The sequence below is a fragment of the Electrona antarctica genome (genome assembly GCF_951216825.1).
Source record: "Electrona antarctica genome assembly, chromosome: 20".
In the NCBI taxonomy this organism is placed as follows: domain Eukaryota; kingdom Metazoa; phylum Chordata; class Actinopteri; order Myctophiformes; family Myctophidae; genus Electrona; species Electrona antarctica.
In genome coordinates, this window is record NC_136801.1 from 21,868,911 (window position 1) to 21,940,999 (window position 72,089).

At 42.2% G+C, this 72,089-nt stretch overlaps 1 protein-coding gene across 1 annotated transcript; it reads left to right on the forward strand.

Moving 5' to 3' along the window:
- The first annotated feature begins 12,389 nt into the window (after positions 1-12,389).
- Positions 12,390-45,205, forward strand: LOC306912670 (receptor activity-modifying protein 3). The gene is made up of 3 exons (XM_079489060.1): positions 12,390-12,643; positions 40,824-41,028; positions 43,495-45,205. The coding sequence occupies exons 1-3, from the start codon at positions 12,574-12,576 to the stop codon at positions 43,748-43,750; spliced, it is 531 nt and encodes a 176-aa protein (XP_079345186.1). The 5' UTR covers positions 12,390-12,573; the 3' UTR covers positions 43,751-45,205.
- Positions 45,206-72,089: the final 26,884 nt, after the last annotated feature.

Here is a 72,089-nt window from a genome sequence, read left to right on the forward strand (position 1 = left end):
CATGCAGCCCAAGGATGCATTAGGAAGATCAGCCTCATGGACCTCGGCCACCGCACAGTCCTGTGCATTAGAGTTCTCAAACTCTGCCCGAATCCGACCAGGCCCGACCCGACATTTTAGGGCCGGGCCGGGCCTAAAATATAAGCTAATCCAGGGGCTAACTAGCAAACTAGCAATGGGCATATTTGTATTGCAAAAGTCTTCGCATCAATAGGCGAGTCACATTCTGAAGGCACACCTGTATTCATAGATGAAATAGCTGATCTCCAAGCTGATTTTGTTTTGTTTTTTGAGGCATAGACCTCGCTTCTGTAATGGGAAATAAGTGATACAGAAAATACATAAACATAAATAATTCATAACTTTTTGTAGTTTTATGTACTGCAACAATCACGTAAAGTATGGATGGGAAAAAAAACACACCAGTGCCTCAGCATTGTTTTTAGAATCACTGGTGTAAAAGATGGAGCCCATTTTACAATGGCCACCTCTATAAGTAGCCTAGGGGCCCTATTATGCGTGTCTTAAGTACCAGGTCTTATGACTTAACTTAAGACCTGGAGGCGTGGTCAATGCTGTTTGGCCACTCAGAATAGCCAAATGGCATTGATCACGCCTCCAGGTCTTAAGTTAAGTAATAAGACCTGGTACTTAAGACACGCATAATAGGGCCCTTGGTTTACAATCTGCCTTATCTTGCCTCTATTTTCTGGAGTTTGCACAATCTGGCTACGGTACATCATTGTTTCATTTAGTTCAGGGGTTCTCAACGTTTTTCCGGAAATGCTTTTGGCAATGTCTCGGGACCCCCGCCCCAATATAAATTGACTGCTACAATAACCTTAATAATAGAGACAATACACCATAAATAAATACTGAAACCAGATATAATCATTAGGGAAGGTGTATGCATGTACTATGTGTACTATAGAGACACACGGGGACTACAAATTCCACGCCCCCAAATGAGACAGCGTCCCCACTTCTGGTCCGTTGGCACGGATACTGCAGGCCAGCCCATAGAAGTCCATTGAAATTCAACTGTAAAATGGTAAATGGTGCATTTATATAGCGCCTTTATCCAAGGCGCTTTACATAGATTGTGCATTACATTCACCCATTTACACACACATTCATACACCGATTGCGGCGGAAGCCATGCAAGGTACCAACCAGCACATCGGGAGCAATTTGGGGTTCAGTGTCTTGCCCAAGGACACTTCGACATGTAGCCAGGAGGAGCCGGGATTCGAACCGCCGACCCATGGATCATTTGACGACCTGCTCTACCTCTTGAGCCACAGTCGCCAACTGTAGTTAGCCTACTTTTAAAATAATATGAAATTAACTGAAGACTATATTGATTTGAATAAAAATATGTTTCCAAATGTATGAAGTGTCTTTGTCAACATATATTGTTGTTTTCTCAATAGAGGATGTATTTCACATTTAATTTACCACTTAATTGAGTTACCCATAATGTTAACGGAGCAGAGGGGAGACGGCAGACAGAGAACCTGTCGCTTTTACGGGACGTCACTGCCTTTACGAGGCTACGAGCGCCGACTTTGAAGAGTGGAATTCTCAATATACATCCCGATCCCGACTGACTTTGTTATTCATGTCTATATTTTGAACATGTCACAGGCTTACTGTATGTTCTACCTACCACGGAGCTCCGACGGTGTGTTTTACCGCTGTCAACTTGTTGTATAATTAACTTTGCTGAATAGTTGCATGGGAAAATAACCCAGCTAAATGGAGGAGTGACATCCTGACATTTTCAACTACCTAGTGAATTCTCCAGATGAGTATTAATAATAGTCTTGCAAGATGCTGTTTAGATCATTTTCAACAAATACATAGCATATAAAACGAAATACAACAAATATATCTGGGTATTGAAAACCTCAAGGGATGCATCCGTGACGTATATACCGTGCGACCACTTTGACTTGAGATTTACAATGCTAGCACTTTTCACAAACTGATGGAGTACATTATAGTACATTGTAGGATGTATATTGAGATGGCAGGTATGTGACATTGAAAAGGACAAATCAAACATATGGGACACTTTATTAGAACACAAAAACAATCGCTCGGCTATAGCCTCAGTAATGAACCAGTGAAATTAGGGTATTTTATGATGCCTCTCATAGGGATTGCATTGGCAGCTGCAGTACACAGTTGAAACGGACCAGAAGTGGGGCCGTTGTCTCATTTGGGGGCGTGGAATTTGTAGTCCCCGTGTGTCTCTATAGAGGGTATGCGCGTGACATCATCATCAAACCAGGAAGTTATGCAGGAACGCCTACTGAGTGGCAAAAAACTATACTTTCTGGCCTTGACAGCCCAGACATCCACACAGAAAAGTCATATCTGATTGCATTAAACAACATTAAACAATGTTAAACTCACTTTGCATGTTGCTTTGCCACTCGACTTGCCACTCGATGTGCCATTCACTTTAAGCATGTAAACTCTTCATTTCCATTTTCCAGCCATTCAGTTGCAAAAAAGAAAAAAAAATGCAAAAAAAAGAATAATAATTTGGGGACCACCAAAATCATTTGGCGACCCCCCGAGGTGTCGTGACCCACGGGTTGAGAACCCCTGGAATTTCTAGTTGATGCCATGGTTTATGAGAACATTTTCAGTCCACTGTCCTAAAGTAATATAGGCCTAGTGGCCTACACTACAAGGCAGCAAGCACATTAGTGTCTAAGCCATAGAGTATGTCTAAGCCAAGGGGGCAGGCAGACTTTCCAACGTTGAAGCTCTGGGTCCTAGTGGTAGGAGGAGGGACTACAGGCGGACCCGTGGATTCATGACCGGGAAACCCCGTGCAGCTGGGCTTTAACGTTGAGCGCTCGGTTGCCCTACGTCACTCAGGACCTCAAAGTTGAGGTCCTGGGAGGGACTTCCGGCAGTCTTCCGGGTGCTTCAAAACGCCACTGAGCAACTTCCACTGACATGAATAGCTGGGGGGGCGGAGCTTCGCGCCAGTTCAGTCTCTATTATATATATACTCTATGGTCTAAGCACGCCTAAGGCGTGATTTCTTTCTACTTCCGTAATTAGACATGGTAACGCCCCGCCTGCCTCTGATTGGCCTACCGACACTGCCCGTCTTGCCTGTCCTCCGAGATGCAAGGGTACTCCGTGGTGGGAAATAATACAAGTACAAGAGAATGGATTGATTGATTGATTGAAATATTTATTAACAGTTTGCAGAATTACAGTACATTTCAAGCACAAACTCAATACAAAGGCTGTTAACTGTGAGTGGACGACCCAATTAAGCATTACACTTGTTTACAATAGGGTCCACCACATAGACATATATACATAGACGCCTCATTTGCCGCTGCAGTTCATTGGAGCGACGTGTATCCCAATGAAGGCGGAAGTGCAGTGCTGAAGGCTTTTTTTTTTTTAAACAAATCTTTATAACAGTCATTACAATATACATTACAAAACAAGACAAACAAACAAACACAAACAACAAAGTTATTAACAATACAACATCAGAGCCAGGGGGGATTAGATTACTAACAGAAAACATTAAAAGAGTGAACACAAAGCAACAGTTCTCCGCAGCTTTCTTATTTAGAAGTGCTGAAGGCATTTGCTGAAGGCGACTGCGTCGCTGCCCGAGTGACGTCACTCATGTGAATCCTCCATGTCTCTCGCTGTCACTCAAGTGACTACTGGCCAATCACAGCGCGTCTTTTCCGGGACTTATGTTACGCACGCGGAAGCTTGACAAGCTTCCGCTTTGCTTCCGCTATTCTTCGCAAGGAATGTCGGGAAAATAGTGCCTTCAATTTTGACACACGTCTCAGAGCCGGAAGGGGCGTCTATGTATATATGTCTATGGTCCACCATGTTCAATTCATCAAAACAACATGCGACAGTAACTTGTAACTTTAATTTTTGTAGAAGAGGCAAACCAATATTGTTTGTAACGTTTGCTTTGATTTAATAATTGATTGAACAACTATGATTTGATTTGGCTGTCTAATAGTACTAATACTAAAAAGATAAAGATCAAGGGAAAAGAGACCTTTTTACAGTACAATAACGTGTCTAAGCTTTTTCCCCCTTTCAAAGCAAAATGTGTTATAGCAGGCCGGTACTGCCATCTTGTGGCCCCTTATACGTATAACATTGCATTGCCCACCAAAGATTGACTGAATACTTTGTTAGTCAGAAACTGTGGTGTAAAGTAGCCTAACTAAGTACATTTACTCAAGTACTGTACTTAAGTACAATTCAGAGTTACTTTTACTTTACTGGAGTATTTCCGATTTCCATTTTTCTTTTACTACTCCACTACATCTCAGATCCAAATATTGTACTTTTACTCCACTACATTATAGTTACTACTAGTCACTTTGTAGATTTTGAAAGGACCTAGCAGTACTGGAAGGACTTGGTCCTTTATTGTTATTAGTTTTTTTTTCTTCTCCTTCTGCCAAAAATAGCAGTTCTGGCTAAACCGTGCAGTCGGTTTTCTTGAAACTTGGAAATATGGTAGAGGGCCATTCCAAACGGTGAGGATGCGAAGCCCACAACCATTGGCCAAAGGGTGGCGCTATGGGACTCAATTGAAAATGCAAACTTTGACCACGCATATCTCATGAACCTTTTGACCGTCGGCAATGAATCTTCGATACACATATGCGTCTCCTCATGCCGAACAAGTTTCGTGCTCTTACTTTTGACCTCTGACCTCTAGATCACCCGCCATTTTGAATTATATGAAAATCAATTAAAATGCATCTCCTCCCATGATCTTTGATCAAAATACACGAAAAGGCTACGTTTTTTTAAGTGAAAACATGAAGGTTTTATGAGCCAATTCTTCTTTTGCCCCTAATACATACAGTACATGCAGCGTGCTTTTCCAACTTTACAGTATGGTAGAGGGTCATGCCAAATAGCACTGAAACCAGCCTTAAAAAAACATTAACAGCGGACACACTGTAGTAATGAATAATGGACCAGGGGCCTGTTCCACGAAACTTGGATTAACTAATCCAGGATTTAGGCCAAAACCAGGCTTTTTAAATCCTGGTCTTTACAGCCTGGTTTATTCTGTTCCACTAAAGCCAAGCGAGGCTTAGAATGGGCGGATTTATCGAGCCACGATCATAAAGCCTGGCTGAATGCAGAGCCAGGCTTTTTGTTTCTAGACCCATTCGGTGGAACAAAGATTTACTGATCCTTCTTCTTCATGGGGTATTATGGCAGTTTGCATCATTAATAGTTGCATTACTGCCCCCTTCTGTATATCTCAGTATCATTACTAATCTATTGAAGACATACTGATACAAGGACTTAAACTTCTAAAATAAATACTGCTGCTGTAATTAAAGAGAGAACATACTCTCAACAGTGGATAGACTGAATGATTAACTACCCCAAAAATATAGTTTACATTTTACCACTACTATTAACTTAAAACAGAATTCTTAATATTGTAAGCATAATGATATTGTCGCATTGTGATATTTGGCCATAACTCCCTCCTCTGAGGGAGCTACCTTTGGGGAAGGGGGTTGTTGTCCAGACAGGGGCCAGACTGGTGAACTGTGGGTCATGGGTTCAATAGTGGGTGAAACGTTACAATGGTAATATGTTTTAAAACAATGAGTAATGGTAATATTTAGTGGTTTTCACTTTTACAAAAAAAAAAATATATAATATAATATAATATAATATAATATAATATAATATAATATAATATAATATAATATAATATAATATAATATAATAATTCTTCTTAAAGGAGCATTCAGTGATTTGGGTGATTTGGACAACCACCCGGTCCGCCCGGTAACACAATGTGCACATGCACACGCTCTACAGTGGGGGGGGAAGTGCAACAGGCCAACAGCATGTGCCCCCACTCGATCATGATTGGAGGAAGGCCCCTCTCATCCTGATTGGATGAAGGCTTTGCCACCCGCCACCAAAACTGAAACTAGGGTTTTTTGACCCCAGGGGCTCACTGGGGACAGGGAGGAACTCCTTATATGGTCAGCACACTCTATGGTAGGGAGGATTATCCAAAAAAAAGAAAAAATAAGTGATATTTGAATGAAGTGAAATCACTGAATGCTCCTTTAACCGTGCACTTGCACGACAGCAAACCTTTTCTGGGGAACATTCACCAAAAGCAGCTGATCTACAAGCTCACAAGCTGTCATGATGTTGTGCAGCCTATATATTTTGTTTTTTTTATTTTATATAGTGCTTAAAGGGATAGTTCAGATTTTTGAGTGGTGTAAACCACTCCTACAACTGGCTTTTGTTGAGTGGTGTAAACCACTCCTACAACTGGCTTTTGTGTGCATAAAAAAATGAGCATGGTTGCTATGTTCAAAATAATTTCTGACGTAATTAAATCACACCCGGGTGAACTGGATGACCGTAGCAACCGTGGTCATTTTTTCTGCACAAAAAAAGCCAGTTGTGAAATCACATCCGGGTGTGATTTCATTACGTCAGATCAGAGCTGATCGGGCTATATAATACCTTACCTTATATAATACCTCACATCGGACAAAAACTCCAGCTGAATCAACCTTACACCACTCAGTTCACACGGGTGTGATTTTTTTAACTTCAGTTGTATGAAATACTTGCCATTAATATAGTGGTTGCAACTGTATTCATTGATTGCCCGAGTCCTGTGGTGGGAGTTCTGCTCTGGTTTTGGTGAAATATCAAGTAGTTCCGGTCATTTTGTGGGGGGCACTGGGGGCCACGCAGTAAAAGTAAATAAATCCACAAAACTAACGTCATTTGTATTGTTGACCTATTTCTAAAATATTAGTGCAACTTCCGTTCTTTCTTTACCCCTCTATCACACAGAACTATGTTTTTTGTGTCAAAGAGGGGTCAAAGTTGAACGAAAGTCGCGCTAATATTTTAGAAATAGGTCAACAATACAAATTACGTTCGTTTTGTGGATTCATTTACTTTTACTGCGTGGCCCCAGTGCCCCCCACAAAATGACCGGAACTACTTAATATTGACCAAAACCCGAGCAGAACTCCCACCATGGGACTCGGGCAATCAATTAATACAGTTGCAACCACTATATTAATGGCAAGTATTTCATACAACTTAAGTTAAAAAAATCTGAACTATCCCTTTAAATTAATCCTTTAATGCAGACCGATAAAAATAAGGCAACATAAACCTATAATAATTGAATAAGTGTGGAAAACATCATTGGTTTGTGATCAGTTTGACTGCTTAATGAACAGTAAAGACATCAGGATTAGGTTAAACCTGGCTGTTAGCCTGGTCCGGAGCAGGCTAAATCCAAAGCATTAGTTTCCATGGTAACTAATGTAGCATCACTTTCATGAAACCGAATCAAGCCTCAACATATCCAGGTTAACTGGTTAAATTAATCTGGCAAGATGAACCAGCTTTCATGAAACCGGTTAATCGCTGATCCAGGATATATTAAACCAGGATATCTGTTAAATCCCGGCTTAATCTCTAATCCAAGTTTCGTGGAACGGGCCCCAGGACACACACAATTGTCATCACAAACACTGAATGATTCTGCTGTTAACAATAGAACTGATTGTGTCTGGATAGTACAGTTGTTAGAGCTACCACCTTTGGAACACAAAGTCATGGGTTCAAATCTGGGCACTGTCAACTCAGTGTATGACGATTAGCTTTCGGCGAAATCATTTGTTATCAGCCCTTTGAATGGGGCCAAAATGTCTATAGGCCTACTGGCATCCTCATCACATAGCCTGGTCAAGGTTTCCCCCTGGTGGACGTGTCATTTTGGTGCATGATGGAACTAGGAGCTACTAATATATACTATTCTCTGTCTATCAGGACATAACTCGAACGGCGCTGAGTCGGGTCTGGTGGCCATGAGCTACGTGAGGCACCGCCGAGCGAGGCGCTAGCCACACCTACCACACTGATGGTAGGTGTGGTGTTCATTTATTATACCCCACTACAATTACAGCATTTGATAGCTTTAGTAATCGTTCATGCAGATTTTATTGTTAAAGGACCTATAACATCAAATTCAACTTTTTCATTTTGTTTGTGTTTTTTGAGCTCCGCTGTGTATTTTCTATCCCCACAAATATGCAATTTTGAACAATCTTCTCTGTAATATTAGCCCTACACACAGGCGCACGCACGCACGCACGCACGCACGCACGCACGCACGCACCAAGGTTATAATAGTTTTGGTTTTTTCATTATAGTTTAGTTTTAGTTCGTTTTGGCTTTTCTTTTCTAATTCAGTTAGTTTCACCCCAATGACCAGCCTACGCCCGTGACCAACCTCCTGTAGGACTATGGCACACTGACCTAACTGTAACTGGGAGATATAGCAGCCTAATTAGCCACAAATGTTGGTTTGCACCATAAATAATAAACCTAAACAAAATAATCAAATAATCAACTTAATCAAAAGAAAAGGAGGACAAAAAACAGCAGAGGCACAGTCTAGAGCTCCTCCTAATGAAATGCTCCTCCTATGAAGCTTTCAGAAGGTTCCCCTTCCATGACCATCACCATCCATCACCATTCCATCATCTCAGAAATGTTTGACATCTGAAACATTTTCTAAATATGAATTTAAGCACATGCTACTTCGGTCTGATTTTACTTCAGACATGCTAGTCCTTTATCCAAGGCGCTTTACAGAGATTGTGCATTACAATCACCCATTCACACACACATTCATTCATACACCGATGGCGGAAGAAACCATGCAAGGCACCAACCAGCACATCAGGAGCATTTAGGGGTTCAGTGTCTTGCTCAAGGACACTTCGACACTAACTCTGGGGGAGCCCGGGTTCGAGCTGGCGACCTTGCGGTCGAACCCCGACCTCCTAGTTTCAAGGCGGACACTATAACCACAAGGCCACTGTCTGGTTCTACATACTATATACTGCCTATGCCTTCAAAGGTAGGCTCCTATAGGCCTAGGCCTACAGAGAATCACACAGTGAATTCCCAATAATTGTCTCCACCAGGCCGAAGGCATGGGGAGAGAGTATGTTTTGCACTCCGTCCGTCCGTCCGTCCGTCCGTCCGTCCGCGTGTCCGTCCGTCCTTCCGTCTGTGAACAGCTAATCTCCGGCACTGTTAACCCGGTCGATGCCAAATTTTACACACACACTCCCTGGATGCCAACGATGAACCTCTGCCCCAAAATGTCCAGAACGGCCTGTTATAGCGCCACCAGGAGGCCGCTTTGTGCAAAACAAGTTTTTGGACAGTACACCTACATATTTTGTCCAAACATCACGCAAATTGGTACACAGTCTCTCTAGGGCCATTCAACGAAACGGGTCTTTCAGATTTCTCAGACTCCATCCTGATTGGCTAAGATTGGCTTCCAAAGTTCGCAGGAGTGCTTAGTTTCAAACAAAATGCTGCAAATCATTAACACATCGTGTGATTTCCGTGAAATTGTGCACGCACATTCCCACTAGGCCGAGGAAGAAATGCCACATGAACATTTTCAACTCAGCCTCATGGTGGCGCTATAACTGGCCGAAAGGTGTTTTTACCTCTAACTGCACGGATCTGTGGATAACTTTGTATGCCAACTCCCTAGAGGCCAAGGAAAAACCTTTGCCTGGAATTTTTCACATCTGCTCTTTATAGCGCCACCAGGAGGCCGACATATGTAAAACACATTTTATAATATTACTCCTTCAGATTTTATCCAAATTTCCCGCAAATCGGTACACATGCTCTCCATAGTCATGTGATCAAGACGGGTTTGTTTGATTTCTCATAATCCACCCTCATTGGCTACAATTGGCTTCTAAACTTTTCAGGAGTAGCCCGCTTTGTACCCGTTTTGTACAAATCGCCACAACTACTCAACGCAGTGTCCGATTGTGGTGAAACTGTGCATGCATATTCCCACTAGGCTTTGGAAGAAATGACAGTTTTCAAATCAGCCTCATGGTGGCGCTACAACAGGCCAAGCCGCGTCGTTTATATTGCTCCTAAACATTTAGCCAAACATCACACACACACTCCTATCCTCCTGGTGGAGACCTGTGCCCAGAAGGGCACTTTTTCTAGTTACATCTGTAGTGCACAGAGGGGTCATGAATAGTAGATAGTATTCTATCATGTATAAAGGACTGTAACTTTGTTTTGAAAAACATAAAGTGTATTGTGTGTGTGTTGCTGTAGTGGGTAGACGGACATAATACATATTTCATATTCTGTATAAGAACGTGATCAGACTATCATGATGTAGGCTACGGTAGCCTACTTGATAATGAATGGGATGTAAATAACTCTATGGATGTACTGTACTTGTGCACATTGCTGCCATCTATCGAGCCTTCCAGCTAGTGCAGACATTTTACCCCCAAATATTATATCCCAATGTTTTCATAGAATTTAACAGTCGTGATAACTAACTAAGGCATAACAAATAAAAATGTTCTTTCTTTCTCTTTCTTTCGTTCTTTCTTTTTTCTGTCTTTCACAAAAGGACCAGTAACATAGCCGCAAATAGACCAAATAGGACATAGATAAATATATTTGGAACATAAAATGAAAAGAATCACCAAACAGAATTACAACTTTTGTAAAGAAAAAAGGAAAAAAGAGAAAACAGGCATCGAAATTGCTATACAAAAAAAAACATAATTACTGAAATGAATGATAATGTGAAGTGAAACTACACCCTAATTTAGACAGCTCCCAAACTTTTCAGCCCAACACCCAAAAGAAACATCTATGCAACCCAAACTTACAATCATAGATTTTTCAATTGTCCATTGTAGGCCATTAGGCTATGCCCTATTGAAAAAATGTGTAATAGCCAATTTTCCACATCTACAATGTGTGTAGGGTGCGACACAGTTTTTTTTTTGAAAATGTATGGATTATTTTATTTATTTTCTGAACTATTTTATTTATTTTCTGAACTATTTTCTGGTCTTATTATTATTTTTTTCCCCGAATAAATTGTAGGAAACTTAAAATAAATAAATACATTTGGCATTCAGCTCCTCGATCGTGACACAGAAAAAAATGTCCACGACTCAAAAAAGGGTCCCAAGACTCAGATTTTGACCCAGGGGGTTTGGGACCATGGGCTCCATTTTCGTCACCGCTAAACCCCTTATCCCTAAACTTCTTTGCTTTTTTTTACTATTTTGAAAGACCAATCTACATTGACACGTTGTGAGCTTGTAGACTGGCCATTTTAACTATTCAAAAATGTTTTGCAAATAGTAAAAAAAGGCAAAGAAGTTTAGGGATAAGGGGTTTAGCTGTGACGAAAATGGAGCCCCATGTGTCGTGTGGGTCCATGATCCATCATAGTCAGACCCACTTGACACCAGTGTTGTTTTTGGCAGCACATTTTGATTTTAGTTTTAGTCATAGTCTCTTCAATAGTTTTCAATTGGTTTCAGTCACATTTTAGTCAGCCGGAATGTTTGTGTTAGTCTAGTTATAGTCGACTAAATATCATAAGATTTTAGTCGACTAAATCTACAGTTGATTTAGTCGACTAAAATGTAGTTTGGTGGGCGTTGATGCCATCGTAATGACTGTTTTTATACTTGCTGAAAATAGCCGATCTACAAGCTCACAACGCGTCGCGCTGCGACAGCATGCAGCATGCAAGTGTAAAATGACTTATACTGGAACGAAAAATCTTCGTCATAGTATTAGTCGACGAAAACAACACTGTTGACACAGTGGCGGGGGTTCATCATGCATCATTCCATGGGTAAATATGTATTCCTTATTGTTACTCACTATTATCACACCACTGGCTACATTCCTAAAATGGGGGGGGGGGGGGGGGATCAGAGCATTTGAGTAGGCTAAGAACCGGGGTATCATTTGGCAAGAACCACAATGTTTTTTGTCAACTATTACAAAAGTAGGTTTTCCCTGCACCTATATGGACCAAACAATTAGGACACCCCAAGTCGACTCCTCTCTCAAAATATTATTATTCAGATCACATGATGCATGCAAACAAATTAAAAACAATCTGAATATGGCCAGGGACCACCTGCAATACCTCCGTGGACCACCGGGTGAAAAACTAATCAGAGAAGATTTATATAGCTTTACGCCATCACAAGAACAATAGTGACTTTAATTAGTCCTTACGTCACCCCCCCAACACACACACACACACACACACACGCGCGCACACGCACACACACGCCCACCCATCCGACAGAGGATGCAGACAAGGTGCCGAGTAGTAGACCTCACCACTTTAATATCTCGATCTCTCAGTCTGTCTGCAAAACAAGAGAGCAGCAGAGCCAAGAACAGGAATCGTATTGGATCTTCGTTTATATTTTACTTTATTGTTTTACACCATTGTGTGTATTAACCCCAGCTATAGGGAGGAGGGGAGAGAGTTCATACATATTTGGGATTTCATTTAGCCTATTATAATTATTATGGTTCGCCACAAACAGACGCGAACAGCGCTGCTGCTGCGGTTTCATTGAAGGAGGTCCCACCACCACTAATAGGCTACGCGAGCAGGCAGCGGTGTATATGGGGGGTTCTTCCAACGTGATGGATACATGCTCCGGAGGATTCAAAGTTCTCCTTGTTGGAATTCTGGGTGAGTCTATTATAGCCTAATGTTTTCTATTGCTGTACAACGACTGCAAAGGGACATTTCCCCAAATGTACAACATTATACAAATGCTCTTTCTGATTTAAATACGCTTCAGTTTAGTATAACGGTGTCGCCTGCAGTGCTCATATAAGATTGCGAACGAGTCTCTAATAGGACAGCCATTCACTATAACATTTTCATGTCAAGGAGGAACGCCAGATATTAATTAGATTGATATGTTTTGGGCCACAGCCACAGATCCGGATCTGAAAGTGTTTGTCGTGTGCCAGGCAGGCTGAGGCAGCCTGACAGGGTGTTTGCAGATTTTCTTGCATATTTAAATAGCATATTGCTGATTTTCTACTAGCCTAATAGGCTTAAGGTTAATAGGACCACCGTTTGAGAACCACGGTATAGAACAAGACCAGGCTACCATCGTTTCAAACATTCGGTCAGGACCCATTTGTGGGTCGCAGACACAAAAAGGTCCCTTTTTTGTTTCCTACATTTAGTAGCCCATTTAATTATTATTAGTATTAACATTTAAAAAAAAAACTACCAAAAAAAGCAAACATTTTCATTAAAAAAATAAAATAAAAAAGTAGGCTAGTGAAAATAGCCGATCTACAAGCTTACAACGCGGCGCAAAGCAACGTGTTGTGAGATTGTAGGCCTATATCTGCTATTTTCACTTGGGTCCCGGACTAAACGCCATTGGGCCAGTGGGGCCATGGCCCAGGGGCTCTTGGCTCTCAGGGGCCCTTCGGGGAAGTTGGACCTCGTGGTATATGTTTGACGCCCCGGAAAAGGGCTCCTGGGGCCCTTCATTGGTCATTGATTTTGTTAAACTAGTCCTTACCCGTTCTGAATATATGAAAAGCAAATGATGTTCAGTGTGGTGTCGAAACAGCGCGTGTGTTCACGTTAACATGCCCCGTCCGAGTTGTTTTCCCTGTGTGGGTCGGTTACCGTGTGGGTCTGTTACGTGGAAAAGTGTGTCCCAGTATTAATCTGTGTCCGTCCCAACATGCATTTCACTGGTGACCCGGAAGCCGTCCCAACATGTATTTCACTGGTGACCCGGAAGCGGACAGACACACCGACAGACAGCGATCGGTGAATTGAATTTAGTAATCAGAGGGACAGCGCATCAGAGGGACAGCGCATGTGCGATGTTTTGGAGATAAAGCCAGAGGCCAGACTGAAATGGTTTGGTCTCTCTCTCTCATAGTGAGTATATCGGTAGTAGGATGTTGAGGTTGGAACTGCCAGACAGGAGGGCTAGAGGAAGACCAAAGAGAAGATTTGTAGATGTAGTGAAAAAGGACATGAAGTTAGTTGGTGTGAGAGAGAAGAGGAGGCAGAGGACAGTGTAAGATGGAGGCAGATGATTCGCTTTGACGAACCCTGAAGGGAAAAGCTGAAAGGAAAAGAAAGAACATGTCTTTATTTTCTTACTATCATAATAAGAATGCTATACCGCCCGTGACAGATTGAGCTCATTGGTGGTCAGGTTGAATTATGGTACACAAGTAAGAACGTGTTGTGACTAAAGCTGCTCAGACAGACGCCTTGATTATGTGGTGATAATGTTTCACATAGTATGTGCAGTACACCCGATTCTGGATTCATAATTGTGTAACAGACCCTGTAGAGAAAGGTTAGGTAGGGTGAGTCGACTTGACTATTATCATATAGGCATGTGTCCATCAGTGTGACATCCTGGTCCACAAAGAGGATAGTGACCCTCAATAGTTTTAATTTTTATTTATAATTTTTCTCCCACAATTTTGTAACCCATTTTTCACCCCTGTGTCAATTATCTAATGTGATCCTGGGCTCTACACACCCTCCGCCAACCTGGGAAGAGCAACGGACTTCAACTCATGTTTCCTTCATGCATGAGTGCATGTCCAAGTCGCTCCTTTACACCTGACAGGGGGAGTTTCCCTGTTTGGACGTAGCGCGTGGAAGGAACACGTTATTCAAACCAGTTCCTTTCCCCCCCCCATCAGGCGCCCCGGCTGGCCAGGGGGAGGCAGTTTAGAGACCATGATTACTGCATGTTTTTTGTGAGGGTACCTACCCTAGGGACATGCAAACTCCACACTAGGGATGTCGGTAACGGATAATTTCCCATCCGGTTAGCCGACAGGATTAACCGGGTCATTAACGGATAATTGGTTGATTTTTTTTTTTTTTTTTTGGCTACCCCAAATGTAATATGCATGTATAGGCTACATAATTAAAGTTGGTAAACGAAATGGTATACATTTATTTATGCTCCTTTTAAAAAGACAAACAAAAAAGCAACATTTAACAAAAAAAATAAATTGTTGTAGGCTTAATCATCAATAAACAACGCATCGCATCTGCATGCATGCATCTGCGCGTCTACAGTACAGAGGTCCGCCGGTTCTAGTCCAAAACATAAATAAGTCCAGTCCAGATCTGAGCAGCCTATATCTATAAAGCCACTGGACGCATGGACTAAGCCTTTTTTTATTATTAAGGAAGATCAGCATGCATGTCACCGTGTTCTGTTTGTTGACTTTTCGCTGACGAGAAAACGCTCAAACATCGATAGCACATGGCTAACTTGATAGCCGGGAGGAGGAGGAGGAGGAAGCGGCGGCGGCTGTAAACGTTCTCCCTCCAGGCCATTAATGGATTTAATAATGTAGGTCTCTGCATTGATACGGTCGACATGTTGCGTTAATCTCGTCTCGCTGTCACTCGCTTAAGTTTTGACTACCGCAAAGCTACCGTTGTAGCCAACTAGCCATTTGAAGTACAACAGAGAACTTTGGGACAACGACATTGCGGGGGCAGAAAACAGCGCCCGAGCGCTGCTGTTCATGCAGCCTGGAGTGTGACAAGCTGGACGGTGCAAATAACAGCAATTTTAGGCATGTGTGCAACATGACAACTGTTTTAAAGTATTGTACAGTGACAACTACAGTCTCTGTAATGTTTATGTTGTACTATTACTAAAAACGATCTAAAATAAAAGGGATTTAAGATCAGAACACGCATTTATTATTATGCAAATTAACCGTAAAGCTGATAAGCATACCCGGATATTTCTTAACGGTCGGCTAACCGGCTAGCCGGTTAACCCCCGACATCCCTACTCCACACAGAAAGGCCCTTTCGCCAACCCCGCCTCGGGTATGGGCACTGTGACCCTCAATAGTTATGTAGTAGTAGTAGGGGTGTAACAATATAGTAACATGCTTCGAAAATGTTCAAGAATCGTAGTACCGTTATATCGATTTATGTAAACAGCAATATATCATATAATTTGACTTTGTATGGTATCGTTTATAATCGTATAATCGTTTTACAATGCAAATAAACGATTATCATTACTCTTTACTTGTGCAAATATGATGTCCATGCATGTGCCAGATAATCACCGTTTACTTTATATCCATAATAATGGAAGTGGGAAGCCATGCAAGGCACCAACCTGATCATCGGGGGCAGTTAAGGGTTTTGGTGTCTTGCTCAAGGACACTCCAGCCTTAACCCATTCTGGACGGGAACCCCTTTTGGTGTTTTAATAGTTTAGCTATTGAAATAGCTAGCTCATAGCGCGGCACTCGGTGCCGTGCTATGAGCTTGTAGATCTGCTATTTTTGAAAAATCTTGAAAATGTGGCGCAAATTTGGAATATATATTCTTTCCGAGTGAACATTTTTAACTCAAATCTTTGCTTCTGGGGGGTCCCTGGAACAACATATTTTCAGATGGGGGTCGGTGGCCAAATTATAATACATATATTTGTAGGGGTCCTTGACATGAAAACGGCTGGCATAGAAACATGGGTTTTTCAGAAAACTGTCAAGATTAAGAAGGCATTTGTAGAATCGATCAAGCGATCGCTCCTGAGCCATGGATGACTGTAGTGGATAGCGATTAGCGAATGGTCTGTACTTGTATGTGTAATTGCTATAATCTTTTACATGTTTTTTGGTGTCCTTCAGTTGGCTTGAAAATATATTATACTTATAATTTATAAGAGTACAGAAGTGTCCGTAAACAAGCTTCAATTATACTGAAAGGTTTACAAATTAAACCCACCCATCAAACAATACTGCTCACCACCCCCACAATTTATAAGAGTACAGAAGTGTCCGTAAACAAGCTTCAATTATACTGAAAGGTTTACAAATTAAACCCACCCATCAAACAATACTGCTCACCACCCCCACAACCACCACTAGACCTCACTAATTTCCAACCCCCATGGCTACGGCCATGGTTGTGACATGCAATGGGCTCTATGCATACACGCCATTTTGGAAAGAATTTGGGCCCCTTCCCTACTTCCTTCACAGGTGTTACCGCTGATACTAATGAAGGCTCTGTTCCATTCTGATCAAACCGTGTCAGGGTGCTGCCTGCTATATTGTGCATGAATTGGCCCACTGGAAACTCTATGCTACACCACTGGGTCTCAAAGTGTCCTTGAGTGGGTTCCAAATGGCCCCGTACGGGTCTGTAACTCTGAAAGTGTAGTGTTGTGGGGGTCCTTGAAATTAAAAGGTTTGAGAATCACTGCACAGGCTCTGTACACTAAATGGAACAGAGCCTTAATTAGTATCATCGGTAACACCTGTGGAGGAAGTAGAGAAGCGGCCCGGAAGTTAAACCATTGGCGTGCTCCAGAGCTACAGTATGTGTGTGTCCGTGGGGTCGACACAAGGGCACGAGTTGAACAACAGTGACGGCTATTGTTCTCCCCCTCACCACGTTAGTTGGCCAAGTTAGGCTACGATTGACTGGGTCAGCAAACCCATCTGACAAGATGATGATGAAAATAAACAAACAAAAACAAAGCAGGAGAGAACAAAGAAAGCGAAGAAATCTAATCGGGTGCTTGGTGGCTTGTTTTTGAGCCCCCAAATATACTATATATATAGGCCTATATATCTTTCTATGATAACTGCCTCCTTGACTAAAAAGATTTACCATTGTGTGGTTGGTTTATATTTTGTATTATTTCTATGAATTATTAATTAATTATTGATGTTATATGTTAAGCACGATGGCTTTTATTTTTGTTAGGGTTTAGTATAATAGGACCCAAAAGCAGAACTCAGAACCAGCTGAATACAATGGTATTTATTCAACCTTAAATTCACAAAACAGGTGAAAAAGCAAAAATAGGCTTGGGGCTGTGTTGGGCTATGTTGGGCTGGTCGGCAGGCAGCAGGCGTAGAACACTGGGGGCACAAGGAGACGAGGAATTAGAATAAAGTTGATCGCAAGCAAAAAACGGAGCTCAGAGGCACAGTAACTTTACCGATCGGCAACTGACAAACTGGCAAGGGCTGGAGTGACGAGCCAGGGTTTTTATCAGCTGGGCTTGATGAGGAGATGACCCCCAGGTGTGCAGTTCCACAGGAGGTAGATTATAGCAGGTCACAGCCCAGGAAGCCAGGCACACGCCCATGCCAGACCATATAGGGAAAAGGAAAAAAACAGAAACACAGCAGAAAAACAGCCAGCCCATAGCAATTTTTACTAATATGTGAAATTGATCAAGTGATGGTGGACGGATACAGCATTATAAGCTCACATTTGCCTACAGACAACATCTCGTGTGGCAGTCATCATCAGTGAAAACACAAAGTTCCACTCTGGAATGCACAAACTGGGTCAGGTAAATTAGTATTCTGCGCGGCTGGGCATGCATGGGAATAAATCTCCAGTCTATGGCCCAGCCATAGTGAACACAAGTGGTACTTTAACTTTACCCATTAAGACCCGAGACCAGATTGTACAAAAACGTATCAGTGGTGCGCAAACTCAGTGGTATTTGGCCGCGGACACCCATCTGAAAATATTTTGTTCCAGGGACCCCTCAGATGCAAATATTAGAGTTTAAAACTTTCACTGGGGAAGAATATATATCAAAGATATATGCACACATTTTCAGGATTTTTCAAAAATAGCAAACCGACAAGCTATCTTTAGGTAAAGTATAAAATAATGCATGGTTAATGTGGTTAAAACGCTAAAATGACTTAATGGGTATGGGAATCCAGAACAGCGCTGGATGTACTTGGCATGGATGGATCGAGGGGCCAGTGTCCAGGTCCTCGGACATCGACGGGGAGGTCTGACCATGGACCCGGCCAACCCGAGTGCGAGGTCACTGGTTCAATCTCCGGGCAAATTCGTGACACTTGGCCCAGTACCCATGGGGGGCCTCCAGTCAGCCGAGGGAGGGAGAAGCCCCTGGAAGTTGATTATTATTTTGTTTATTGATAGGGACAATACAATGCACAGTAAATATATTAGCGCCAGAAATAGATTTGCTAGTCCCTGGGTGGGCGTTGTCAGTAGCAACTATATTTACAATTAAGTTGGGGCCAGTTGGCGACGGCAGAGGACCAGTTGGCGACGGAAGAGGACAGGTCGCCACGTCGCAAAGGGCGCCAAGTCACACACCGTGACGTATGCGGAACTGCCGTTGCCACCTCTGCTCTGCCTGTGCTCTGACGTCACTCATTTTACCTCTGCGTTTTCAACCGAGCTTCTGCAGTCTCCGATTCCCTTTATACATAGTTTCTGTTTCCGGTCGCGGCCGCTTCCGTTTGTGAAAGCGGCCATTACACTCACTCCCTCAGTCTTAAACATCTACTTCTCTTCAAGAGGGGCGTTAATATTGTAACCTCGACACAGCATAACATCAGAAATGATCCCAGAATGTCCGCGTTCTGTTCACTCACACGGATGCAGCCAAGATTGCGAGAAAACTAAATCTTAAAACGGCAATAAGTGGACGACCGTGTTTTCTGTGTTTCCTTCTTCTGATTGGCTACGGCCGATCAGAAGAATTTATTTTTATTTTATTCTTTTGATTTATTTATTTACCAGTAAGACGCCTTAAGGGCGAGAAGCGACTGCAGGTGGCGGGGCAACAACAGACTTAAAAAAATTCTCAGTGTAAATCTGGCAATGTACACGCACACAGAGACTAGGAGTGCGTTCGGAAATGTGCACCGGGAGCGCACTCGTGTGTGTGTGTCAAGGCTGTCGCGATTCTCGATTCGTATCGAAATCGAAATTGACATTCGATACAGTGTATCGAAATCACCAGCCGACTCGCGATATTTCATTGCATGCGCATGCACGGCCGTCCGTTTATTCACCCCGGAACGTTTCTCACAGGACGAGTTTCAGCCTGTCGGACTTATATGCCGGTGCACAACCCAGCCTGTATGTAGCACTAGCTCATTGCGGTGGCATCATCAGAGCAGACAACACCACACCCAAATTCACCCAAAGGAAGAAGCCGTTTATATCGCTGTTTATATAGTATGGTTGTGTACAATAGCAGAGTGAAAGGTTCCATATGAGGCTGCCTGGAGTCTGGGCTGGCGCTGGCCTCCACGCTATGGCTGCTTTGACATGTATCGCATTCGCATCGAGACGAGGACCGCAGCGCGAAGCTGTGTTCAGTGCGAGACATGAGGCAGCCAGCGTGGAGGCTAACGCCAGACCAGCCCATGGAACCTCTCCCTGAAGCTGCTACATTAGAGCGCCAGAGTGAGCTCCTTTAGTGGGGCTAATGTTAGTCCCGAGTCCCGACTCCAAGTATAGGAGTAGCCCTGAAACATGACTGTGAACAAGCCATGTGAACCATGACTAAGTTACCAGCTAGCGCCCCTCAAAAACAACTAGAGGCAAAAACAAAAGCTAGTGGCTAGCGCCCAGCCGCCCCTCAAAAACAATGTTTTATTGCTTAATCTTTTGTAGTCACTATTCATTGATTCACTGGCACATATAATATTTTGGGGTTCCTTGACCTGAAATAGTTTGAGAACCACTGACATAGAAACATAGTTTTTATGTCAGGATTTAGAAGGCCTTTTGTAGAATCGAGCTCAGGTCTAAATGGGGCGACTGTGGCTCAAGAGGTAGAGCAGGTCGTCCAATGATCCATGGGTCGGCGGTTCGAATCCCGGCTCCTCCTGGCTACATGTCGAAGTGTCCTTGGGCAAGACACTGAACCCCAAATTGCTCCCGATGTGCTGGTTGGTACCTTGCATGGCTTCCGCCGCAATCGGTGTATGAATGTGTGTGTGAATGGGTGAATGTAATGCATCTATGTAAAGCGCCTTGGATAAAGGCGCTATATAAATGCACCATTTACCATTTAAATGGGTTAAAGGATTGCACCATGGTCCATGGTACTAGTAACTTTAAGATTAACACTTAGACTGTGGGATTAATTCATCGTGATCCCCATTTGACTGCCTAGTTTTTCACTATCCTTTGAAGAACCACCTGGCTGCCATCGTCGTTCCATTTCATGAAAATCCACCTTAACCCTTAGAAGGTGAAAGACGCCAATTGGCGTCTTCATCAGAATTCCGTAAATGATCAATGACGCCAATTGGCGTCTTCGCCGTTTTTGATTAATCTAAACATATTAATATGCTCCGAAGCGCTGTTTAAATTCCTGAGCTTATATTCCAACTACATTACCCAGAAAACCCGTGTCACGTGACACACGTGTACGTGTTGCCATTGGAAGCTGGTCCCACCCCCTGTAAACAGTGGGGGCAGAGGGAGTCTTCATTGTTTTGCCTGTTTACCCGTCTCGCCCGAGCGATTTTCTAGCAGAAAAAGTTGAAAGCAGTACTATTTATTTGAGCGAGTTTTGTGGTAGTAGTATTGATCCATACGCGTCCCAGTCGCCTTCTCCAGGCGGAGTAGCCCTGGTCCAGTGCTTACAGCGAGACTCGCTGCTCCCTCCCTCCTTTTTTCATTGTCTCCCCATCGTCGTCCGATGAGCTATACCGGGAAACCATTGAAGAAGACGATCAACCCGGAATGTTTTGAGGTAATCTTATTGTAGAAAATGCCCTTCTATAGTGATCAGAAATCATTAGATGATCGCTACAAATAGATGCTTGGATAATTACTACTACTAGTCAGATCATGACGCCAGAATGACTCACCACGATGGCCCCCAGCCATTAGCCAGCAGGCTAATGGTGTCGATCGGTTGGTCGGTGCAGTACAAATGTATCGTAGCAGGCATGCACGCATGGCAGTACAAGTATTTTATATTGTAGCGTGCCTTATAGGCGATCTGATCTTTAGAGTAATGTTCGCTCCTTTTATTTACTGTCTACAAAGACGGAGAACAAACATGCATCGTTTACTGAAGCAACGCGTGGTTATGACCTTGCTACAAGGATCGGAGGGGGGACGGGGAGTGAAGCTAACAGTAGCGTATTATATAAGATCTGTATGACGTTTCATTGACGTCTGAGCTTGCATGATAATCGCATTCATTGAATATTGTATACTATCATGATTGTACATTGTTTAGTGTGTCTCCGTGTGATGATGATGATGACGATGATGTCAGATAGCCTACGTCCCGTCCCCCCCCCCAACTGGCTATTGGCCGGGCTGACTACAGCTAAATGTTTATTTTTATATATTTAGAACTGGCATCAGATGAGGAGGAGGAGGAGGATGATGATGATGATGATGATGAAGACGAAGAGTCAAGACTGCGATGGAGTTCTCCGACACTGAACCGGATGCATTCATTCATTTCAGTTGTTGTTTTTTTTAAATTTAGCCTACACACACACACACCGTCAAGAACAACTGGAATGCAGTGGTTTGGGGACACTGGGGAGTTTGGGGACAACTGTTTTGTATGTAGGCCTATTTATTTTCTGTAATATTTATTATAATTGTATTATGTTAGTAGTCATAAAAAATAAAAGACGCTTTTACAATGAGTTAGACCTGTCATGGCTATTTTGTTCACTATTCTGAGGTTTATGGTTTGACTAAGCGAGTTTCAACTGTGATTTACTCTGTAACGGTAGATGGTAAGAACCCAATTTCTTGTTATAATACAGTATACATTCAAGTCTATATTTTGATACATATCATGGGCACAAAGTCATATCAAAACAATGTCCTTGGATGTGTTTTTTATCAAAACTGTTTCTTCACAACAGGTTTTTGAGATACATGCATGAATAGACAAGGTACTGGTAAGACTATGTAAACATGGTATATATCAAAATGTGCGTTAGAATGTCTAATTTTACCCCAAAAAAGAATTGAGTTTATATGATGTTCCATTTCAGAGCTAGGGGGACTTTTAGCTGGATAGGTCAGATTGATCATGACTGACCATGCTATTTATAGATGGCAAAATATCTACAGTGGTACATGTGAGAAACTTTTTATTTTATTTTAATTGAACTAGACAACTCACCCTTTAAAATGAGATATTGCATGGCTATGTACGCCCAGCAGAAAAAAAGTTATTTAGAAAATAAAACTTCAACCGGGCATAACTTTTTTTGTTGTCCTAGAAACACTACCCAGTGTAAATGCAGGCTCTTTTAAATGGCTTCCAACACAAAAACTAAACATTTTATCAACTCAGTTAATTTTTTTCCTGGAAGCAGACAAGCCAAGCTTTCTCTGAAGGTCTTTCGTTGTCACACATTCACAACAGAGAATTTTCAATAAATCATTCAAAAACGCCATTCTGCCATAGAGAAGTCTAAAAACTATATAGAAATCCTTGAAACTCTCAAAGAGTTAAAATGGTGTGATCGTTTGTAATAGTGTTCCAAAATCTTCTGCAGTCCCGACAACGGGGAGCGGTGATGCACGGGCGCAGCCATTACGAGCCACAGACTTTACATTGCACCTCAATTTCCCAGAAGCGCTAGCAAGCCAGCGTGACTGATCTTTTTCCGGTTATGTCATCCAAACGCGTCACTTATCCCATTGGGAGGGAAGCTGTTCTTTATCAATTAACTTGTGTAACTCGTGAATGGGAGGGAAAGGTGTTACGTGTACTTTATACACATAGGCTACACATCTATTTATGATCCTTTTTGGAAGGTTGACGTTTTATGTTGCACTGCCTGAGGGGGGATGGTAGTGCCTGAGGGGGATGGTATTTCATATTCTTTATGGCTGTAAGCACATAGGGAAATGTCTACTTTTTAGATACAACATGTATCTAAAAAGGTGGTTAAAGGGTGATATAACAACACGTACTTTTATAAGAGCATGGCAAACAAACACATAATGACCTTTGGGGTGTGTTCTAAATTCTAACTAAAAATTTCAGCATTGCTTAGGGAGTTTTGCCGACAAACTGTGAACGGCAAAATATGAGAATGTGTTCATTGTTAAGTTCCTTACACACCACAGGTGTTGTTTTCATGCAATAATTAACCTCGAAATACATTTGCTCAAACTAGTGTTTGTGCCATATGGGTAAATCAAATCCACACTGAACAACATATTATGCAGTGAAAAAGCACCCAATTGTTATTTGGCAGTTTACGCATCACACTCCCAAAACGCTGCAGTAAATTCCCTTCAGGTTTGGTTATAGTTTGAGACATTTCTATGAATTATCGCTGGATTTCTGGATTGGCAGGGAGAGCATGTCTTCTCTTTAGAAATGGCATGAGTTTAGGGGTGACTGTAACTTTAATCTTCTTCCAAATGTGAAAGTATGTCATGAGAATGAAATTGGGTGCCCTGAATAGGTGTAGCAGAGTGGACCCAGGGACCTCTTCAGCCTATATGGCTGCTATGGAAGTCTATGCACGTGTGCGTACTTGATCGAGGTGAATCAGTGATGAGACATCAAAGTAATGTGAAGTGGAGACGTTTTTCGCCTTGACCCCAACCCACTTTCGCTTCCCTTGTCATACCGACTAATTATTTGCATTAGCTCGAAGCCTACATCCGTGAATAATTTGTGAAGTTATGCATGGTCAGTAACTTAAATGTGCATAGATTTATGGGTTGACTTCAAATATACCATGAAAAATAGTTAACTGTGCATTGTGCCACCATGGCTGCCATGACAGTAGTTGTCTGTGGCATAGTGGAGTCACTGGAATGTATTATGCTCCTTGTTGTATTTGGGTGCGTTCGGATATAGCGCACTGAACGCACTATGCAATACAAACTAATACAGGGGCGCCATGGCGCAGTCGGTAGCGCTGACGCCTCACAGTTTCAAAGGAATACGTCCGAGTTGCGCCCTCCGTCGCGGTCTAAACTAAAACTAGGTCGAAAGTCCCTCTCTTTGTGGGGCAGAAAACTGTCGCCTCCTTGTCATGACTCATTATACTTGCCCCTCCCTCCCCTCTCTGTGCGGCCTAGATTGAGAGACTGGTTTCACCTGGGCTCAATTCCCAGCTGAGGCTAGTTGCCCTAATGACTTGGGAGGGTACTGTATTTAGGACTTCCCTTTGTACTTTTGTTGACTTTTGCTGTATTATTTTGTAACAGTGAATGCTTGCGCTACCGTTTTTCCTGCTCTAATTTGTGTTTCCCGTGTTCTATGTTTTTTAAGTGGTGCAACCACTTCCTTAAGTGACTATGTGTGTGCATGGGTGGGTGGGTGCGTCTGAGCACGAAAACAGCATGGTTGTTTTTCACCACCTGTGCGCAACCTAACACACACACAAACACACACACATATCAACTGTATATATGGTGATTTCGGGTGTGCCAGTACAGTACAGTGACAGTACAGTAGAGGGTACAGTAGAGGGACCCCCACACGGTAACTCTGTCATTTCTCAACTGTTTCGGACGTGGGGCAGTTCACCGGAATCGGGCCAGCACCCTGGGTGCGTTCCTGTGGGTCTGGAACCCCCCCCCCCCCCCCCCCCCTGGGGACCCCCACACGGAGTTGCACGGGTGAGATTTTTTTTTTTTTGCTCTGTGAGGTGTACCTTTGTTTGCCTTTTCCATTCTGACGGTATTGCATTGTTAAATACATTTATTTCATGATGGTCAGTCGCTTCATTCTGGAGCAGTGTAGCCTACCAGTTAGTTTTAGTCTTAGTCTCTTGAATAGTTTTCATTTAGTCATATTTTAGTCACCTGGAATGTTTTAGTGTGTCATAAGATTTTAGTTGACTAAATCTACAGTTGATTTAGTCAACTAAGATGTATTTTGGCGGGCCTTGATGTTGTCGTAATGACTGATTTTAAACTTGCAGAAAATAGCCGATCTACAAGCTCACAATGCGTCGCGCGGGCCTTTTGGTGGGCCTTGATGTTGTCGTAATGACTGATTTTAAACTTGCAGAAAATAGCCGATCTACAAGCTCACAATGCGTCGCGCGGCTATTTTCAGCATGCAACCAAGTGTAAAATTACTTATACAGGATCTCTTGTCCACTACTCCCTTCCTAGCATTTTAGTCTAGTTTTTATTTGTTGACGAAATTGTCAATACATTTAGTCTTAGTTTTAGTCATCGCCCACCCCCTTTTCCCCTCACTGTATATTTTTATTTTCCCTTTTTTCCCCTTTTTACCTCCCTTATGATGAATTCAGGACTGTTCTGTTCTTTGACTATATAGAAGTGTCTATTTGTACGTCTCTAAATGTTTTGATGAATTGAACAAGGTGGACCCTCTTGTAAACAAGTGTAATGCTTAATTGGGTCGTCCACTCACAGTTAACAGTCTTTGTATTGAGTTTGTGCTTGAATTGTACTGTAATTCTGCAAACTGTTAATAAATATTTCAATCAATCAAAAAAAATCGTAGCTTAGTTTTCATTTATTTAGTGAAAAAAGGTAGTCGACGAAAAATGTTCGTCTTAGTTTTAGTCGACAAAAACAACACCGTAGCCTACAATGGTGTGTCAAATATTAGCCTTCCCAAACTCTCCTGCCGGAAGTACCTCTACAATAAATTATCCCGGAAGTGTTAGGCTTATAGGGAAGCCCTTAGAAGTAGCTAGTGCTAACCAGCTCCAGTAAGTGGTGACTATAGTTACTGTTGATGCGCCTAGAATTAAATTGAATAATTTATTGACAAAGTTTTCTAAAAAGTAGGCTACAGCAATAAACCTTGCACGTACACAGGTCGTCGATTGAACTAAATCGAGTGACACAGACACAAAAGTGGCGGGAAACAGACAAAACAATAAACAACATTAATAATTGTATTTTTGTGTACGACTCTTGATGACCGCCAATGATCGCCAATGGGCTATATGCACACATAATAACTCTTCGTACTTCCGGGCCGTTTCCCTATACTTCCTCCACAGGTGTTACCGATGATACTAATTTAGGCTCTGTTCCATTTATTGTGTAGTGGTTCTCAAACTTTTTAATTTCAAGGACCCCCATAACTGTACAAATGAGTGTACAAATGGAACCAAATGGACCCTTACTGGTCCATTTGGTTCCATGTGTAGCCTACCAATAGCAGCACCCTAACTCTGTTTGACCAGAATGGAACAGAGCCTTCATTAGTTCTTTACAAAATGGCGTGTGTGCATATAGAGCCCATTGACCGTTATCCAGCTCAGCCCTAGAGTTGCAATATTGTGGTGTAGTTTCTATTGTTGAAGACATGGGGTTTATTTGGTTAATAGCGACAGATGGCGTTTTGGTAACAAATGAACATTTCTACAACTAATATTATAAGGGTGGGCCTCACCCCTATACCTCTGTAAAGCACAATGGGCAACCGGAAAAGGAAGAGACACGCGTTATAACATATGCTGTGACATAGCATAAAACAGATATTTTCATTAAACAATGTATTTGTGTTGCTTTTCTTGAATGATTCCCACGGTGCAATGCCTTCTAACGACATGACGCAGTGGTTTCCTGTCCTGGCCTTTGTTTAGATCTGTAGTTTTCCTACAGACATCCACAACAAGAGAGACCATGCAGGCCTATATGGCCTGAAAGCCAAAATCATCCCCATCGTCAATATTGCAGGATTTCTGTTTGCAATAGCTGTTGGAAATAGTCCCCACGTTATGCGAGTGGGATTTCTCTGCAGTTTTCTCTGCAGTTCTTTCGGAGTGTGAGGCATCCATTAGTATTCCAGAGTAAATCAGTCCAGATTTGCACTAGCAAAATGCATTAGCATAATTTGTTGTTGCTGTTATTGTTCATCTCTGTCAGGGTTGACTGCCCCTTTAAAGTTAGCTGAGGAGGAAGTTGGAACTGTCAATAGTCTTGGATAATGCTTGGCAGTGAAGTAGACATAAAGAAAGACACTATAGAGCGTCGCAGTCCCGCCTCCTACCCTGGACCAGGAAATGAAACCCAATGCATTTTCCTCATAGACATTTCTTAAAGTATTTATTTAAAGACGGTTACGCCGCGGACAAAGCCAACTCGAGTCGTGACAACTCATGACAACACAAACAATATTTTGGACCAAACAAATTAGAAAGAAGAAAAAAACGGCAGATTACAACACTTTTTTTGTTGTTTTTCTTCTTATTAATAATAGTAATTATTTGTTTGGTCCAAAATATTGTTTGTGTTGTCACGACTCGAGTTGGCTTTGTCCGCGGCGTAACCGTCTTTAAATAAATACTTTAAGAAATGTCTATGAGGAAAATGCATTGGGTTTCATTTCCTGGTCCAGGGTAGGAGGCGGGACTGCGACGCTCTATATAGGGGCTTCATAGAGCACCGAAGTCCTGATGTCACTGCCCTCTACTACCAGCAGAGGGCAGTGAGCGCCATGGTTCATGTATGTTTTTATAAGCATTGTACTCTCCATAGGGGGATTTTAGATCGCCTCATATAAGAACTGTGTTTGAAAAATAAACCGATCACCCGGGCCTTTTCACTCATATGGATATGAAGCATCGACTGAAGGTGGAAATGTACAAATATACCCAAAGAGTAACAAAATAAGCGTTAGAAACGAGCCAAACAACCCAGAGACTACATTTCCGGGTAGGCTGCTTCTGCCCGCAGCCCGTCGCACAACAGAAACTGAACGTTAATTACGTTTATTTTTATTTTTATTTTATTGATATATAATGTATCGTGGTTAGTACGAGTCGAGTCACCACCAGCTGAGCTTACGTCAACGAGGAATCTCAGGAACGCAATATGTTGACAGCTGGGCGTGACGTATATGCTCAGCGACATTGCATTCATATGTAGTTTCAAGGCTTTTGCGGTCACATTAATTCCATTTTCTCTAGAAACTGGCTGTATCAAATATGAATGGACATCATTAACGACGCACAGCCACTCCCCTGACAGAAACGCTGAGGTGGTCGGTTTATTTTTCAAACACAGTTCTTATATGAAGCGACCTAAAATCGCCGTTTGGGGATCTCAATGCAAATAAACAAATACATGAACCTGGCGATTGACGACCTCTACTGAAAGTGACGTCAGACTTCGGAGCTCTATAACGTAATGCTCAACTATATTTGTTGTTGTTGGTTGGTGCATATAGCCTTTTCTCCTTTTCCTCCCACCGTGGAGATGGCAACATAAAAATACACTAAAGCCTATAAATTAATGCTCAACTATATTTGTTGTTGGTGAATGGTGGTGCATAGCAGTCTTTTTTTCTCCTTCCCTTTCCTCCCGCCGTGGAGATGCTCAACATAATTGTATTTGATCGCTTTGTTGTTGGTGCATGCAATAGTGTTTCCACATGACAATATGTGTTGGTTTGTTCTGTAGGCTACTATATTTTGTTATTTGTTCTCTTGGTGGATAATTGGAGCCTATACGTGTAGCTACAAGTATAGGCTGGTGGTAAAGGCTTTTGTGTTGTTGTTTATTGTATATGTGAGCATTTGCTTGCTACTATGGATGGTGAACTAGAAAAATAAAGTGCCCCCTTTGAAAAAATGAAGGCTGATTATTCCCTGGAGACGGCACCGACGGCACTGGGTGAGTCTTCAGATTACTAAACTAAGCCCCTCCCCACTGCTATGGTCCAATCACAGCTAAGCATAACATGGGTTAGACAAACCTCTCCACCAATAGTTTTCCTATATGATAAAACACCGTTTTAAAAAAGAAATGCCACGCACATATTTTTCCAGTGCATATGGCAGGCCTTGTTGACGGATTTGGAAGATATTTTGAAGGTCTGGTTCCAAAAATGAACCAGTATTTAATGTGTAAAATCCATGATATTTACATTGGAATGAATGAGCCCGGCTGGAAAGTGTCCAAGTGGGAGTGTCTAAGTGGGAGAGGCCGGGTCTTAGCTTTAGGTCCATTGCAATGGGGAGCTCATTCCATTGTTTGGGAGCCAGAAGGGAGAAGAGTGGTATAGCTGGGACGTGTGGATTGTGTGGAAACAGGTGACCATTGTTTTTGTCCAAATCAAAGTAATCCTGATTAATGATGTTGTTTCATGTTCTCTCTTTCATGAATTTAACTGAAAAACCTGCGTTACGGTAGTAACGGTACAGTACTAATTCACTGGCCTGTTTCTACGCAATATGAGGTTTGCACAGAGACGTACAGTGGGCCTCCCGTCAGACAACGGTCAGGCAACCGTACCTCCCCCACCCCATCGTTACGATGACATCATTCATATTGAGCCGAGAGAGAGAGAGAGAGAGAGAGAGAGAGAGGGAGGGGTGTGTCATATTTGAGAATTTGTTTTAAAGTAATTACTTTTAAACAAATTCTCAAATACACAAACAACACTAGGCAGGCTACACATCTTCTACCCATAAGGGTCCATTTGGTTTCAGTTTATGCTCTCAAGAGTTAAAGATCAATAAGGGTCCATTTGGTTATCAACTCTCCATCGTTTAAGTTTAACTGGGGACCACTGGTTGAGATCCACTGCTCCAAGGGGAGATATTGCACTTCTGAGCTTCAGAAAGCTACTTGCCAACCAGTAACCACTGGAAAGGAAGTATAGGGAGACCATGCATGTGGTGGGGGAAAAAATATATAATAATACTCACATTTTACTCACAAGTATAATAACGGAATGTAGAAATACTACGTTACAAGTAGAAGAACGGGATTCAAAAGTATTGGTTATCAAAATGTACTTGCAGAGAAAAGCTTTTGCACATCTAGACTAGCGGCTTAGTGGGATATCTATAACTATGCGTATACACTATGGGGTGCTATGTCTACATACAAATGCAATTTATGCAACTTAATGACATAAGTTGAGTCTTTGCATACGCCTGTAAGGTCGTTGAGGCTAGGGCAAGTGCCACAGCAAGTGCTACGGGCTAAGATGGAGTCTGAACTTAGAGGTGGGTTTTCAGACTACGGCGGAAGATAATGATTGGGAGTGAGTCTTCAGTTCTGATTGCAATGGGAAGTGCCTTCCATAGTTTTGGAGCCAGAAGGGAGAAGAGTTTGTGTACAAGAGAACAGGCAACGTTTCGGTCACTAGATGCCTGAAGGAGGTCTGCAGTGACCGAAACATTTGTTCTCTTGTACCGAGCACATCGACAGTGTACGGGTGTATTTCATTCCATTTTATTATCAAAATGTACTTAAAGTACCAAAAGGAGCTTAAGTACTCATATATGCAGAATGCCCCGTTTCACAACAAATCTTTTGAAAATAGCAGATCTACAAGCTCACAATGTGTTGTGATGTGACACATTGTCAGCTTGTAGATCGGCTATTTTCAAATGGCCGAAATATATAGGGCTGAAGTGGTTAATGTATGTTTTGTAATAATAATCCCAATCTACAGAAGTAAAGTAACTAAAGTTTTTAAATAAATGTAGTGGAGTAAAAGTACAATATTTGGATCCAAAATGACAGTAAAGTAGGAGGTAAAAATATTGGAAATTGTAAATACTCAAGTAAAGTACAAAATATCAAAAAAAATTATTCAAGTTCAACCAAGCATCTCGTTTGGAATATTAACGCTTCTAAGAGAGATCAGACTTATTAGCAAGATAGTAATGGGACATTATACCTCCCGGTTTTGGGGGGAAATGGAAGGCGGGGCTTTTCAGAGTAAAATCTGCTTGGCACTCTAGTGCCTTTATTCGGGAAACAAAATCCCCGGCAAAATAAGTTTTAACCTGCCACGCATGCCGGGAGCCACGGGTTAGTTTTAACCTGCAACGCATGCCGGGAGCCACGGGTTAGTTTTAACCTGCCACACATGCCTGGAGCCACGGGTTAGTTTTAACCTGCCACACATTCGTTTTAACCTGCCGCACACGTCGGGAGCCACTGGTGAGCTTTAACCCCCCCCCCCCTATTACAAATAGCCGATCTACAAGCTGTTGTGAGCTTGTAGACCGGCTATTTTCGCTATTTTGTCACATCTTTGAAAGAACTACAATCTGTATGACAAGTTGTACCGATAGTGAATGTGACAACGTTATATGATATGAAGATATGAATGATAGCAACGTTATAATTCTGTGTAACTTTCTGGAAAATTCTGGACCAACTTCAAACTGGTTAATTTTAATATTATTATTTCACTAGCTAGAAGTTAGACCAATGACACATGGGATGTTTAAGAATGACTATTCGGATTCTTAGAGGTTAGGTTTCACACTCTCCACATACAGTTTAGACAGCTGCAGAATTCTGTTCAAAATCTAATCCAAAAACAAACATCTTCTCATATGGAGGTCCGTATCAATGGGGGGGTCCTTGACATGAACATGAGAACCACTGCCATGAGAACTATCACTGTTGATTTCCTAGACTAAAACAAAGACGAAAAATGTCCGTCGACTACAGACTACCCGAAAACAAAATAAATACAAATTCAAAACTAAGCTATGATGACTAAACTACTAAATATATTGACACATTTGTCAACAAATTAAAACTAGACTAACATGTTAGGGAGGGACTAGTGGAGAAGAGATCCAGTTGTATGCTAGGTTGCATTCAGAAAACTAAAACAGAACCAACACTGAAACATTTCTGATATATAAAATATGACTAAATCTAAATTACATTTTACTCAAAAGACTATGACTTAACTAAATCAAAATTTGCTGTCAAAATCAACACCACCTGCTATGGAAACATTGTTTCCAAAGTTATCAATTGACACTGTAAGGACATACCCAAACTAGGGTCACGGGTTGGAAATAGTCACATTATTACATTTGCTATATGTTGTCACATTTGGGAGTACAAGTTAGGACCTTCAAACAGACATGGCCTCTGACGAGCCCTCCATGTCATCCGGCTGCCATGTTTAGTGGTCAGATGGGTGGGCCGGACGCGAGCATGGAAATGGTGGCGGGTTTGCGTAAATGTTCACGCCCCCCTCTTCTTTTTTTTAAATATTTTTTATCCCACGATTTTGTAACCCATTTTTCACCCCTGTCAATTATCTAATGTGATCCTGGGCTCTACACACCCTCCGCCAACCTAGTCCCCATATACAGGGACATGGGGAGAGCAACGGACTTGAACTCATGCTTCCTTCATGAGTGTCCAAGTTGCTCCTTTACACCTGACAGGGGGGAGTTTCCCTGGTTGGACGTAGCGCGTGGAAGGAACACGTTATTCCAACCAGTTCCTTTCCCCTCCATCAGGCTGGCCAGGGGGAGGCAGTTTAGAGACCAGGATTACTGCATATTTTTTGTGAGGGTACCTACCCTAGGGGACACGGGGAGAACATGCAAACTCCACACAGAAAGGCCCTTTCGCCAACCCCGCCTCGGGTATGGGCACTGATGACGCGGAGGAGGAAACACGCCGCCAGCACCCACAGCGTCCCGAGCGGGAATCAAACCCAGGACCTTCTAGCTGTGAGGCGACAGCACTACCAACTGTGCCACCGTGCCATCCACGCCCCCCTCTTCAGTGGCGTTTCCAGGAATTACATTTTGGGCAGGCAAGATGTGTTAATTGTCGTTTATAACGTTGCCGCGCACAATCGTAGCCCTAAAGGTTTTCAAATACATATACCTGCCAGGCGAGTAGGATACAAAGGCTGAAAGGCATGCATTAACATTCCAATGGGTGATTGAGGGTCGCGCTTTACCGCAACGGCCAATCAGCTGTCCACTAATAGTTCTCAGGTCTTGTTTTTGTCCTCTTTTTTCTCATTGTATGGATTTTGGCCAGGCAGAAATGGGATTTGGACAGGCGGACACCTGTCCTCGCCTTATTGTAGATACGCCTCTGCCCCTCCTACTACGGGATAAAGTACAGTTTTAGACCGCGACCGAGGGGCGCCGTCTCGAGTGAACTTGAGCCAAGAGAGACACACACCACCGAGCAAAAGTCTTATATTCAGGCCAATAGGGGTAACTAAAACATTTAAGAAAATCTTAATTTGTTTTGCTGATTTTGTATTATACAGTGTTGTAATTTATATGATTTGTGTGTGTGTGTGTGTGTGTGTGTGTGTGCGCGTGCGTGCGTGCGTGCGTGCGTGCGTGCGTGCGTGCGTGCGTGCGTGCGTGCGCTCACATTCAAAGCAGCTCACGGTGGATACTTTTACACGATTTTGTTTTCCTCATACTCATTGGTCCTCCTGTTTTTGGGCAACACGTACAGCTCTAAAGCCAACAACAGATGGCTAGCTGCCTCCCTGCATGCTGAAGACTGGCTGTTGCGTTTACGCTCCAGTTGTAACACGTACAGAAAACCTCCTTTTGTCTCTGGAAAGCCCCCGTTGTGGCCCCCCACCTAGCCAAAGCCTTTCAAGACATTTCTGTGTGTGTGTCTCTCTCCATCGTAGCTCTCCCCTGCTCTGCCTAAACTCTCTCTTCCTGCTTTTGTTTGCTAAGTAACCCCCTTGCTTTTTTGAGCGGCGCACACTGCTCTAATGACTGGCTTTGTGTACATGTCTGTCTGTCTGTCTGTTTGGGGTATGAACAGCTGTAATACCACTGGGTGACCTAAAGTGGCACTGATAAGCAGCCTACAGGGCAGCCCATTCACATTTAACTAACAATACAACTGTACAGAGTACAGTACAGTAACTACCACAATAAAAGTATAGTTGCACCGCTCAGTTCACATGGGTGTGATTTTGTTATACTGCACACATTCTTAACCTTTTGAATTTAAAGATACACAGTTGGAATAAGCAGAGTCAATATGAACTCTAGTCAATGAACAATGTAAATAATCACATAAATGGAGCACAGAGAGAACAGTGTAGCCAAGCATCCAGTGTTGTTTTTGGCAGCAAATTTCTATTTTAGTTTTAGTCGTAGTCTCTTGAATAGTTTTCACTTAGTTTTAGTCACATTTTAGTTACCTGGAATGTATTAGTGTTAGTCTAGTTTTAGTCGACTAAATGTCATACTTTTAGTTATTTTAGTTGACTAAATCTACAGGTGATTTAGTGGACTAAAATGTGTTTTGGTGTGCCTTGATGCCGTCATAATGGCTGATTTGATATACTTGCTGAAAATAAAAGATCTACACGCTCACAACGCGTCGCGCTGCGAGCAAGTGTAAAATGACTTGTCTTTTACTTATAGCCTACTGGATCTCTTGTCCACTAGTCCCTTCCTAACATTTTAGTCTTGTTTTTATCTGTTGACGAAATGGTCAACATATTTAGTCTCAGTCTTAGTCATCATAGCTTGGTTTTCATTTAGTTTCCATGTAGTTTGTCAGTGAAAAAAGGTAGTTGACGAACATTTTTCGTCTTGGTTTTAGTCGACGAAAACAACACTGTAAGCATCAAAGTGAAAATAGCAGCTCTTCAAACTAACAATGCCTGTGTAGATCGGCTATTTTCACTACCTTTGTGCCACAGGGTTGTATGCTAAAGCAGAACATTCATTTACGCAGAGGGCCTTTGATATCCCCCCTCAGGTCATTAATGTTTGGGCCTTTGATATCCCACTGGTTAAAAAAAGAAAAAAATGAAAAGTGGCCGTTGGGGATATGTTTTATCCTCGTTTCTGGTCAGACTGAAGCGATCTAAACCTCCCTGGTTACTGCATGCTCATTCTGCTTGCTGCCACTCACTTCAAGGGAAAAGGCCCGCTCTACTCAGACAGTTTCATATAGTTTCAGGCGTGTGCTGGGTGCAGATTCAAAATGAACATATAGAAAATGAATAAAATGACTTACTGAAGAAGGGGGACACAGCGGGGGAGGAAGCATACAGAGTACATGTGTCATCTCTTCAGAACTGGTGCGATAAAAGCTCCTTAGGGATCAATGTGACAAAAACAAAATAACTTGTCATTCACGAAAAGGAACCAGGTACAATTGGTGGACAAATAGTGGCGGTAGTAGACAATTTTAAATACTTAGGCACATATACGGTAGACAGCAAACTCAATTTCAGTGAAAATACTGACGAGATTTTTAAAACTTGTAACCAACGCCTCCACCTACTACGCAAGCTCAACTCCTTTAGAGTGAGCAAGCATATCATGGAAACACCTGATAGAGGGAATCTTGACTTTTAACATGGCAATGTGGTATGGCAATCTTAATGTAAAAGGAAGAAGCAAGCTGCAGCGAATAGTGAACCTAGCCTAAAAAATCACTGGGAAAAAAGCAGTCAAGATAGCAAACAACCCCTCTCATCCACTCTGCAGGGAGTTCGAACTACTTCCCTCTGGTAGACGGTACAAAGTACCAAAAGCTAACATTTTTAAAAATTCCTTCATCCCAAATGCCATTAAGGCACTAAATGATACCATGTCTCGCTAGATTTGTTGTTTTTCCAATGTATTTGCCACTGTTGTCCTGCACTTTTTTGCCATGAGAAAATAATTGTGTAAGTGTTGTTGCTGTTGTTGTAACTGTTTTTACTGTTGTTGAGACCGAAGACAAATTTCCACACGTGGACAATAAATGAAACTAACTAACTACTTCTTTCTCTGCATTTATTCATGTGTTCATACATGCGTACAGGGAATGCATTCAGGACGGGAACCCCTTTTGGTGTTTGAAGCATTATGTAATACTTAAGCTATTGAAAAATAGCAGATCTACAAGCTCGTAGCACGGCACTCGGTGCCACGCTACGAGCTTGCCGTTCCTGGGGCTCTGGATGTTCTGCGGACCCCCGGGGTCCCCCACATGGTAACTCTGTAATCTTTCAACCGTTTCAGACGTGCGGCAGCTCGCCGGAACGGCCCCCTGGGCGCGTTCCTGTGGGTCTGGATGTTCCGGGGACCCCCCGCACATAGTACACTACAGTACATGTGCGGGGGTGGGTCTGGATATTCCGGGGATCCCCCAGGGACCCCCACATGATGGTAACTCCGTCATTTCTCGACCGTTTCGGGCGTGGGGCCCTCACCCTGGGCGCGTTCCTGGGGTCTGGATGTTCCGGGGACCCCCCCGCACATAGTACACTACAATACAGTACAGAGCACAGTAACTATACAATAAATGTATAGTTGCACCGCTCAGTTCACACAGGTGTGATTTGACCTTTTCAATACATTTTTTAAGTTTCTTCGAAAACTTAGGTCAGGATTTAGAAGGCGTTTTTTTGAATCGGTCTTAAATGAGTTAATGAATAATATAATCCAAGTCCTCGAGTTTCCGACTGAAATGCATTTCCTTTTGGGAAATGTGGACCGAGTATTATTATCATATTATGTTCCTATTTTGGGCAAACTGTCCTCAGATTTTAACCCTGCTGGCGGGTGCCAGGAATAGATGCATACTACAAGGGACCGGATGTTTGGCTGACATGGCGTAGAGTTTATTTCATCCTTCCATATAGTTACAGTCTGGCTGGGTTCAGGGACAGGGGCTTCCATCTTTAAATAGCCTACAGAGAGGGTCAGCCTGCGCTCTCTCTTTGTATATCGCTGTCGCTTTTATTTTCCCTTTGGGGCACACTCTTTCCTGTATATGTCTTTTTAGCAGCACTTCGGTTCATCTCAGCGAGATGTGCGATAACAGCCGTTTTTTTTTAGTCATGATGGAAAAAGTGGTGGAAAAAGTATACTCGCATGTTTTACTTATGTAACAGTATCAATACTGCAATGTAGAAATACTACAAGTATTTATAGTACTATTACAAGTAAAAGTCCGGAATTCAAAATGTACTTTAGTAAAACCAAACAAAAGTATTAGTATCAAAATCTACTAATTCCGAAAGCCAGACGTTGGATGCAGGAGAGAGATGACGTGGAAGAGGATTCAGATACAGAGGAAGTGTATACTATACTATGCTGCATGAAAACCACCCAGGATGGAGAGCCATACAAGGTGGAAGTGAATAAAACAGAAACTGACTTTTAAGATTGATACAGGCTGCAGAGTCAGTGCAATGAATGAGAAACAATTTGAGGAGCTGTGGGAGGAGAACAAACTTCCCCAAATGAAACCATCCACACTCAAGCTGAAGGGTTATAATGGAGAGCCCATCAAGGTAATTGGGGAGGCAGAGGTTGACTGTCAATTATGCGGGGCAGGTGAAGACATTGTCTGTAGGTGTGATTCCATTAAGCCTTTGCGAAAATACAGTAGGAAGCGTATGTTCATTAAGTCGAAAAAATAAATGCGCTTTGTCTGTTGTTTCCATCCACTGATTATTCGACTCACAGGAGATACAAAATAAGTTCATGAAATAAGCAGTAGGTGGCACTATTTTGCCAGTAAAGTGAGCCTTACCGTTATATTTTTCTTTTTGACGTTCTTTTAAGCTATACAAAAATATTATACACGGACTGCCTGGTTGGCAATTGGGCTACACGTCCTTTATGCTGTGCAGAGGCTGTCCGGGGACAGGTTTTTGTCCATCGGCTCCTCGGAATTGAATTAACTATTAAACTATATAGCTGGTAAGACTAGAATCACTAGATTGTAGCCTAAATATTACAGTAGGCCTAATTTCCTGACTTTCTATTTAAGGGACAAAGCCGAACACATTAATAAACTAGAAAAAGTGCCCTTCTGGGCACAGGTCTCCACCAGTTTGTTTTTTGCAACAATGTTCTTCATTTTGTTGAGGAAATGCAGAGCCAGATCACTCATAGCATCTCCGAGGATAGAATTCTGGATGAGCAGGACATGTGCAGCATTTTGTATAAAACGGGCTACTCCTGAAAACTTTGGAAGGCAATCTTAGCCAATGAGTGTAGACTCTGATAAATCCAACAGGCTCGTCTTGATCACATGACTACAGAGATCATGTGTACCGATTTGCAGAAATCGGCCTCATGGTGGCGCTATAACCATCAGATATGGAGGGATGCAGGGAAAATGGCCAATGGTGCAGATCCGTGTTGATCACATGACCATGGAGATAGTGTATACCGAATTGTGTGATGTATGGATAAAATGTGTACGAGTTATCTACAGAAATGTGTTTTGCCTAAATCGGCCTCATGGTGGCGCTATAACAGGCCGTTGAGGAATATTTGGGGCAGAGGTTCGTCGTTGGCATCCAGGGAGTGTGTGTGCAAAGTTTGGCATGGATCGGGCCAACGGTGCCGGAGATTAGCTGATAACGGACAGACGGACGGACACACGGACGGACGGAGTGCAAAACATACTCTTTCCCCATGCCTTCGGCCTGGTGGAGACAATAATAGCCTAAAGATGTTTTTCTCCCCGACAGCCTGCTGCTCCTCGCAAACACAATTAACACACAGAAACAGATAATCATACATGTTTAGCTGCCCTATAGCTTACTATAGAAAACCCCACCACTCTAGCTGAGAGTGGGGCGGAGCAGTAGCAGGTTGCCTTGTTGGTGGTGGGTGGGGCCACCAAACTGGCACACCTGGGGACTATATAGACAAATCACAGACAAACATTTGTACCTTACTGGAGAGGTGCTGGTAGCACCTCTGTGCCTATATTGATGCATTACTCGTAAGTTTCCTTTCTATTGCCAAATGCCCCTTTGAGTATTTGACTTGCTTAATGTGTTATGCCTACGTTCTATTTGCCAAATGCCCCTTGAGTAGTCTATTTGCTTAATGTGTTTATGCCTGTACGTTTGCTGTAGTCTCATTTGTTTGTATCTAAGACTGTTTGCACTACTGATTGCTACTCTCTCTCTTCTTAAAATCATCACCCATCATCCGTCATTCACCATTGCCATCATGCCATATCTGCAAAGCCTGAATAAAACTCTGACATGTCAATACTGTCTGGTTCATGATCCATGCTCTAACAGGCATGCTGGTGTAGAGGTGCACAGGTACATAGCCAGCAACCTCCTCTTATACTAGCTAGAGAGAATTCTTCACTTACTGTTGCCTGATTTGTGCTTCTTACCACGGTACAGAACTGATTCAACGCATCTCATCCGCTGTGATATTGTAGGCTTTAGGCTACATAAATGTTATCTGTGCCACATGCAAATGATGCAACGTACGTGCGACAAAAGCAAGCCAAGTATGAGTTGAATCCAACTTGTAGGCTATAATATATTCGGGGCGCATGATGTAGCATAATACGTCGGGACTCGATTGGAGTATATAGCGTTTATAGATTGCAGCTGCAACACACACACACACACACACACACACAATAGCAATAATAGCGTAGTCTCCCCTCGTCCGTTCCGAGGTGTTTTGGAGTTGTGTTTTCTAATTAGAAATCTTTTCCGCAAGTGTTTCCATACCCATTTGCGCATTTCACTTTTTCGATACAGCCCCAAAACCACCACCTTCAAGCAAAAGTGTTTTTGTGAAAAATGGAGACTTATTCGCATTATTCGTTTCCATCCAGGAGATTTTGCGCAAGAGCCTTAAGGTGGCCTTACACTACCCGATTTTTTTCAATCTGAAATCTGAAATCTGCACCACACACTACAGGATAATCGGAGCAGGCAGAGCAAATATCAAACATTCTTGATGTTGATCGGGCCGATCCAGATCGCGCTTTGAGCGGTCGGGCACCCCACGAGCGTCAAAAATGCCCGATTATCGGCTAGTGTAAGGCCACCTTTAATGCGCGAAAAAACATCTTTATGGAAACACACCTGGTGGTGGTAAAAGGAGCAGGGCCCACTTTGCTAGAAAGAGGATGGCTGAACAACCCACTTAAATACATGAAGAATGAAAAAACCGACACTACAGGAAGTGCTCAATAAACATGAAGATGTTTTCAAAAGCGAACTATAGGCCTGTTGAAAGGCATGGAAGCAACCAAACGGGATATTGTCCCTCTAAGTAACACAACTACAGTGACCTTGAAATACTGGACTGATTATTCTATATATCCACCGTTGAGAATGAGATATCACACATGGGACCATTTGTTCCAGTTTGTTCACTCTGTCTGGGAGTTACGGGGGTCCGCGTTCCTATAGTGCATAGTAAATTGTGGGTCCTAAATTATAAATGAAAGGATCACTGCCATAGATCGAGTACCAAACAAGCTTTTACTGACTTCCTCCGCCATTGTTTTCGTATTTCCCAACACACCCGTATATTGTTCTGTTGAGTCACGGTGTTGTCATTCTGTCTGTCTCCTTTAGCCACATACTCCTTGGGTCTGGAGCCCAGTGGTGAGCCGGGGGTCCCCAGTAGCCCGCCGGGGGTCCGGCCAGGGGTCCCCAGAACAGTGCTGAAGTGCAATGAGTCTCAGCTGCTGTGGGAGATGGAGGTCTGTGGGGAAGGCTTCAAGAAGAACATGGCTCACATAGACTCACGTCACTGGTGCAACCTCACATATTTCATTAGGTAAGGAAGTCTGCGCATGTGCGTGTGTGCATGCGCGTGCGCTGTGTGTGTCAAGTTAATTTCCTGTTCAACTCCAAAGGACTAGAGACAACTCGAGATTACCAACACAATCCAACTTTTTATTTTCCAACTTTGTTGCTTTTGAACTGTTGGCTTAATTTTGTTGATTGGTTGATCAATCAAGTAGGTTGTAAACCTTTGAAGACAGAAAAACAAAGGTTACAACAATGCCACACAGATAATATTCTTTTTAAACAGCTTATCACTCAAGTTATTTTTAACCACTCTTGTTTTTAAACAATAACGTATTTTAAGCAAGCAAGTCTTTTAAACAATTACGTATTTTAAACAATTCAATGTTAAATTAAATGACTTAACCTCCAAGCCATTAAAGTCAACATTTTAAATGAAACTTCAAATTAACCATTTAAGCACAGAAAGATAAATAACTGATCCTTGAGCTTGTAGATCAGCTCTTTTCTAAATTAAACCTTTTAACATATGAACCATGAATTGTCCACATTTTTAGCAGTCTTTTAAATTCTTAAAGTAATGTAAATTATTTTAACAGTTTTTATCTTTGTCTTATTCTTTTGTAATTTATACTTGAACACAAATGAATTAACTTCCAAACCACTGTCAAGTGTGAACACAGAAGGGTGCCCATTAACACACAAAGAATGTGTTCTACAATGTGTTCCTTCAACCAACTTAAATGGTAGTCAAACCATGAACACATTAAAGCAGTATTTCAAATAAGTAAGTAAATAAACATTTCAACAGACCATTGGCATCTTTGTGCTGAACTCCTGAAAGAACTTGTGTCTTCTCTCTGCCTCTGATTGTTTGAATGGCCTTTTATAGTCTCCAGGTGCTCCTAATGAGCAGCGGCCATCTTTTGTGTTGCACTCTGGGAAGGGTAGTTTTTTGAGATGCCAAGCAAAGGCTCCATTACTGAGTTTTGACTCAGTGTGTGCATGCCTGTGTTTTTACTATACTATACATGTATGGCTTCAGTATAGTGGAATTTCAGAAATATACAGTTTGTGGTCTGACTAGATAAATGGTTTTGTTTGTAAAACAGGTCAGTTTTAGGGGTTAGGTTTAGACATTTAGAGGTTAGGTTTAGGTGTCAGGGTTAGACTTTATTTTCTTTTAAAACAAGATTTGTTTCGAAATATAGATTTTTATTATCGTGAGAACGATGGCTTCCATTTTTGCATTGCAACTTTTCAGGAAAAGAAAGCCTGCCGTTTCTATTAGCTTGGATTCCCCATCGATGATGTCACTGGTGGACGGGTTTCTGAACTGCCCACAGCCCTCCTGTGAGACCAATTAAATGAAGATAGGTTGAAAAGTGTTGAAGTGGTCCTTTAAGTACTGTACTTAGGTAGAACGTTGACATATTTGTACTGTACCTTGGTATTTCCAATGCTTTTCCTTCTACTCCATTACATCTCGGATCCCAATATTGTACTTTTTACTCCACAATGCGACACATTGTGAGCTTGTAGATCAGCTATTTTGTAAAAAAAAAATAATTTGAAAACTTGAAATTCTGCACGATGAATACTTTTACTTTTGGCACTTTAAGTGGGAACCTAATACCCGTTGTCATAGCAACTATCTGTCTGTGTTGGAGATCTCTGTATCTGTCTGTCTGCCTGTGTCTGAAGAGTGACTGTGAAAAGTGGACTGGTTAAGTAATCAATTGGCAGGTGTGGGGTTGCCATGGCAATCAATTGGCTGAGGCAGAGGCTGGAAATTGCACAGGTGAGGGGATTTAGGCTGATTAGGCCCACTGGCAGAGTCTGACCAGAGCCTTTTGTGGTGGTTCTGGAGAACCGTGGGTCTGACCGACTCGATACCTGGCACTGCACTCCCTGTGGGGGTGTGGCACACGTGTGTCGAATGTGAAGTCAAACGGTTCTTGAGTTACGTGCATTACAACCGTACACACACACATACGCACGCAGAGACGTGGTGCATATATATAGTATGCGATATTTGGGGCTTGATTAGAGCTTAATTTGACTTAAGTTATTAAAATAAACAATGATAGCTTAGCATCCCAGACATCTGACTGTGTAACACAGTGGAGAAAACTAGCGGATGTTGTGATCACGTGGACAGGAAATTACATCGCCAGATTCGCTCTATTTGGTCAAAATCGGCATATGGTGAAGTTACCGCCACCATCAGGACTGGGTATAATACTATAGGATTACCGTGTTAGAATGAGATATAGTGTGTATGTCACGGATTTTTCTATTGGCATTAAAATTAGAATTAAACATATGAATAGTGCAGGTAGAAGGCACAATCCACTGTTAATTAGGGTGGCCATAAGAGGGTTAAAATAGGCGTCCAAAGGCGATATCTGCGCCCGGGGCCTTTGGAAAACAGGTCATACCACCTGTTCACCAAGTGCTTGCTCTCTCTCTCTCTCTCTCTCTCTCTCTCCAGTGAATACCACCTGTTCACCAAGTGCACGGAGGACAAGTCCAAGTCCATCAACTGCTACTGGCCCAACCCGCTGGTGGAGAGCAACATCATCCTCGTCCACAAGCACTTCTTCGCCAACTGCACGGTGGAGCGCGCCGTGTGGGTGGACCCGCCCGACGACATGCTCGCCACGCTCATCCTTGTCCCCGTCTTCCTCACGCTGGCCATGATCGCCCTGGTGGTCTGGTGCAGTAAGAGGGGCGACGTCATGGGCTGAAGAGATGAGAGGGGCTCGTCCTGTCCTGTCCTGTCCGTCCGTTGATCTTCATCAGTGAACATCGTCAGTGAGAAAGGGGGACATTTGCCAATTAGGACATATATGTCAATTCTATTCAGATTCACTGAATTCCTCTGCTGGACACTTCTTTTCAGTAGAAAAGCAGGAGAATTAGCAAGGCTTAATCAGTGAATAAAACCTGCAGGGAAAAACATGCATTTACAGAAAACCTTCAGGAAAAAAGATCAGAAAAGCGTGAAGAGTTGGAGTTCATGGGCACATCTGTACTAAAACAATTACACTGCTTCTAATGGAACCACGGAGCCTTTCATTTTTTTTTCCTGACATGGGGGAGGGGGGAGACGGTGACGGACAAGAACATTACAGGCTGCGTTAGATCCCCCGATGAGGCTGTGAATCACGTACGGAGCCGACATGCGGGGGCTTTTAACTGCATTATGCCTCGACAGCTGACAAGCGTCTTGGAGCCGGGCCATACACGTTGGGATCCTAACAACCTTGGTGATAGATTTGATGGGCGTAAGTAGCACATGCAGTGGCCAAAGGACCCTCCTCCCAAGTGTCACGAAAAGTGGAAGGGATTCTTGACTTGTGGAGAAACATGACCCATTTGTTTCTTGAATGTGGCGTTTAGCACTTCTTATCGCACTCGAACATGTTTGTAGAAGAAGACAACGTGCATTGTAGAAGTGAATTGTGTAATTTCACTGGACAGGATGTATATTTAACTAAAACAAAAATCCACACTGAGGCATCCGGGACTGAAGTCAAGATATTCTGAGAGTTTTGTTTCCTCAACAAGCTGAAGTCGAGGAGCTTCTTTAGCACAACTTGTAAGACACTTAAGCAAAGCAAACTGTATTTACTGAGGATTCTCAGTGGAATTTCCGTACTATGAATTTTGGGCCAAATTGAGTCTTGACTGTGATCTTATTGTCCAGTGCCATCTACTGTGTTCGTAGTTCAATCAAACTATTGCAGAATATACTGTAATAACGCTAAATGGATCGTGGCAGTTGGGACGTGTTTACTATTTAAATTGTGTTATAATTTATGTGGTCACACCTTGTGAATCAAACTAAGCAGCACATTTTTCCTCCCATAACAAATGTATTTCCTTTGTTTGATTACTAACAAAGGAAGGTTTTTTTCACTGACTTGAGTGCAATTGATATATTTAGATTTCTAACTGTCTTCCTTGGAATTGTTCATTCTTAAAAGATTTGATAACCACAGGAGGGTAGAGCCACCGAATCACCTTGAGTTAGCAGTATAGTCATTAGTTAGTTAGTATATACTTATGTTAATTGACTGAGATGACCACGTTCAGTGGCTTAATGGCGCTGATTGCATTAAAGATTCCTCCCGTGTTTCCCTTTCCAGAGTGTCAGACTGTGTGCCTCTTTGAAATAAATGTTGAATGTAAATAAATTATTAAGTGTAAGATAAATGTTTCACCTCATTGTGCATGCCAGTAAACAATATCACTTAAGCTCGACATTCCTATACATGTCATCATAACAGGCAAGCATCCTGCCAAAATATGGGAACCTTTGGCGAAAAAAATACATTTTGATGCCACTTTTTTCTCTTTACTTTTACTGAAGTAATTTTGGAATTTACTTGTAACAGTATTTCAGAAGTGCATTATTGATCCCTTTACATAAGTACAAATGTGAGTACTTTTTCCACTTTTTCAGAATCTGTATGCACTGTACTATTGAACATGTTTTCATGTTTCTCTTCCACAAACAAACAAACAAACAAACGGGGTGGGCCATTATTCATAATGTAGTCATAAGAAATGGCCCATGAAGTGGTTGAGATGGTTTTGAAGACAACAGGGTTTTTTGGGGGGGAACACAAACAAGAGAGGACAATGGCTAATGCAGTATCATAGCATTCGACGTCTCTCCGCCACAGCAAGGCAGGAAGGATATTGTAGCTTTTCCCAGAGTTTATAGAAGAATTCAGGGAAATGCGTACACACACACACACTTTTCTTTATATATATCCCATTTAGACCTGAGGCTGATTCTAAAAAAATGGCTTCTAAACAGTTTTCTGTGTCTTTCAGTTTCTATGTCAGTGGTGCTCAACGTCAAGGCCCCCCAGAATTATCTGTATTTGGCTGCGGACCCCCATCTGAAAATATATAGTTCCAGTGACCCCCCAGAAGCAAAGATTTGAGCTAAAAACGTTCGCTCTGAAAGAATATTCAAAGATTTGTGCCACATCACAATTTTTCAATAGCTAAAGTATAACATAATGCTTAAAACACACAACGCACACACGCACAGCGTCCAGTGGCTTCAAATGGAAGCTACTGTTTTCCTGCATGGCTCAAAATAGCATTTCCCAGTGAGTCACACAAGCCTGACTGAACTAAGCCAAAGTAGTGTCTGGGGACCACCGGGGTTCCCTGAGGGGGTTCCAGGGGGTCCCGACTCCCCAGCAAAATGAGGAACAGTCAGTGTTGGGAAAAAGTACGCACAATATGCATTTAAGTAAAAGTATCAATACCGCAATGTAGAAAATCTAGAAGTCAATAGTTTAAAGTTACATGTGAAAGTCCGGGATTCAAAATGTATTCGAAAGTATTGGTATCAAAATGTAGGCCTACTTAAAGTACCAAAAGTAAAAGTACTCAATAGGCAGACTGTCTCGATCATTTCAAGTGTTCAAATGTACACAAATATTTTCTGCTATTTTCAAATGGCGAAAATGAATATGGGGCTGAAGTGGTTACTGTACGTTTTGTAATAATCAAAATTTAGAAAGTGACTAGTAGGCCTAACTAAAGCTGTCAAATACATGTGTGTAGTAATTGGAACTACTCAAGCAAAGTACAAATGCCTCAGAATTGTACTTAAATACAGTACTTAAGTAAATGTACTTTCCACCAGTGGGAACAATTTATAATTTTACCAGATGGAATTGATTTGAAACGCTTTAATATTGAAAATTATTTAAAAATTATAAAAGCACAAAAAAGCCCAAAGGCATGTTTCCATCGTGGTCCTTTTAGGGAAGGAATGCAGGGGGGAATACAAACACAAACAATAAAAACAAAGAACGTTAACAAAATAAAACATCTCATAGGACATTATCCCAATGAGAGAAGGCATAACAATGACCAGTGGTGGAAAGTACATTTACTTAAGTATTGTCCTTGATTGCAATTGTGAGTCATTTGTACTTTACTTGAGCATTTCCAATTTCCAATGCTTTTACTTCTACCTCTAGTTGTAGTCAACTAAACCGACAGCTGGTTTTGATGACTAAAATGTACTTTGGCGAGTCTTGATGGTTTCGTAATGGCTGACTTTACACTAGGTTGCTTGAGGAAAACAGCCGGTGTACAAAAGCGGACGACGCGTTGCTTGTGAGCTTGTAGATCTGGAAGTGTAGATCATCTGGAAGGGCAGTGGGAGGAGTGGGGTGACGGACGGACGGACTGAGTGTGCAGTCCTGGGAGGATGTCCTGTTTGGGTCATGTGCCTTCACTGTGGGAAAAGGGGACACTGCGCGTGTGTGTGTGCGCGCACGTGCGTGTGTGTGTGTGTGTGTCGAGTTCACTGAGCCTCTTATTGCCATAAATCAACAGAAAGATAACTCAAAACAAACAAAACCTAAATTAACTTTGCAGCAACTGCTACAGTACGTGAGTACGAATGAAAACACCATCAGGCAGAGACCACGCATCTCAGTAAAGGACATTCACTTGAGTACAGTACTTAAGTACAATTTTGAGGTATTTCCTACTTTACTTGAGTATTTTCAATTTCCAATAGGCCTACTTTTACCTCTACTCCAATACATCTCGGATCCAAATGCTGTACCTTTACTACATTTATTAGAGAACTTTAGTTACTAGTTACTTTGTAGATTTGGATTAATCTTACAAAACCTTATAACATAACATTAAATCACTTCAGCTATTCATTTCGGACATTTGAAAATATTGCGATGGACCCATTGCACAACTTTTACTTTTGATACTCTTTGATACATTTCGGTGTTGTTCCCAACGGGCATCGTGCTAGTTACACAGAAATGGCGATCAGTGTCGCTATGCACACACGCCATTTTGGAAAGAACTTCTCTACTTCCTTCACAGGTGTTAGGCCTACTGATGATTCTAATGAAGGCTCTGTTCCATTCTGGTCAAACAGAGTCAAGGTGCTGCTGTTGTGCATGTTGGCTCACTGGAAACACTCTTGTTGTCTCCACCAGGCCGAAGGCATGGGGAGAGAGTATGTTTTGCACTCCGTCCGTCCGTGTGTGTGTCCGTGTGTCTCTCCTGCACCGTTGGCTTGATCGCAGCCATACTCTGCACACACACTCCCTGAATGCCACAGCTGAACCTCTGCCCCAAGGTTTTCACATTGGCCTCTTATAGCGCCACCAGGAGGCCGCTTTGTGCAAAAAAAAAATGTGGACAGTACACCTACAGATTTTGTCCAAAGTCCAAACATTACGCAAATTGGTACACAGTCTCTCTAGAGCCATTCAACAAAACGGGTCTTTCAGATTTTTCAGACTCCATCCACTAGCCACCGGCATTCCGAAACATTCCGGTTATTTAAATGCATGGAGTGAGGGGTTAAAGGTACCTCTGTTGCAAAGAGAGAAAAGTGTGTTGCAAGGAAGAAGAGCCAGCACACGTGTCTCAGAGTAGAGAAAGATACATATTTTGCTGTAAACACAGTGAACGAGGAGTCAAGGACAAATGAAAAGGGCACTGAGTGAGTCATACTTAGTATGAGGTATAAAGTACAGCAGCCTTGTATTCATACAACAGAAAGATGGGTATTGGGTAAGACTGACGTTATGCATCTTTCAGGACCTTTCACTGCTTCGTCTCAACCATTACTCTATGGCTCTGGTCTCAGACACCGTTGTGTATTTTTTTACATTCCGTTTTTCTCCAAAGTTGAATGTTGCGACTACTGTTGGAGCAGCCATAAAACACAGGTTCTTCCAAAGTTCACAAGAGTGCTCAGTTTCAAACAAAATGCCGCAAATCATGAACACATCGTGTGATTTCCGTGAAATTGGGCAGGCACATTCCCACTAGGCCCAGGAATAAATGCCACTTGAACATTTTCAACTCAGCCTCATGGTGGCGCTATAACTGGCCGATTAGTGATTTCACCTCTAACTGCACGGATCTGTGTAAAACTTTGTATGCACACTCCCTAGAGGCAAAGGAAAAACCTTTACCTTGAATTTTTCACATCTGCTCTTTATAGCGCCACCAGGAGGTCGACATATGTAAAACACATTTTCTAATATTACTCCTTCAGATTTTATCCAAATTTCATGCAAATCGGTACACATGCTCTTTCTATTTCTATAGTCCTGAAAAGTTGCAATGCAAAAATGGAAGCCATCGTTCTCACGATAATGAAAATCTAAACATTTTTGCAAATACATCTGCCTAATGATGATGACACTGGAAGACGGTTTCTGAACTGCCCACACCCCTCCTATGAGACACAGACTGAGTAGAAAAAAACTGTGCCATTTTATCATGATTATTAGTGAGGACCTATTATATGAAGATAGGTTGAAAAGTGGTGAAGTGGTCCTTTAAGTGGGTTCCAAAAGGCCCCATACGGGTGTGTAACTCTGAGAGTGTACAAATGGAACCAAATTTGGTACAAGTTCACACTCATTGTGAACTTGTAATTTTCAAATGGCCGGAAATGTAGTGCTGAACTTGTTAATGTGTGATTGGTAATAGAGCGTCGCAATCTCGCCCCCTACCAGGGCCCAGGAAATGATTCTCCGTTAATTTTCCTCATAGACATTTCAAAAAGTATTTAAAGACCTTTTAAGCCTCGAACAAAGCCAACTCGAGTTGTGAGAAATCATGACAACAAACACAATTTTTCGGGACGAACAAATAATTAGAAAGAAGAAAAAAACGGCAGGTTACAACACTTTTTGTTGTTTTTCTTCTTTGTAATTATTTGTTTGGTCCAAAATATTGTGTTCGTTGACATGATTTGTCACAACTCGAGTTGGCTTTGTACGACGCTCATAAGGTCTTTAAATAAATACATTTGAAATGTCTATGGGAAAAATGCATTAGGAATTATTTCCTGGACCTAGCGTCGTCATGAAAGGGGACGGGACTGCGACGCTCTATACCGTTAATAATACAAATCTAACTAGTAACTAGTAACCAAAGTTTTCAAATTAATGTAGTGGAGTAAAAGTAACATTTGGATGTAGTGGACTAGAAGTAAAAGTATTGTAAATTGGAATGACTCAAATAAAGTACAAATATAACTCAATTGTACTTAAGTGCAGTACTTGGGTTATTGGGTATATGTACTTAGTTACTTTACACCACTGCTAGTAGCCTACATATAGCAGTTAAAAAACATTCAGAAGAAACCTGCAGGTTAAGGGGGTATGGACTGAGGTAAAATAAATAGATAATAATAATACGTTTGAGAACTACCGCCTTCCACTCCTCCTGCCAACTGTGTGAAGCGTCCCACAATGCACTGCTAGTCCAGCTGAATTGTGTCTAAACAGGATAACGTGTGACATCACCAGCTGCGTGTATGGACGGTACTTCCCTTTGTGCAAAGCTTTATTTATGGCCAAAAAACACTCCCACCTAACATCAGAGCAACAGATCCATGTAGGCTAAGACACAGCGCTTATACTCACGCCACTTGTAAGCCGCAATCCCTAAATGATTTTAATGAATAGGCCTACAACTTTATTATTTTAATGAATAGGCTTACAACTTTATTTGAACCAATATGTAATTAACAAAATGTCCAGTCTGCAGATGGACAGTATAGGCCTATATAAAATAAGGCTTATGTGGTTAATCAGACAAATGGATTCAGTCAATAATAATTAAAGATCAAGCAACACTTCCTGGACTTTGTTTTATTTAGCTAAAATATTTCAGACTCCGGGACATTGACAAAGTTGTAATAAAAAGAGGACCTCCCGCTCACACCCCATAGCGTTTCACTTTTTAACCCCTGTGGAATGTGGACCCCATCTCAATAATGAGAACAGGAAATAAGAGTGGAAACATGTATAAACATGCAGTAGAATAAACAAAGTAGCGTCCATCCTCATAGGCTAACCGTTCCCAGGGCAGGATTCATTTCTCATCATGCCCTTATCCCATCACCCACTGACGTGAACAATTACAGTTTGTTGGCAGCATGAATCAAGGAAACGGTACACTTGTGTAAAGACCCGCCCCCACCTGCCTTTGATTCCCCCCCCCCCCCCCCCCCCCCCCCCTCCTACTAGGAGGAAGTATTAGGGCACCCGCGGGGCGGGGCATTCGGCCATTCTCACATTCTAATACAGCCAGAAAACGCCATTTTAGCAGCCCCACAGCAGACTATAACACACCTCCTGGGATCAAATCCCGCTGCCATCACTACTTTTTGAGTGGTGCAACCACTCCCTTACGGAGCTGTGTGTGTGAGTGGGTGGCTGGCTGGGTGGGTGGGTGCGTCTGAGCACGAAAACAGCATGGTTGTTTTTCATCACCTATATGCGCAACCTAGCACACACAAACACACACGCACATATTAACTGTATACAGTATATGGTGATTTTGGGTGTGGCAGGGCAGTACAGTACAGTACAGTACAGTACAGTACAGTACAGTACAGTACAGTACAGAGACCCCCCACACGGTAACTCTGTCCTTTCTCAACCGTTTCGGACACGCACCCATGGGTGCGTTCCTGTGGGTCTGGACTGGAACTTCCGCTTCTGTTGGTATTTAGAAGCCAGAGCCGACTTACAATAAGGAAGGTAAACACATAGCCTACATCAAATGCAGAGAGACTGTGTAGTGCGAGAGAGGGCGAGAAGTAAAGGGCGAGGTCTCGTGCACTGGCCATATATGGAGCGTATCTTGAGTGTACAGGGTGTGATGAGGTCAGATCAAGATATGGAATGTCAGAACAGGTCAGCTCCATATATGGAGATCTAAGGGTGGCAGAGGGGGCAGTGTATTGAATGTACATGGTTTGATGAGGGCCCAGGGCCGGTCCTTAATTTTCGAGCCTTTTGAGAACTCTAGTTTGAACTCTAGTTCTGGCCAGACGACGGCGCCGCTCGTCGGCAGTCTCATCCGTGAGAATGTGGAGGCCTGGGTGACGTCAGACTGCTGGTTTGGCATGGGATGAACTTTGACCAATACATCAAAATGGCCTGTGGGCACCATATATGGGGGCTGGTGTCACGTGTTGTCACGATGACCTGGGCACCTGGGGGCTTGCCTGGGGTGAGTGATGGGGATTTGAGTGTCAAAAACGTGTCAAAAATGTGTCAAAAACGTGTCAAAAACGCAAGGTTTCATGCGACCTCCAGTCACAATCAAAACTATCAAAATAATAGCAGCCTACACCAAAACTAGCAAAATTGGTCCGGCCCAGTTATGGCCCACATAATCGACTTACACTCGGCCCACTTGGAGCAATGAATTACGGCCCAGCTCTTGCACCCAAGTCTATGGACTTTTAATGTTTGTTTATAGCACCTTAAACAAACATTACCAGTCACCCTTCACTTGACACAAGTGTGATTTTTGAAATTTGTGTGTATGTGTGTCTGTATGAGCACGGAATGTGCTCAGCTGATTGGCTGAATGTCACATTCCGACTGTGATGTATGATGATTTATGAGATACGATAAGATAAGATAAGTGTGCCGCTGACATCACACGAGCATGACTTTTTGTACTCAGCAGCAACTCAGAGCTAATGGAGGGAGCGGAGAATACATACAGTATTTTTGCACACAACACACGACACAATTGACACATGCACAAACTTTTGCACTTTTCCTAGACTAATCATATCGAGCATGTAGGCTCCTTAACAACAAATTCTCAATTTGTAATAGGCTACTTACTTTTTGTAAATGTTATCTCCCCGTATCATAGCATGTTGAGCTATACTGGCTATACTGTATTACAGTATGTGCAGAAATTGTATTAGATTTTATTATTAACCTATTATTTTGTTGGCAGTGGGGCAGTCCTATCGTTTTTGCTGAAAGAGATAAGAGCTTAACAATCTCACAATGTGTCGCATCAGTCGTGATACATGAGCTTGTAGTGCTTGTAGATCGGCTAATATACAATTTGCCATGAACAGGGACAGAAGGGTTAATGTGGCTGTCAAGGCATAATGCAAGTCAAATACACTGGGCAGGCAGAGAGATACTAAGTACCACAGACGAAAAACAGTCTAAATCCAAATGTCATTCTGACCCCTCCATGAAAAGGCCTCGTTGTCCTGACCCCCTATCATGTATACATTATGGATAAATAGTGTGGACTTAGACTGTTTTTCGTCTGTGGCAGACGAGAATATCAAAATTGGTTTACTAAACACCTTCAGGGAAACTGCTTTCATCATGGGTCTGTGCTGTAAGCCATTTAATTATCCCAACATGTAAGGCAGCAATAAGCCTGGGTCATTGTCCAACACACAGCTTACACAAAGTGAGTCCCATGGCAATATATCACTCTATATCCACAATATTTATATGACCGTATTCAACACTGGTTTTCATTGGTCTAAACTTACACGACGCAAGTCCTCTGTATGAGAAACATTTATGTCACATAGATTATTACGCAGAGAGAGACGTGCACAGATAGACACCAAGTGCTTCCCTTTTCCCTCCGGACAGCAATGTGCCCTTTTGAAAGTTTTTTTTTGTACAGTGTACAGTATGTGACGAATCTGACGATCAATTCTGGATTAAAACTGTCTCATATATTATTTATGGCCCAAAATCTATAATTCTCACACACAATTAAGACAGCCCGGCGGTTCCATGTGCCGCACAAGGTGCCATTTATTTTTCTTCACTTGAGCACCTGCCCCTCAAGATGTCTGTGCACGCCACTGCATCGACGGAAGGACGGGAGGACGGAAAGACAGACAGACAGATACAGTAGATAGATAACCGGGCTTCATTTAAGTCCGCAGAGATTCTCGTCATTGTCATGAATGTCATCACGGGCCTCGTGGGAAGGATGTTTGTCTTTTATCAAGTGTTTGGGCATTGGGGCCAGTGGAGATTTAGCTGTTTATACACATACAGACAAAGCTTGTTTGGCTTGACCACTGGCTTGCATCCTGTCTCCATCGCTGGCCAAGCTCACGGAACAATGAACCCGTACAGACCCCGCCCCCGCTTCCATGGATTTCACAATTAGTACCATCAGGGAGCTTCATGCTCTTGCCCTGGTCTCAACATTTTAATCTGCCTCAGGCAGGCATGAACACAGTATGGGCAGCTGGGTGCATATCTTTGGTCCGACGTACTACAGTCCGACACGCAATAGTCCCGACACCCTACCCCATCCAAACCCTAACCGCACGCGAAAACCATGGGTGAGTCTTAACCAGCCACATATGTCGGACTATTGGTACGTCGGACTAACGTTTGCCCCCCATGGCAGCCCCCTGAGTTGGAGGCAAGCTCCAGTTGTCAGTCAGCGGCAGCTATACGGGCGGTATCTTCCAATCACCTGCCAAGTAGCTAGAAATGGCCCCAAAAGGTGCCATTTAGGTGCCTACCTAAATGGCACCTTTTGGGGCAGCGGTGGCCTAAGGGTTAGATGAGCGCCCTTGTTGCCGAAATGCTGCCAGTTCGATTCCCCGGACGGGCAGGAAAACTCTGGGTCGGGAAGTACCGCTGAAGTGCCCTTGAGCAAGGCACTGAACCCCCTACTGCTCCGGTGGAGCTGCTTAGTGGCCAACAGTATAAGACTGTGGTTGTGGCGGAGTCAGGTTAGAATGACACAGCAACCTGTAAAAAAAATAATAATCAGGTACTATTATACTAGGAAGACTTTTTTTTCAAAAGTGTACAGAAAGTGTTACAATTATGTTTTTATGTGGCCACACCCGCCAGTTAACCGTTAACCTAGCATAATTATTGAAAAATTAGGATCTAATTCACGCCAGCATTTTTTCCAGTTGAGCTCTTATTTTGAAAACCCACAGTTCCAGTCTCCCGGAAGTAGATTATCCTAGGACGCTCAACGGAGCCGAGACAGGCCTTGTTTACAATGTAAATCCAAACCGGGGCTCTGGAGAGCTCCACATTGCCGGCTCTGTGCCGTCAAAGAAACGCTGTTTTGACCAAAATGCCATCTGGGACAAGGAATAGAAGATACAGGCGATTGAAAGAAAAGGATAGAATGGATTATTATGGCGACGACGATCTAAGAAGGACGATCCAGTGCTGTGCTAACAACATAGCTAGCTAACCGGCTAACGTAAGTAGCATTATGGCTCGATCGATCGAATGCACTATAAAAGCGCAATTGCCATTAATCAACGGCAATGGCGTTAATCGTTAGTATCAAAATTAGGCTTCAATTGGCATTAATCAACGGCAAAGGCGCTGAAAGTATTAATTAAGTATTCCTGGTTTTCACCTTAGCACCACCTGCCTGAAATGAAGCCGTGCCCACAGCTGTTGTATGATAATGCGTGCACACACACACAGCAAGTAACTAATTTTGGTTTTGTGTTATCTTACTTTTGGTTTATGGCAATTAGAGGCGCCTAGTGAACTCGGCACACACACGCACACGCACGCGCAACGCACACGCACGAAGATGAAAGGGCCAATACATTATGCTGGGGCTAGGATAAGCATCTGCTTGCTGCAGCTGCACAGTTCCTGTCTCCAATATTGGCTCTGTCTGTCACAAGCCTGGATGAGGATCTTATGGACCACTGTAAAAGGCAACCACTATCTGCAATGTGTGGTTAAATACTGCCCTTGTGTGGCAAAATATGATATTGCACTCAGCAGTATAACAAATTAACAATCAGAAATACTGCACCTAGAATACTAATGTTCACAAGGACATGTTTATGTGATTTGCATAATGTTGCTGAAGTCTGAGGTGGGTGGGTCCTTCCATGCCTTCAGGATGCTCGGTGACATCATAGAAGGTAGGTTTGTTTCCTTGCACACATCCCTGGTTCTTTTCTACAGGCAGGAGTTCAATCGAATTTCACCAGGGTTTAGTGTAAAATCCCATACTCATACATTTTTTAAGAAGAGTACCTCAAATTCACATGTATTGCTGTACTTTAATATATTTTGATGAAATATATTCTATGGAATATATTACATTGGGTAAAATTAGAGATGTCCCGAAACTCCCGATACTGTATCGGTATCGGCCCTTATTTGTCATATCGGGTCATATTGGTATCGGCAAATATGCCAGTCTAACCATTATGGCATGACATTATGGCAAGTAAATAAAATGTGGAGTTTGCTTTGGAGTTGCCCAAACTGCAAGTGCACATTTGAGTGAGGACTCGGAGTCTGCTATAAACACAACACGAGATATATAGCTAGAGATAGCTACAGTATAAACACAACACGAGATCACAACACTGGTATCGGTATTCGGTATCTTCTAACACAGAAATTGTGGTATTGGGATCAGATCGGAAACGAAAAAAGTGTATCGGGACATCCCTAGGTAAAATATACCTGGGTTTACGGTTTAGTGATGGTGTGACATAATTTGTGTTTAGTGTTCTAGGGTTAAGTGTGGTGAAGTTTGTAGTCTTGTTTATCTGCTCAGATTAGAGTTTGCAAACAGTACAGCAGTATACGATTATGCAATGGCACTAAAATGATGACACAAAAAGCCCTATAAGGGCTTGTTTCCATTGTGGTCCAGAGATTTTGAACCTTGTCACCCAGCAAAAATACTTTTGGAAACAGAGCATGCCATTTTGACTTCCATTTAACTGGACATCATGTGAAGCCATATACATGTATCTTTTGTACTACCATTTGGCATGTCCAGGGTTAGATTTCCTGTCATTTTCAAAATTATTATTATTTTTTCTTCCTCTTCCTATTTTAATGCCAAAAATAAAATGTCCCGCAGGACATTTATGAGAGTAGGAACTTGGGCAGACAGGCAGGGATTATGAAGGACAAACCAATCAAAATATAGGATGGTAAATGGTGCATTTATATAGCACCTATATCCAAGGCGCTTTACGCTGTTTGCCTGGCCAGCTGACCCAGGTGCTGCTGCTAGCCTTGTGGAGCCTGGTGGCCTGACCTAGCTAGATCATAGCTGAATTTTGGGCTCACTATTTGGTTCTCCAATCGCACTTGTTGTATTCAGACAGCTTTTTGTAGGGAAAAAAACACGTACACACTTTGAATGTAGAAAATAGAAATAGGCCTACTGTTGATTTACAACAATCACATGGATCCAGCATTCCAGATTTAGTACTTTATAGAGGGTATGCACATACATAAAGTGGCAAATCAAGTGACAAAGTGACTTTAATGTTGCTTAATGCAATCGGATAGGACTTTTGTTTGGATGCATGGGCTGTCAAGGCTAGAAAGTAGGCGTTCCTGCATAACTTCCGGGTATGACGATGTCACACGCATACCATCTAAATTATACTGCACTTAATAGCATTTATCTTCCTGTGTATGTGTGACAGTTCACCCTCCCAATGACACTACATTTAACAACCTGTAATACGTCTCCTGTGTTATTTTTCCCATCCTATATTACAATTGAAAACATGTGCCCAAAAGCACGCACAGGAACAAAAGGCACCAGCTACTACGTCACTGACACGCTGCAACACGCTGCAACACACACTGCAACAACACACTAACACGTCACACACTTACCCTCCGCGTCGTTGGTTCCCTATCTCCTCATGTCGCGCCGCACGGCCACAATCGACACCAGCCGCGTAAAAATTGTCATCGCACTGCCACTAAAGCCGGCTCCCGTCCACACTCGCAAACAATATCAATATCAATAATAAACACAAACACGCCACAAGCACCGACACCCCCGCCTAATTTGTTGCCACGTCTATGAAAACAAGCACAGAAAAAATGCCATTCAACACGCTACTTACACACACTACCACTCGCTTACAATACGCGGACCTGGCAACACTACATTCTCTCTCCCATTTGCTCAGAGCCCACCACGTGACCCACACAGGGAGGGAGACGATTGCGTGATGCTTCTATGTACAGGATTCTATAGGTCACCACTTTTGGTGTGACACACATACGGCTTCTGTTTACTAATATGCGTTGTCAACACGTGCTGAGTTGACAAACATTGACCGACTTCGGAGAACACTGATAGTTTCTCCTTTACTACTTAGGCTGTGGAAGTATTCACACTAGGCAACTTTTGCATTTATTGGCATTGCCAATTTGGGGAGAAAAGGAGGACGACGAGGTGATCAAGCTCCACAACACCACATTGGTAGGTAGCCTCAAGGCTGCATTTATTTGCCTTCTTTTTCCTCTCGAGGCTGCATGGGATGATGTGAACCCCTCCAGCAGGCTAGGGAGCACCGCTCCGGTTAGCGGAAAATGACCGCGGGGTGCGGGTTGCCAGGTTTTTTTATAAGTAAAGTATTTACATTCAATTAAAAAAACATATATATATAATACATTTTAATTTACGTCATATTTAGCGGCATTTCGACCTAATTTCTCTGTTCTTTGTCAATGGCAAATATTGAGACGTGTGGGGACTAAAGCTGTATATAGGAGGGCCCTCAAACACATTAGTTCATAACTTTTCATCGTGCTCCTAAAAAAAAAATGGCATTGACAATTTGGGGAGAAAAGGAGGACGAGGAGGTGATCAAGCTCCACAACACCACATTGGGAGCTAGCCTCAACGCTGCATTTCTTTGCCTTCTTTTTCCTCTCGAGGCTGCATGGGATGATGTGAACCCCTCCAGCAGGCTAGGGAGCACCGCTCCGGTTAGCGGAAAATGACCGCGGGGTGCGGGTTGCCAGGTTTTTTTATAAGTAAAGTATTTACATTCAATTAAAAAAACATATATATATAATACATTTTAATTTACGTCATATTTAGCGGCATTTCGACCTAATTTCTCTGTTCTTTGTCAATGGCAAATATTGAGACGTGTGGGGACTAAAGCTGTATATAGGAGGGCCCTCAAACACATTATTTCATAACTTTTCATCGTGCTCCTAAAAAAAAATGTGTGCTACTAGCCGCAATTACATACACAGTTAAAATAATAAGAAATTTGCGCCAACGACTGCGTCGACACCTGGCGTGGAACAAACGGGACGAACCGAGGCGCATATATGGATAACAACACTACACGCGCGCTGCAACACAAAACAGCTGCATACAACGCGTGTCACTGTGCACTTCTGTATCTGTGGACTTCTGTATCGCAACGCGGGCCAACGCAACTCTGGGATGAGCGGGCCGAAGGCCCGCGAAATTCTAGTAAGCTACAACAGGAATGCTATCACACACACAACACAGGGTTAAAGTTTTAATTATTGTTTGTGTTGCAGATAACGATATGATGCATGGACTGCATTTATATACAGCTTTTATCCAAAGCGCTTCACATTACAATACCATGTACTTCACATTCACCCATTCATACACAGATGGTGGAGGAAACCATGCAAGGTACCAACCAACCTGCACATCGGGAGCAGTTAAGTGTTCAATGTCTTGCTCATGTTCACTTCAACACATATAGGCCCCATTTACACTGGCAGCCCAATCTAGCCTGAATCAGATCTGTGCAAAATCAAATAAATCAAAATCAAATAATGCGAAATAAATAAATAAGTCTAAATGGTCACATACAAGTCAATGAACATTCCCATGGTGTTACGGCCTTGTATGCTGATCCGAGTTCTCTTAAACTTTTTTAAACCTTTCATACTTAGTATCGTTATTTATTTACTGCTTTTAATGTATGTGTATTGTGGAGCATCACCCAACCTACGTTTTTCACAATGCATGTACTTGTACATCTATGTGACAATAAACATCTTGAATCTTGAATGGAATCTGATTTTTTTCCAATGTGACATGAGACACATTCAGAGGTCATTCTGTCTCAGTCTGAATGCAACAATCTGATCTAAATCAGATTCCATGTGAATTGTATGTGATCTGCGTTTAGACTTATTTAAACAAATCTTCAGATTCCAATCTGGATGTGGCACAGATCAGATTCAGGCTGGATTTGGCTGCCAGTCTGAACACACAGATCAGATCTAGTCACTTGAAAACGGCAGTGTGAATGGTCGGGCCAAAAGATCGGATTTGAGAAAGAAATCAGATTTGACTGGATGTAACTGCAGTCTAAATGGGGCCTTAGTCAGGATGAGCAGAGAATCGAACCTGGAACCTTCGGATCCCAATGACGGGCGCTCTACCTCCTGAGCCACTGCCGCCCTGATAAGTTTGATTGTATATCGTTAGATCGTTGATAGTATTGACTCCAGACAGTGTAGGAAGCATATCAACTGTGGGTTTATAACGTGGGGAAATTGGGGACTCAAATTATTATGTGCTTAATTTTGTATCACTGGTCTGTAAAAAAGGGGAATAAAATCCACTTCTTCTTGGCATTAAGGATTCTGTCTGGCATTTTTTTCAGTATTTTGAAAATGTTGGTGTGTGTGCGTGCGCGTGCGTGCGTGGTCTGGTCTGGTCTGGTCTGGTCTGGTCTGGTCTGGTCTGGTCTGGTCTGGTCTGGTCTGGTCTGGTCTGTCTGTCTGTCTGTCTGTCTGTCTGTCTGTGTGTGTGTGTGTGTGTGTGTGTGTGTGTGTGTGTGTGTCGTGCAGACAGACAGACAGCGCATGACATCGGTACAATAGTTCAGTCATAGATAGACCTTCGTTTTTTTTAAACAAATGCACACAATCATGCAAAAACAAATACTTCCAATCACAGTGTCATTACGACATCCAACAGTGCATCCTGCACACAACAGTGTTACTGAGGATTGGAATACAATACAATTTGGGCAGGAACCCCTTTTGGTGTTTTAAGCATTATGTTATGCATTAGCTATTGAAAAATAGCAGATATACAAGCTCACTTGTAGGTCTGCTTTTTTTTTTTAAATATCGTGAAAATGTGCCTGAAATCTTTGAATATATATTGTTACAGAGCAAGTTTTTAACTCAAATCTTTGCTTCTGGAAGGTCCGTGGAACAACATATTTTCAGATGGGGGTCGGCAGCCAATGTCCTTGACATGAATATGTTTGAGAACGACTGACATAGAAACATGGGGTTTTTCAGAAAACTGTCAGGATTTAGAAGACATTTTGAAAATGTCGACGTTAGGCCTAAATGGGTTAAGATACAGTCTCTGTCACAGTGTTGGCCTCTGGCCCTGCCATTTGTGCCTCTGCACTCTGGTCATTGTAAGCCAATTCTCAGCCTTTTCAGGACGTGACACACACACACACACGCGCGCGCACACACACACACCCTGAGTACTTTTGGTACTTCAAGTACATTTTGATGCCAATACTTTTGTACTCAAGTAAATTCACTTTTACTTTAACAAGAGTATTTCCAGATTGGAGTACTGATACTTTAAATGTAAAACATGTGAGTACTTTTTCCACCACTGGCGAGCAGATAACTGCCTCATTTAATATTGCTGTATCTCAAAGTATATGGAGTAATCCCCATATTTGTGGATATTGAGCAGGCAGGCAGGCAAAATTAGATATGAAGATGTTTCTTAAACAGCTCTTCAAGAGGTCTAGTCATCAGCTGCTTGTAAGACATTGGAACCCTTATCTCTTATCTTTCTCTCCTGAGAGTTCCGTCATCATTGACATCGAGGCCAAAGGTGCCTCCACAACTCCACTATAGGCGTTGTTGTAACCACTCTGAGAAGCTCATACTGGCATTATTAGTAAAGTAGACCAGACAGTGGCCTTGTGGTTAGAGTGTCTGCCCTGAAACTGGGAGGTCGGGGTTCGATCCCCGGCTGGGTCATACCAAAGACTGTAAAAATGGGAACCTGTGCATCCCTGCTTGGCACTCAGCATCAAAGGTTGGGTTGGGCGGTCAGATCAACTACAAATCGGTCCCACAAATTTCACTGCGGTAACGTGTGTGACAAATAGTAGTTTGTCTAGGATGTAAATCAAGCCGTGCTACTCATATGAAGAGTTGGACCACAGTCCATCTTTTAAATACAATCTGAAAAAATGGTTGCTTGAAAACCAAAGCTGCAACCAGTCATGATTATTTTAGGTGTATTTCTTTTTTTATGCTGTGTTCCCCATGTACTGTTATGTAAATGTATTCCACTGTTTGCCTGTCTGTTTTCCGTTTTGTTTTTCTTGTGAGGACTGCGGATGAAAATTAGCACCTGTGCTATATCCGGTGTATCTGCGTCCATGTGACGTCCATTAATATGCATTGTCCTGTCCAAATAAACAAATAAAGTAAAAGTAAATGGCGGTGCCCGGGATCGAATCCCATGACCTTGTGTCAAAAGGCGAGTGCTCTACTGACTGAGCTACCCAGACACAGTTTAATTCAACTGCAACCATTTCATTTCACGACTGGTTGACCTGTTTGCTTCATGTTGTTGACATGTGTATTCTGTTTAGCTTTGATCTTTGAATTTAAATGTAGTATAGGCACAATAAGCCTTTGGCTTCAGCCTACACCTTTATGGTCTGCTTCACGGATTCATATAAATGCTTTTAACGACAAAAACAAAACTACTACTACTACATTTACAGTATAGTTTTACTGTTTGTGGAGCACCTCGAGTACGAAATGCTGTTTTGAAAAGGTGAGTAGAAATGAATGATATTGCTGTAATGTAAGTATAGGGCTGTCCCCGAGTCCCCGACTAAGGATTTGTACAGTCGACTATGATTGGCCACTAGTAGTCGACTATTAGGCCCCACTAAGCATTTTTCAGGCTATTTCAGTAGATGATTGCATAACATAACAAATGTTATGCAATAGTGAATAGAGAATCATTCCATTTGGGCTGTGGGGGTGCTTAATGTCTGATTTAATTTGCTTAGTTTCTCCCAATATATCATGATATACTATTTTTTTCTCTTCAAACTATTTGTTAATTAATATAACAAATTAGACCAATTCGCTAAGTCGAATTATGAAGAAAAAGACAAACTGAGTCTCCCTCAATCGATTCTGTCGACTAATCAAGGTCAGCCCTAAATGTAAGATTATATAATATCTTCTTTCATGAATCTCAGTTAAAGCTGGTTAAGCTGGTACGTAAAGTAGACACGGGGAAGGGACTGCCCATGATTCCATGATTCCAGAATAAACTAGAAAAAGTGCCCTTCTGGGCACAGGTCTCCACCAGGAGGATAGGAGTGTGTGTGTGATGTTTGGCAAAATGTTTAGGAGCAATGTGTGTGTGTGTGTGTGTGTGTGTGTGTGTGTGTGTGTGTGTGTGTGTGTGTGTGTGTGTGTGTGTGTGTGTGTGTGTGTGTGTGACACGGCTTGGCCTGTTGTAGCGCCACCATGAGGCTGATTTGAAAACTGTCAAGTGGCATTTCTTCCAAAGCCTAGTGGGAATATGCATGCACAGTTTCACCACAATCGGACGCTGCGTTGAGTAGTTGTGGCGATTTGTACTAAACGGGTACAAAGCGGGCTACTCCTGAAAAGTTTAGAAGCCAATCGTAGCCAATGAGGGTGGATTATGAGAAATCAAACAAACCCGTCTTGATCACATGACTATGGAGAGCATGTGTACCGATTTGCGTGAAATTTGGATAAAATCTGAAGGAGTAATATTAGAAAATGTGTTTTACATATGTCAGCTATAACAGGTCGTTCTGGAAATTTTGGGGCCGAGGTTCATCGTTGGCATCCAGTGTGTGTGTGCAAAATTTGGCATTGACCGGGGTAACGGTGCCGGAGATTAGCTGTTCACAGACGGACGGACGGACGGACACACGGACACACGGAGTGCAAAACATACTCTCTCCCCATGCCTTCGGCCTGGTGGAGACAATAATGGAACTTGATTATGACAGGTTGAAAAACCACTGGTCTATATGTGCTTGGGGGGTGGGGAGGGTCTCTGCTCCTATAAATAAGGAGGGAGAGGGTCTCAGGGGATACAGTCTCTGTGCACCACAGGAGGGCTGAGACCACCAGTATTGAAGCTGCTGCTGCTGTGACTTCTGTCCCTACCATCGTCTCCACTGCTTCAGCCATTCTCAACAAGTCGACGCATTCTCCAAGAACTGTAAGTCGTTACAACGATAATCTCTTAATTAATGTGCTTCTCTTATAGTCTAATTAATATAGTCAATCTTCAATACGCCAATATGGCACATTTAAAAACCAAGGCGGTAACGATTTACAGTACTATGGAGGCCATGTCTGGAAGGCATTATAATCAGCAATGTACAATTATATTCGCTTTATGACAATAGTCCCTTACACATTGTAATGCACTGTAATGACCTATAAGGACAAGTTATAGTTGTAACATAATAATACTTGCAGGCCTATAGCACATTATAATCACTGTTATAATTGCATTATAAAGTGATTATAAGTCACTATAGGTGATCATTGGTAAATAATGGCATTCCTCGAGGTGCAGATGATTATACATTTAATGTTATTTCTACTTAATTGAAACACCTGATGACCACTTATACTGTAGCGACTTTACTCACACTAAGATGTGTGCACAGTGATTCTAGTGCACTAAAACAATTATAAAAAAAACAGTATTGATATTTGTATGAATTAATTATGATACTTGATATTATAGCATTATAAAATGCAGTTTTAAATCATTATGACGATGTATTAGACGTGCTTATAGCGACAATGCATTAGTATGTATATAATATACACATAAGACAGACTTTTATAGACATAAAAAGCGTAAAATAGAGAGATGTGTTGTGTGAGCAGGGACCACCGCGGCGTGACGTCATGCTGTAGTTTTCGGTGGTCACCTGTTCACTGGAAACTGAATAGGCCTTTACGGCCACAAATTATTCATGGAAACCGTGTATTCTGTAGCCTACCGATTATAGACAAAAATGGCGTTTGTGTTTAACAATATTTTCTTGTCAACAGTTGAGAGACAATGGTGTCCCAGTATGTCACCATGAAGCTGGCACTGCTCACCATCACAGCTCTGACCTGCATCTGTGCTCAGGTGACCTTATGACATTATGACCTTTTGACATCTGTGCCCAGGCAAAAACACGCTACCATTAATGACCTTATGACATCTGTGCCCAGGCAAAAACACATTACCATTAAAGGACCACTTCACCACTTTTCAACCCATCTTCATATGATAGGTCCTCACTAATATTCATGAAAGAAAATGGGGATGGGGAATACAAGCTAATAGAAACTGCAGGCTTTCTAGTCCTGAAAAGTTGCAACGCGAAAATGGAAGCCATCGTTCTCACGATAATGAAAATCTATTTTTGTAAAAATGATGAAAATGATGATGTCACTGGAGGACGGTTTCTAAACTGCCCACAGCCCTCCTATGAGACACAGACTGAGTAGAAAGAAATCGTGCCATTTTATCATGATTGTTAGTGAGGACCCATTATATGAAGATAGGTTGAAAAGTGGCGAAGTGGTCCTTTAAAGGGGCTCTTCCACTTCAGGTTAAAAACAGCAGGGTGGGCCCGGGCCGGCCTAGCGGTCCAGGCACCTAGGCTTCCAATCCTGGCAGCGTGTCATGGGTTCGACTCTCGATCCTGACGACCTTTGCTGCCGTGTCACTTCCCATCTCTCTTCCCCCAATTTCCTAAGCCCCCAGAAAAAAAAGGGTTAAAAATATATATATATATATATATATTCATTATGTTTCTGTTACTGCTTACAGATGGGTCCCCCGGGATATCCTGGTAGAGACGGTGTCCCTGGTCCCATGGGTTATCGAGGCTCCCCTGGTTCCGATGGTCTGAAGGGTGATCGAGGCTCCCCTGGTTTAACGGTTTGTACTATGATCTAATTTAAAGGTTTAGTTCAGATTTTTGGACTTAAAGCTTAAATACTTGGCAGTGGCCCCCAGACCTCCACCAAATTACCAGAACTACTACATATTCACCAAAAGCAAACCAGAACTCCCACCACGGGACTCCACAATCTATACAATTAATACATTTGCAACGACTATATTATGGCAAGTATTGAATTGCCTTGTATTTATTTATGGCGACATAGTAATCATCTTGTTCTTTCTTTTTTAGGGTGACTTAGTAATTATCTTGTGTTTTATTTTAGGATGACATATGGTAGTAATTATCATGTTTTAGGGTGACATATTAATTACCATATTATATATTTTAGGGTGACAATAATTACCATATTATATATTTTAGGGTGACGTAGTAATGGCCATATTGTGTATTTTAGGGTGACAAAGTATTGCTCTTGTTCTTTAGGGTGTCCCAGGTCCCCAAGGGGTGGCCTCCAGACCTGTTGGGCCCGGCCAGGGGCTGAAGGGAGAAAAGGTTAGTATTTATATATTTTGAAAAGACCAATCATTATATAATTGGTACTCTGCTTGTAAAAAAAAGCAGGGTAGTGCCCCACCCCTGGCAATTGTCATTGTCCATCTATTTCATATCCGTTTTCTTTACAGCCAAAGCGTATATGAGCCAAGCGTCATGCTGTCCATGTATAGCATGCATGGAGGTTTATTGGTCCGACGTACTGTCACGTACATCAGTGGTTCCCAAAGTGGGGTCGGGGGACCCCCAGGGGTCCTTGAGGGAGTTCCAGGGGGTCCCCAGCTAAATGATAGTTTGGAACCAAATGGATAATTTTGGGACTGTAACTCTGAGAGTGTACGAATGGAACCAAATGAACCCTAACGGGTCCATTTGGTTCCATGTGTACACTCTCAGAGTTACATTGATTTTACAATATAAATCGGGGGTCCCAGAGATAGAAATTCCATTAAATGGGGGTCCTTAGACTAATGCATGTCAAACTGGGGGTCCTTGAAATTAAACAGGTTGAGAATCACTGCTATAGAGCTGTCAAAATCTTCTCTTATGGGGGACCCTGACATATATTTTTCAAATGGGGGTCCGCGGGCTCATCAGTGTCAATTTGGGGGTCCTTGACATGAAAACGTTTAGGAACCACTGACGTACATAACAGTCCTACAGTCATGAGTCCGACACCATACCTAAAACCCAACCCTAAACATAACCTCACAGGAAGCCACGGGTTAGTTTTAACCTGCCGCACGGGTTAGTTAATTGTAACCTGCCATGCATGTAGGGAGCCACGCTGCCACGGGTTCGTTTTAACCTGCCACACGGGTTAGTTGTAACCGGTATAACGCATTTCGGACTGTTAGTATGTCTAACAAATATATACCCCCCTCCCCGACATATACCCAAAACCCTTGAAACCGTCATGCTGTCCATGTACTGTACAGCATGCACGGCTATAGGCTAATATAACAGTCCTTTCACTACAAATGCAGTTACTGCTCTGTGACACTCTTCATTTTCCCTTCTTCATTTTCCCTTATACGCAGGTACACAGGCATAACAGGCCATAGTTGTATTGCTTTATTGTAAAATGTTGCCATAGCTCCATGTGTTCTAATGCTGTGAGTTTCACTGCTTCTTGTAATGCAATGTATATTTGTGATTGCAGGGTGACATGGGCTACCATGGCCCAGCTGGACCCACGGTAAATATCCTACTCTGCCTGTAACTATTATCTTACAGGCAGATTTTGTACTGATTCAATTATGGATATTTATTAACTTATGTGATAAGTGGTATTTCTTCCCCACAATCAATTTGTATGAATCCAAAAAAGTGTTTGAAGTAGCCAATGTAAAACATTGCCAAGTCTTCTAATGTGGTGAGATTCACTACTTCTTTAAATGTATGCATATTTGTGATTGCAGGGCAAACCGGGCTACCCTGGCGTACCCGGAATCATGGTAAATATCCTACTCTGCCTGTAACTATTATCTTACAGGCAGGCTACTGAATCAATATGTATATAGGCTATATCTTTATTATTTATATATATAATGGTATTACTTTTGGTTAAAACAAAAAGGTTTTTGTTGAAAGGTTAATATCAGTGTTTCTCAATGTGAAGAATTAGGTCTATTATTTCACTGGCTAGCTGCTAGAAGATATATATATATATATATATATATATATATATATATATATATATATATATAGACCAATGAGAGGTTTCACTCTCTACACCTGTGTAGTATACACAGAATCAGGCACTAAATCAAATATAACAATTTGTGTGATTTCTCAATAATGCGTCATTAGATATTAGAATTTAGAACACAATTTCTGCAGAAGAGCAAACAATCAATAATCATATAAAATACTGAAAGAGGTGTGCTTTTTTTTCAATCCCAGGGTGCACCAGGAAGTCCAGGCCTCACAGTAAGTTGAACTGTCCCAATATATGACCATGTTCTACTATAGGTCCGTTATGATTTACAATTTAGGCATTTAGCAGACGCTCCTTATCCAGATGATTTACATTAAGCAAAAAACAACACATGGTAATCCATAGAAAGTCATCAAGGATCATAAGCAATTAAGCTATAAGAGCCTAACATCTGTCTAAGAGTAGAATATCTGTACAATGAAAGAGTATACACTAGACTGAGTGCTAAGTCTACATAATATGCCATCTAAATTCCATAAGTTTAGCCTTTGAATGGAACTGTATTTTCCGTATTGGTGTTGATATACAGTAAGCCACACTTTCTTCATGTTTTCTAGAGACAAGACGTCATCAGGTTGATCAGAGAAATGTAAGCCCACACACACACACACACACACACACACACACACACACACACACACACACACACACACACACACACACACACACACACACACACACACACACACACACACACACACACACACACACACACACACACTTTAATTAATTTATTTTCATTATCACTTCCAACTTTGCCATGATGGCTAAACATGTTGATAAACGTTCAATTCCGAAGACCTTCTATATTGTCAGTATTTTTGAAAGATAAATAAATTAAATTAAATATTTTTCATAGTCCACTAATGATAGCAGATATTTACTCACAACCACACCATACACACAACATGATGAACACAAAAAAACGAGGGGAAAAAGACAGAAAATAACACCTTTTCATAAACTCAAACATCGTTTTACAGTTCTTCAAATGTTTGCTTTGGGAATTCCATAAGTACGCCTCTTCATTTACGATGTTGTTCCTCAACAAATTAATTGTTCACACCCTTATTTGCTGTCTGTAACAATTGTCCTCTTTCTTACACTACATTTGTCATACAGTCATGTGTTTAAATTTAGAGAGAGAGAGAGAGAGACAGAGAGAGAGAGAGAGAAGTGGTTTAACTATGTTTTTTCATTTTCCTCAGTTCCTCAGTTCCTCAGTAAACTAGAGGCATGAAGTCTGGATAGACAGAGAGGCTCCAGAAGGACAGCTGGGAGTGGAGTCGCTGCAAAACATATGTTTCCTTTCCTTTTTCTATTGCAAGAATCAAGCTCCTATAAGCCATGTTTGTGATGCACCGCAGTGCTGCGCTGTGATTGTTGTTTCGAACCCGAGCATCCCTATTCTGCTATTCTGGGAGGGGGGATGCCAAAGCATAGGTACAATCACCATTTTTAAAGTATAGCGTTGCCAAAAACTTGTATGATTTATGCATTGGATAAAGGACCGAAATACATACGTTTGTACTGTGTGGTCATTGGATGTTTAAATGTGAATAGTTTAATAATGTATTTATATCACTGCAATGCAACCATTTCCCAAATGTAGAAGGGAGTTCCAACCACGCCTTTAGCAGGCCAGTCTGGTGCATCTCAGAAGCAGGACAGGTAACATGCAAAAAAGAAGGCACTGGAGCAGCTCAGACAATTTAGGCCCTTAGTTTAATATGACAGGGTGCAAATAAAATCTATCTTCGTCAGGTCATCAAATGTACACAATACATTTCCCAAATGTATTGTGTTGACCTATGGGGTGGTCAAGAAGCATGGACTCGATTTTACATTTATAGTAGGCCTATATCAGTGGTTCCCAAACTTTTTCATGTCAAGGACCCCCCAAATTGACACTAATTAGCCCGCGGAGCCCTCATTTCAAAAGACATGCCAGGGACCCCCCAAGAGAAGATTTGTACGGCGATAGCAGTGATTTTCAACCAGTTTAATTTCAAGGACCCCCAGTTTTACATGCATTAGTCTACAGACCCCCATTTAATGGCATTTCTATCTCTGGGACCCCAATTTATATTGTAAAATCAATGCTAATTTAACTCTGAGAGCGTACAAATGGAATCAAATGGACCCGTTAGGGTCCATTAAAGGACGACTTCACCACTTTTCAACCTATCAATAGGTCCTCACCAATAATCATGATAAAATGGCACACATTTTTCTACTCAGTCTGTGTCTCATAGGAGGGCTGTAGCAGTTCAGAACCCTGTCCACCAGTGACATCATTGTTAAAGGGAAATTTCACCCTTTTTGTTGATGACGTTTAGAAGATTGAGAACACTTTCCTGGGGAGTCTTTATGTGTGTAATTTGTGGTTTTAGACATTTTAGATTTTAGCAGTGAGCCCAGTGTCTGATGGACACTGGGCTCACTTACTTCCTGGACTACAATTCCCACAATGCTTTGGTGCACTGCTCCTCCTTGTGGATAGGGGGAGGGCTGTCTTACTGAGACAACATGTAGTCCAGTAAGTGAGCCCAGTGTCCATGACCATCAGAGACACTGGGCTCACTGCTAAAATCAAGATTAAACAAGATATTTTTACAAAAATGTTTAGATTTGTATTATCATGAGAACGATGGCTTCCATTTTCGCATTGCAACTTTTTTGCTAAACCAACAAGCTACTATATTTGCATTTATTATGCCTTCATCCAGTGATGTATTTCTTAAACTGGGTCTCAAGACGACATCATATAGAACCATACAGCTCCTGTCTGCTTTGTAACGACACAGCAGTAGCACTTGAAAGCACATGAGGAAAATGGATAGGGAGCGATATAGGTATTATTTTGGTACAGCCTGAGAGCTGGGTAATTTTTCGTTTTTATTAACGCATCATATTGCTGCCTCCTGCATTATGTGCAAATTCAAAACAAGTGATACGCAGGGCCGTTCAGTGACTTCCGACGAGCACTTCCAAACTCCAACAATTTCTCAGCAGAAAGTAGCTCATATCATGTCTACAGTGGATTTTTATGAAACAAACACTTTGCAGATTAAAAGAGGATAATTCAAGTTTGCCGTACAGCTACAATGTTGGTGAGTTGTTTAAAACAAGCAGAGCTAGCCGTACAGCTGCAATGTTGGTGAGTTTAACGTGGTTTAGAACAAGCAGATCGTACATTTCTATTTGGATCAATGGGCTGTCAATGGAGGGTAAATTGTAACTCTAAGTAGCCTTGCCGAGCCTTTCTGTAGCGTGAGGCAGCTTGATGTACAAGTACACCCCCTGGACATGACGCTAGTATGTCGCAGGGACTTGCCCCAATCCAACCCTTGATGCTGAGTGCCAAGCAGGGAGGCACTGGGTCTTTGGTATGCCCCGGCCGGGGATCGAACCCCGACCTCCCAGTCACAGGGCAGACACTCTAACCACAAGGCCACTGAGCTGGTAAAACAATTGTAACTCTAGATTCATCCCATTATAGGCTACAACAATCTAGTGTTGCAAATTGTGGCTTAAAGGCTTTATAGAAGTTTTTATTTTATTTTATTTTTTAATCACATAATCTGCTTGAATCTTACTCGTACATGTTGAGTACCTCAAATTCGCATGTATTGCTGTATACTGTTGCGAGACGTCAACAAGGAATAACTGCAGTGTATACGTGCAGGAGGAAGGAATGTCCAGGACAAGGAATATCACATTAACTTCTTTACTTGTCAGAATGGCAGTAATTATTACACAGGTTCAGTGCGCTCTAGCTCTGGTGCAGAGGAACGTAGTTCCACACCAAAACCAGCGAGCGTCACAATCACAATACAAGAACAAAAACCGGAAAACCAAATCTCCCTCCATGTACCCGCCCCCACATACACATAATTCTGTTATCAAGGTGAGATTATATAAGGAATACGAGAAACTCACTTATGCTGTAACAATAACTATAAGCTAATAATAACAATTATGAGGCATAGGAACCATCATAGCACCAGCATTACACTGCCCCCCCTTTTTCAAGCATGCCGAGTCCCTTCGGCTCCAACTTAATAATAAACAACATCAGCATGAAATCAGCACTGAACATCCAAAATTACAAAATCAGAATCAACACCACAGTTGAATAATCAGTTACAAAATCAAAATTGAAACTTGTGAATCACCCTTATTACAATTTACAATTTAGGCATTTAGCAGACGCTCTTAA

Excerpts from the sequence above, each read along its gene's own strand:
- LOC306912670 (XM_079489060.1), top strand. The coding sequence starts at position 12,574 with ATGGGGGGTTCTTCCAACGTGATGGATACATGCTCCGGAGGATTCAAA. Across the intron at positions 12,644-40,823 it reads TCTCCTTGTTGGAATTCTGG|CCACATACTCCTTGGGTCTG; the intron begins GTGAGTCTATTA and ends TGTCTCCTTTAG. Across the intron at positions 41,029-43,494 it reads AACCTCACATATTTCATTAG|TGAATACCACCTGTTCACCA; the intron begins GTAAGGAAGTCT and ends CTCTCTCTCCAG.